Genomic DNA, 72,089 nt, shown 5'->3' with positions numbered 1-72,089 from the left:
CAGTATCACAGAGGAAGATAGACTCCCAGGAGATTAGTCACACCCAGGACAACTGGAGCTCTGACATACTCAAGGACATCAGGAACTTGGCCACATTGAGACTCCAGTATTTCAGAGGCAGCCTGACTCCCAGGAGCTCTGACATACTCAGAATCCCAGCATCACAGGATCCCAGAATCACAGTATCCCAGAGACACTTGGACCCTGAGATGTTCTGACACAACCAGGATCTCAAGAAGGACATGATCAAGTCAGAGACAGCTAGGGCACATAGCACTAGACACAACCTTATGGCAAGAGGCAAGCACAAGAACATAAACAGAAACCAAGGCTACATGACATCATCAGAATCCAGTTCTCCCACTGCATCTAATCCTGGATACCCCATCACACCTGAAAAGCAAGATTCAAATTTGAAATTATATCTCTTGATGATGATGATAGAGGACTTTAAAAAGGACATAAATAACCCCTTTAAAGAAATACAACCTTTCCAGTCCAGTGAGAGGGCCAGGTGACTGCCGTCAAGACTCAGGACCCAACTGCAAACGACTGAGCTCACAGAACAGACTCACAAGAGCTCTCACACCTGAGCCCATGAAGACAGAACTGAGTCACTGCCATCAGAACTCACTGACTCCCAACAAAGAGTCAAAAACCCAGATGTAATCTCCCTTCTGAGCCAACAGCCCACAGGAGAGACAAACACCAGTTAGAAACAAAAAGATCACCTATAATCACAGATAGCAATATGGCAAAAGGAAAACGAAAGAAGCTAAGCAATGGAAACCAAGACAACCTGACAACATCAGAACCCAACTCTCCCACCACAGCAAGTAGTGGATTGCCAAACACTCCAGAGAATCAAGAATTAGACTTCAAATCATACTTCATGATGATGATGGAGATCTTCGTGAAGCACGTGGATAACTCCCTTAAACAATTACTGGGGAACACACATAAACAAATAGAAGCCCTTAAAGAGGAAACACAAAAATCACTCAAAGAACTACAGGAACACACAATCAAACAAATGAAGGAATTGAAAATGGAAATATAAACAATAAAGAAAACATAAAGAGACAAAAAGACAAAAACACAAAAAGAAAACCTAAGAAAGAAATCAGTAGTCATAGAAGGAAGCATCACCAACAGACTACAAGAGATGGAAGAGAAAATCTCAGGGGCCAAAGACATCACAGAAAACATTGACACAACATAGAAAACACAGACAAAACAGTCAGAGAAAGTGCAAAAAACCAAAAAGCTCCTAACCCAAGATGTCCAGGAGATTCAGGACACAATGAGAAGACCAAACCTAAAGATAATAGGTGTAGAAGAGGGCGAAGAATATCAACTAAAAGGCACAGTAAATATCTTCAACAAAATCATAGAAGAAAACTTCCCTACCCTTAAGAACAAGATGACCACGAACATAAAAGAGGCCTACAGAACTCCAAATATATTGGACCAGAAAAGAAACTCCTCCAGACACAGAATAGTCAAAAACCAAATATTAAAAACAAAGAAAGAATCCTAAAGGCTGTAAAGGAAAATGGACAAGTAACATATATATAAGGTAGACCAATCAGAATTACACCAGACTTCTCAACAGAGACTATGAAAGCTAGAAGATCCTGGACAGACCACATACAGACTCTAAGAAAACACAAATGCCAGCCCAAGTTACTATATCCAGCAAAACTCTCAATTATCATAGTTGAAGAAACCAAGATATTCCAGGACGAAAGCAAATTTACACAATATCTGTCCACAAGTCCAGTTCTACAAAGAATAAATAATAGATGGAAAAATCTAACACAAGGAAGGAAGCTACACCAAAGAAAAGCAATGAATGAATGAATAAATAAATAAATAAATAAATAAATAAATAAATAAATAAATAAAATAATTGTAGAAACTAAGTTTTTAGGGGTTCTGAGACTTTTCTAAAACACCCATTTTTGAGGACAGACTTTACTGGCTGACAGCCACAAGAATCATAGAAAAGCTCAAATATACATTATCATCATCAGTCTAAACCCCTCAAAGTTTTTGCAAAGGTGTAAATAAGATTTTAAAAATGTAAAAACAAAGTTTTAGTGGACAGGTCAGAATAACCAGGCTATGCTGACCAAGCTGACAAAACAAAATAAACTGCTTTCAGAACAACTCCCCTGTCCCCTTTCTGTACTGAATTCTGAGAAGAACCATATATTGTCAACAATCTTCAAGCCAAAAATTTCTCCCCCCTTTCCTTCCCCTTCCTCTCCTCTTTCTGAAAATTATACTGCTGCTTTGCTGACCAATCATAATACAGTAGTTCACTCCCTCACAAAAAGGTATAAAAGATGTATGCTATCTGAGTTTGGGGTTGACTGTCCCTGTGAGGCTGAGCAACCCCATGTGCATCAAATCAATAAACCTCTTGCCATTGCAGCGATCTGTCTTGACGTTGTGTTCTGTGGGGTTGTGCACCTAGGCTGAGACCTTAGAGGTCTTACATAAACATGCAAGGAAACCAAAAGAAGAAAAGTACACAACTACAAGTCTGCCTCTAACAACAAAAATAACAGGAAGCAACAACCACTATTTCTTAATGTCTCTTAACATCAATGGACTAAATTCCCCAGTAAAAAGACATAGACTATCAGACTGGATAAATAAACGTAAACAGAATCCAGCATTCTGCTGCATACAGAAAACTCATCTCAGAAACAAAGACAGGCACTACCTCAGAGTAAAAGTCTGGGGGAAAAAAACTTCCAAGCAAATGGTCCCAGGAAACAAGCTGGAGTAGCTATTCTAAAAAAAAATAAAGTAGACTTTCAAACAAAAGTTATCAAAAAAGATAAGGAGGGACAATTTTTACTCATCACAGGAAAAATCTATCAAGATGAATTCTCAATCTTGAACATCTATGCTCCAAATACAAGGGCACCCACATTCACAAAAGAAATACTACTAAAGTCCAAAGCATATATTACACCACACACAATGATAGTGGGAGACTTCAACACCCTACTCTTATCAATGGACAGATCATGGAGACAGAAAATGAACAGAGACAAAGCGAAACTAGCAGAGATTATGAACCAATTGGAATTAACAGACATCTATGGGACATTTCATCCTAAAACAAAAGAATATACTTTATTCTCAGCATCTCATGGCACCTTCTCCAAAATTGACCATATAGTCTGTCACAAAACAGGCCTCAACAGATACAAGAAGATCAAAATACTCCCATGCATCCTATCAGATCACCATGGACTAAAGCTGGTATTTAATAACAACAAAAACAACAAAAATTCCACATACACATGGAAGCTGAACAATGCTCTGCTCAATGATAACATGGTCAAGGAAGAAATAAAGAAAGAAATTAAGAATTTTTTAGAATTTAACGAAAATGAAAGCACAACATACCCAAACCTATGTATGTAATAAAAGCAGTGCTAAGAAGAAAACAAATATCTCTGAGTGCCTCCAAAAAGAAACTGGAGAGAGCATACACTATCAACTTGACAGCGCAGCTGAAAGCTCTAGAACAAAAGGAAGCAGATACACCCAAGAGGAGTAGCCAGCAAGAAATAAACTCAGAGGAGAAATTAACCAAATAGAGATAAAAAGAACCATACAAAGTATCAACAAAACCAAGAGCTGTTTCTTTGAGAAAATCAAAAATTTTGATAAACCCTTAGCTGGACTAACTACAGGGCACAGAGAGAATATCCAAATTAACAAAATCAGGAATGAAAGGAGAGACATAACAACAGAAACTGAGGAAATTCAAGAAATCATCAAATCCCACTACAAAAGCCTATATTCAACAAAGCTGGAAAATCTGGAGGAAATGGACAAATTTCTATACAGATACCAGATACCAAAGTTCAATCAGGATCAAATAAACCATCTAAACAATCCCATACCACCTAAAGAAATAGAAGCAGTCATCAAAAGTCTCCAGACAAAAAAAATTCTCAGGGCCAGATGGGTTTAGTGGAGAATTCTATCAGACTTTTATAGAAGACCTAATACCTGTACTCTCCAAACTATTCCACAAGATAGAAACAGAAGGAGCACTACCCAGTTCATTCTTCGAAATCACAATTATGTTCATACCTAAAGCACACAAAGACACTACAAAGAAATAGAACTTCAGACCAATTTTTTCTCATGAACATCGATGCAAAAATACTTAATAAAATTCTTGCAAACCGAATCCAAGAACACATCAAAATCATCCAACATGATCAAGTAGGCTTTACCCAGGGATGCAGGGATGGTTCAATATACAGAAATCCATCAACCTAGTCTACTATTGAAAACCTGATCATCTCACTTGATGCTGAGAAAGCATTAGACAAAATTCAACACCCCTTCATGATAAAAGTCTTGGAATGATCAGGAATTCAAGGCTGATAGTTAACCACAGTAAAAGCAATATACAGCAAACCAGTAGCCAACATTAAACTAAATGGAGAAAAACGTGAAGCAATCCAGTTACCATCAGGGACTAGACTAGGCTGCCCACTTTCCCCCTACCTATTAAATATAGTACTGGAAGTCCTGGCCAAAGCAATTAGACAACCATAAGAAGTCAAAGGGATTCATATTGGAAAGGAAGAAGTCAAAAATATCACTATTTGCTGATGATATGATAGTATATTTAAGTGACCCCAAAAATTCCACCAGGGAACTTTTACAGCTGATAAGCAACTTCAGCAAAGTTGCCGGATATAAAATTAACTTAAGTACACGTTTTGCAAGTTCCACTTGAGGAGAAATATTTTTATGTGATATTTTCTGAGGCCCTGTGCTGTGTGGTAATCTCAGGTAAGCTCAGACCTCCAACCATGGATGTAGTGACGTATGATGATGTGCATGTGAACTTCACTCAGGAAGACTGGGCATTGATGGATCCTTCTCAGAAGAGTTTCTACAAAGCTGTGATGCTGGAGACCTATAGAAATCTTACTGCTATAGGCTACTTTGGAGAAGACCATACTATTGATTACTCTGAAGAAAGAAATTGAAGAAGATCTCTGAAGATGGAAAGATCTCCCATACTCATGGATTGGAAGGATCAACATTATAAAAATGGCCATCTTGCCAAAAATCGATTTATAGATTCAATGCAATCCCCATAAAAATTCCAACTCAATTCTTCATAGAGTTGAAAAAAGCAATTTGTGAATTCATCTGATATTACAAAAAGACATAGAATATTAAAATCTATTCTCAACTATAAAACACTTCCAGGGGAATCACAATCCCTAATCTCATGCTATAATACAATGCAGTTGTGATTAAAAACCACATGATATTGGTACAAAGATAGGCAGGTAGATCAATGGAACAGAATCAAAGACCAAGAAATGAACCCACACACCTGTAGTCACTTGATCTTTGACAAAGGATTGAAAACCATATAGTGGAAAAAAGACAGCATTTTCAACAAATGGTGCTTGTTCAACTGAAGGTCAACATGTAGAAGAATGCAAATTAATCCAATCTTACTACCTTGTACAAGGTTAAGTCCAAGTGGAACTAGGACCTCCACATAAAACCAGGCACACTGAAACTAATAGAAGAGAAAGTGGGGAAGAACCTCAAACACATGGGCACAGGGAGAAATTTTCTGAATAGAACACCAATGTCTTAGGCTTTAAAATCAAGAATTGACAAATGGGACCTCATGAAATTGCAAAGCTTTTGTAAGGCAAAGGACATTGTCAATAGGACAAAATAGCAACCAACAGATTGGTAAAGGATATTTACCAATCCCACATCTCATAGAGGGTTAATATCCAATATAGACAAAGAACTCAAGAAGCTAGACGCTAGGGAATCAAATAACCCTATTTAAAAAATGGAGGACAGAACAAAGAATTCTCAACTGAAAAATATTGAATGGCTGAAAAGCACCTAAAGAAATGTTCAACATCCTTAGTCATCAGGGAAATGAAAATCAAAACAACCATGACATTTCACTTCACACCTGTTAGAATGGCTAATATCAAAAACTCAGGTGACAGCAGAAGCTGGCGAGGATGTTGAAAAGGAGGAACACTCCTCTGTTGTTGGTGGGATTGTAAGCTGGTACAACCACTCTGGAAATCAGTCTGACAGTTCCTTAGATAATTGGACATAGTACTACCTAACCCATATGGTATATCTAACCCAGTGGTATACCTGACCCAGCTATACCACTCCTGGGCACATACCCAAAGAGTTCTAACATAACAGAGACACATGCTCCACTATGTTCATAGCAGCCTTATTTTTTTGTAATTTGATAGACTTATTTAAAATTAAAGACAAATACACACTTTATTTCTTTCAGCTTCTACATATACCTTGAAATATGTTCCTTTACATGAATTCATGATATTTCTCTCAGCAAGATGAGAAGGCTATTTATTTATACTTCTATGATCTATGGAGAATATAAATGCTTAAAACAGTTTTTATTAATCTTTCTAAACTGTTCGCTGAGACAATTCTATTATGTTTAAGACGGATGGGAGAGTAAGTTTAAGACAGTTTTGTAGACAGATCTCAGATTAAATTCCAGTTCTCCCAAGCTGTGAGCAAACCATGCAACTTTGAGCCTTCTATGGAGTGAAGGCTAATAATGACCTTTTAAGATTGTTGCAAGAATTTAGTAAGATGTGTAGTCCCAAGTACAAAACAATTGATCAAAAGTGATATATTTTGGTACATTTCAACTTATCTAAGAGTGAAAACAGTCATCACCTGAAAAATTAAGAGTTGGGAAGGAATTGAAAGCCAGATTCAAAATGCTACTATTGGGCTGGAGAGATGGCTCAGCAGCTATGAGCACTAACTGCTTTTCCAGAGGTCCTGAGTTCAATTATCAGCAACTACATGGTGGCTCACAACCATCTGTAAAAGCATCCAATGTCCTCTTCTGGTGTGTCTGAAGAGCTACAGTGTACTCATATACATAAAGTAAATAAAGAAGAGCCTCACTTAAAAAATGCTACTATTTTAGAGTAAATAAAAAAATAGTCAACAACTAAATATGCTAGAAAAGAGAAAGCTTTCAGGGACAACGCATTTTAATACATCCGGGTCAGTGCCATCATTGTAGGTTCTGAGAAAATGTTCTCATTGAACTGGAAACTGAGGAACTCACTGCAGACCGAACAATTGTAAAGAACATCTCCCTAGTTTGTAACGTCATAGTTGACATCAAAGCTTGATCCTTAAGTCAAGCCAATGGTTTTAATCGCTGATTAATACACTATATAAGGATGATTCGATCCTGTCTCTGAAATAGTTTACGTTTGTCTCAGATGAACCTTGCATGGATGGTAAGGATGACAGAGGGCTTGGGCTTCACACCAAGTATAAAAATACATGACTGAAAACTATCATGGGCCTCTTGGGTACATGGCAGAATGTAGTCTCGCGGCACTTCTCAATAGAATATCTGGCTCAGGATTTGTCAGCAAACACAAAGAGTGGCTAGAGAGATGTCTCAGTGGTTATCAGCAAATTCAGAAGATCCAGGTTTGATGTTCACCATCCAAACTGTTTGTGACTCCAGTTTCGGGAGATCTGGTAATCTCTCCTGGTCGCTGTGAGCCCTGCACACACATGGTTCACAGACAAAAGTACTTATACATATAAAAGATAAAAATAAATGTAAAAGGGTTAACCAAAAAAATTAATTCTTTAAGTTAAATGAATGTACTGATGAACTGGGTAATGATCCTTTTGTGATAATTTCTCTATTAGTGCAAAAAAAAAAAAAAAAAAAAAAAAAAAAAAAAAAAAAAAGAAAGAAAGAAAGAAAGAAAGAAACCAAGATGCAGATAAAAACAAGAGACATAGTAGTAACTGGTCTAAACTCACAGGGATCACAATGTAACAAAAGAAGTCTGTACCTAAACATGAGAATTTCTTTTCTCAAATTTTCTATGCTGTTTTAACTTACTAACTTTTAGTTCAGGAGCAATCTCTGAATCTCAGGAATGGCAAGAGACAAAAAAAGCCAAATAGAAGATTAAAGAACACATGCCCTGTTTTGCCAAGTTTCAAATGCTGAAAAAGAAGCCTTCCTAAACCTAGGTTGAAGATATAAGCACAGAGATGACCATCGTGTGGGTTACTGGAGAGCAACTAATCATGCATATGCACCGGAAGGTGTAACATTAGACACTGGCAAATTCTCCACCAATGGTGCCCAGGTATACAGTGAACATGAAGGAGTGAGTAAAAGGAGAAGAAAAAGAAAACAACCTTTAGGTTAAAGAAAAACATTTAGTATGTGATATTGATGTATTTGTCAATATTTCAGAACATTAGTATATCAAAATTAGCGCCCACAAAGGACATGATGCAGCCTTATTTTAGGGGGGGCAATAGAAGTTGGGAATCCAATTCAGTATTTTTTTTTATTTTTCTTTATGGTAGTTTTAATCATTTTTATAAGGTTTGATAGTGTGCATTAAGATCTTACTAGTTACAATGAGCATAAAGTACATGTAAAACAGGATGTAACATGGAATTAATTAGTCAAGGTTTTCTTGGTGTGTAAGGAGTAAACATAATGCTTTTTTTCTTTTTTTTTTTTTCTTGAACTTCACAGAGTCTGTAAGTTGTTTCTGGGGTGTTCAGAACTTTCTGGGGTTAGTATCCCATTATCAGTGACTGCATATTATGTCTGTTCTTTTGTGACTGGGTTATCTCAATCAAGATGATATTCTCTAGATGCATCCATTTTCTTAAGAATTTCATAAGGTTATTTTTTCTGAAAGAAGTACTCCATTGTGTAAATGTACTACAATTTTTTTATCCATTCATCTAATGAAGGACATCTGGGTTCTTTCCAGCTTCTGGCTATTATAAATAGGGCTGCTATGAACATTGTGGTGCATGTGTCTTTGTTGTATGTTGGAGCGACTCTGTGGTAAATGCCCAGAAGTGGAATAACTGGGTTTTCAGGTAGTACTATGTCCAATTTTCTGAGGAATCGCCAGACTGATTTCCAGAGTGGTTGTACCAGTTTACCACCCCACCAACAGTGGAGAAGTGTTCCTCTTTCTCCACAACCTCACCAGCATCTCCTGTCATCTGAGTTTTTGATCTTGGCCAATCTGACTGGTGTGAGGTGGAATCTCAGGGTTGTTTTGATTTGCATTTTCCTGGTTGCTAATGACGACGAGCAAGTCCTTAGATGCTTCTCAGCCATTCGATATTCCTCAGCTGAGAACGTTTTGTTTAGCTCTGTACCCCATTTTTAATAGGGTTGTTTGATTCTCTGGTGTCTAGCTTCTTGAGTTCTTTGCATATCTTGGATATTAGGCCTCTATCTGATGTGAGGTTGGTAAAGAACTTTTCTCACTCTGTTGGTTGCCGATTTGTTTACTTGACACTGTCCTTACAGAAACTTTGCAATCTCATTAAGTCCCATTGGTGTTTTGTTCAGGAAATTTTCTCTTGTGCCTATGTGTTCTAAGGTTTTTCCTACTTTCTCATCTAGTAGTTTCAGTGTACCTGGTTTAATGTGGAAATCTTTGATCCACTTACACTTGAGCTTTGTACAAGGAGATAAGAAAGGGGCTATTTCAATCCCTCTCCATGCTGAGTGCCAGTTGGACCAACACCATTTGTTGGATAGGCTGTCCTTGTTCCATTAAATGTTTACAGCTCCATTGTCAAAAATCAAGTTACCATATTTGTGAGGGCTCATTTCTGGATCTATTCTATTCCATTGATCCACATGCCTATTTCTGTACCAGTACCATGCAGTTTTTAGCACAATTGCCTTGTAATACAGCTTGAGGTCAGGGATAGTGATTCCCACAGATGTTTTCTTGTTGTTGAGGATGGATTTCATTATTCTAGGTCTTTTGTTATTCCAGATGAAATTGCACATTGCTCTTCCAACTCTATGAAGAACTGGGTTGGAATTTTGATGGGGATTGCATTGAATCTGTAGATTGCTCTTGGTAATATGCCCATTTTTACAATGTTGATCTTTCCAATCCATGAGCATGGAAGATCTTTCAATTTTCTGAGATCTTCCTTGATTTCCTTCTTTAGAGGTTTGAAGTTCTTGTCATACAGGTCCTTCACTTGCTTAGTTAAAGTCACACCAAGGTATTTCATATTGTTTGTGACTATTGTGAAGGGTACCTTTTCCCTAATTTCTTTCTCCACATGTTTGTCCTTTGAGTAGAGGAAGGCTACTGATTTGTTTGAGTTAATTTTATATCCAGCCACTTTGCTGAACTTGTTTTTCAGCTATGGGAGTTCTCTGGTGTAGTTTTTGGGGTCGCTTAAGTACACTATCAAGTTATCTGCAAACAGTGGTGTTTTTACTTCTTCCTTTCCGATTTGTATCCCTTTGATTTCCTTTTACTGTCTAATTGCTCTGGCCAGGACTTCCAGTACTATGTTGAATAGGTAGGGGTAGAGTGGGCAGCCTTGTGGAGTCCTTGATTTTAGTGGGATTGCTTCAAGTTTCCCACCATTAAGTTTGATATTGGCTATTGGTTTGCTGTATATTGCTTTTATTATGTTTAGGTATGGGCGTTGGATTCCTGTTTATTCCAAGACTTTTAATATGAAGGGGTGTTGAATTTTGTCAAATGCTTTCTCAGCATCTAGTGAGATGACCATGTGGTTTTTTTCTTTGAGTTTGTTTATATGGTGGATTACATTGATGGATTTCTGTATATTAAACCATCCCTGCATCACAGGCATGAAGCCTACTTGATCATGGTGAATGATTGTTTTGATGTGTTCTTAGATTCAGTTTGCAAGAATTTTGTTGAGAATTTTTGCATCAATGTTTATAAAGGAGATTGGTCTGAACTTCTTTTTCCTTGTAAGGTCTTTGTGTGGTTTAGGAACGAGGGTTATTGTAGCCTCAAAAAATGAGTTAGGTAGTGTTCCATCTGATTCTATTTTGTGGAATAGTTTGGAGAGTATTGGTATTAGGTTGTCAATAAATGTCTGATAAAATTATGCACTGAACCCATCTGGACCTGGGCTTTTTTTTTGGGGGGGGGGAGTTGGGAGGCTTTTAATGACTGCTTCTATTTCTTTAGGTGTTATGGGATTATTTAGATGGTTTACCTGATCCTGGTTTAACTTTAGTATCTGGTATCTGTCTAGGTATTCATCCATTTCCTCGAGATTTTCCAGCTTTGTTGAGGATAGGCTTTTATAGTAGGATCTGATGATTTCTTGAATTTCCTCAGTTCCAGTTATTATGTCTCCACTTTCATTTCTGATTTTGTTAATTTGGATACTCTCTCTTTGCCCTCTAGTTAGTCTGGCTAAGGGTTTATCCATCTTGTTAATTTTCTCAGAGAACCAGCTCTTGGTTTTGTTGATTCTTTGAATGGTTCTTTTTGCTTCTATTTGGTCTATTTCTGCCCTAATTTTGATTATTTCTTGCCGTCTACTCCTCTTGGGTGTATCTGCTTCCTTTTGTTCTAGAACTTTCAACTGTGCTATCAAGTTGCTAGTGTATGTTCTCTCCAGCTTCTGTTTGGAAGCACTCAGAGCTATGAGTTTTCCTCTCAGTACTGCTTTCATTGAATCCCATAAGTTTGGGTATATTGTGTTTTCATTTACATTGAATTCTATAAAATCCTTAATTTCTTTATTTCTTCTTTGACCCTGCTATCGTTTAATAGAGCATTATTTAGTTTCCATGTGCATATGGGCTTTTTGTTGTCCTTGTTGTTATTAGAGACCAACCTTAGACCATGAAAGGGTGCATGGGAGTATTTACATCTTCTTATATATATTGAGGCTTGTTTTGTGACCAATTATGTGGTCAATTTTCAAGAAGGTGCAGTGAGGTGTTGAGAAGAAGGTGTATTCTTTTGTTTTAGGATGATATGTTCTGTGGATATCTATTAATTCCAGTTGGTTCAAAGTCTCTGCTAGTTTTGCAGTGTCCTTGTTCAGTTTCTGTTTCCCTGATCTGTCCATTGGTGAGAGTGGGGTATTAAAGTCTCCCACTATTATTGTGTGGGGTGAAATGTATTTTTTGAGCTTCAGTAGGGTTTCTTTTATGAATATGAGTGCTTTTGTATTTGGAGCATATATGTTAAGGATTTAGAGTTCGTCTTGACAAATTTTCCCTGTAATGAGTAAAAAGTGTCCTTCCTTATCTTGTTTGATAACTTTTGGTTGAAATCTACTTTATCAGATATTAGAACGACCACTCCAGCTTCCTTCTTGGGGCCATTTGCTTGGACGTTTTTTTCCCCCAATCTTATACTCTAAGATAGTGTCTGTCTCTGTCTCTGAGATGAGTTTTCTGTATGCAGCAAAATGCTGGGTTTTGTTTATGTATCTAGTCTGATAGCCTATGTCTTTTTATTGGGGAATTGAGTCCATTTGTACTAACAGATATTAAGGAATAGTGGTTGCTGTTTCCTGCTATTTTTGCTTTTGGAGATAGAATTGTGCCTGTGTGTCTTTCTTCTTTTGGTTTTCTTGCTTAGGATTTTTCTTGTTTTTACTAGGATGTAGTTCCCCTCGTAGTATTGGGTTTTCCACCTATAATTCGTTGTAGTGCTGGGTTTGTGGTCAGATATTGCATAAATTTAGTTTTGTCTTGTAATATCTTAGTCTCTCCATCTATGGTGATTGAGAGTTTTGCTGAATATATCAGCTTGGGCTGATACTTGTGGTCTCTTAGGGTGTGCATGATGTTCTGTCCAGGATCTTCTAGCTTTCATAGTCTCTGTTGAGAAGTCTGGTGTGATTCTGATTCATCTGCTGTTCTATGTTACATGACCTTTTTCCCTTATTGCTTTTAGTATTCTTTCTTTGCTCTGGGTACTTGGCATTTTGACTATTATGTGTCAGGAGGAATGTATTTTCTGGTCCAACCTATTTGGAGTTCTGTAGGCTTCTTTTACTCTCATGGTTATCTCCTTCTTAAGGGTAGGGAAGTTTTCTTCTTTGATTTTGTTGAAGATATTTACTGTGCCTCTTAGTTGATATTCTTTGCTGTGTTCTATTCCTATTATCCTTAGGTTTGGTCTTCTCATTGTTTCCTGGATCTCCTGGACATTTTGGGTTAGGAGCTTTTTGGTTTTTGCATCTTCTCTGACTGTTTTGTCTATGTTTTCAATGTTCTCTTTGGGCCCTGAGATTCTCTCTTCCATCTCTTTTAGTCTGTTGGAGATGCTTGCATCTGTGACTCCTGATTTCTTTTTTAGGTTTTCTGTCTCTAGTGTTGTCTCTTTTAGTGTTTTCTTTATTGTGTCCATTTCTGATTTAAACTCCTTCTTCCATTCCTTCATCTCTTTGGTTCTGTTTTCCTCTAGTTCTTTGAGTTCTTTGAGTGTTTTTCTTAGTTCCTCTTTAAAAGCTTCTAATTCTTTATGCTTTTCCTCCTGTTCTTGTTTAAGGATCTCTATCATCATCTTGAGATATGATTTCGGATCTGAGTCTTCTTTTTCTGGGGTGTTTGGTATTCTGCTGTTTGCTGTGATGGGAGAGCTGGTACTGGTGTTGCCAGGTTGTCTTGGTTTCCCTGTGGTACATTCTTTCGCTTTCCTCTTGCCATCCTGTTTTCTGTGTTTATACGTGGTCTTGTTGTCAATGATCGGTTCTTGCCTCTCCCTTGTACCTGGCTTGTTTCCCTTGATCTCCACTGTTCCTGGTGACGGATGACACCTGTTCTGTACCCAAGGGCTACCTGCTGGAATCAGACAGCCCAATGCGGGGTTCCTGGTTCCCTGAACCAATAGGGATGGTGTGCACTTTCCATGTGCTCTGCAGAGATTACTCTGTTCCCTGGATACTCAGAACGCTTTCTCACCAGGCCTGTGTCCCTGGATCTCCACTTTTAATGTTGATTTTAAAAGCTGCTTCCTGAGTTTCTCACTGTAGTTTCATCACCATAACAGGTCTGGATGGTGCAGTGGTTAAGACGTGGATTCCATACCCAGTACCTGGTGGCTAAAACGTCTATATCATGGGATCCTTCTCCGGCATCTTCAAGCATCAAGTATGCACACGTGGTACACAGACAGTCAGACATGCAGGCAAAACACTCATCCACATAAAACCCATAGTTTTAAAAATCATTTAGGCTGAAAAGCAACCTATCATTTCTAACAATTTTTAAATAGCCCTAAATACACTTCTGTCATTTGAAGTACACGTTTGTCATTCTCAGCACTAATGATTTAAATTCAAAATATCTGTCGACTCTAAATAATGTTGGAAACGCTGAATTCTCCTGCTTTAAATATTCAACAAACATTTATTTTGTTGTATAAAAAGAATATGATAACCAATGTGGCTGGAGTGTTGGCTCAGTGGTTAGATCTCTTCCAGAGGTCCTGAGTTCAATTCCCAGCAACCACACGGTGGCTCACAACCACCTGTAATGGGATCCGATGCCCTCTTTTGGTTGTCTGAAGACAGCGACAGAGACTCACATACATGAAACAAATAAATCTATGAAGAAGAGGAGGGTGGGAAGGAGACCCAGTTTATGTCTTTCCTAGTTTAAGTCTATGAAAACTGAGTCAGTCAAGAGTTAGTTATCCTGACTTTACCTCCTTCAGATTCACAGATATCTCCAGAAAGCATTCATTTTGCAGCCAAAAACTGACTGATGAAACATCCCACCACTGCTATTTAGTTTCCTACGAGATACTAAAAAACAAACTGTCAGAGCCTTTGAACTTCAGTCTCCTCAGCTCTAACATGAGATGCTGTTGGCTTCATTGGACTGTGGGTATTAAGGTAGGTATTCCATGTAAAACTCTTAGCGATTGCTACAAAACAGCCATTAAATAGCTCCATTTAAAAATGAAAATGAAATCTAAACACGTTTTCTGGAGGAAAACAGAAATTATACATTCCAGCTCCAACACCACCTAGCTAATATGTTTTATGAAGAAACCCAGCTGTAATTTTAAAAAATGTTTTGAACTCTCCCTAAACCTCCCCAACCCTCACGCTTCTAAAACTGGAAACCAAGGGGGAGGTAAAGTCCCATCTGTGCGCTGCACTGTTCAAACATGAAGTTTAAATAAAAACCCCCGGTGTGTAGATAGAAACCCTGGCTTTGGGCAGATAGAGCTGCCTCAGTTACAGTGTAATCCTACTCACTTACACTTGCGGGGCTTTCACTAAAGCCAGGAGGAAGAAAAACAATAGTCTGTTTAATTCAATTATGCTAAAGCCTGGATTTAATCCAACTGTCTACTAAGGAGAAAGATTATGAATATGGAATAAGACGCTCTGCGCAGAAGCTGCGCTGCCTGCTCTCCAGCCCCTTCACATTGGAGCACGTTTATATGGCTCCCGTCTTCCTCCTCTCAGCTTGCTATCCCTGGCTTCTAGGAGGAGCCCCGGCATCCTGTCAGGTGGCCAGTTCCCTCCTGTTGCCCCTGGCGATTATGTACTTCCTGGGTAAGATGGCAGGCTCCTGATCCTCACCTTGCCTCCTACCTGTTCTCTCTCTTCTGACAGTTGTCCTTTCCAAGAAGCCGAAGCTTTGTGGGGCCTCAGGCTGGGCAGCACCAACCAATGCGGGTTTTGGCTGCCCCTGTAATAAAAGAAAATATGTGCACACATACCAGAGCTGCCAGCGCGAGAGTCAGCCCTATGGTTCAGTTCCTCACACGTCAGTGTCATACGACCCCACTGCTGCTTACTAGCGAGAAAGGGGGACTCAATAGGGGTAAGACAGGTGTGACCACAGTCACTTGCCACAGCTGGACAGTAACGCACGGACTTGGGTTTTGATTTGATCTTTATTTTTGAGACAGGGTCTTATTGTGTAGGTCAAGCTGGCTTCCTTTGGCTCACCCTTTAGTCCAGGCTAACCTTGAGCTCAAAGCAATCCTCCTATCTCAGTCTCCCAAGCACCGAGGCTGCAGACACGAAGCCCAGTGTCCCAGGCTCAGGAGGTTTTCATTTCAGTGAGGCCCAGCCAGACCTGGCGGCACAGACCTGTAGTGCAAGTTACTGGGGAGGTTAAAGCAGGAAGATGAAAAGTTCAAGGTCTTTCTTGAAGGTCAAACTTCATCTTGGTCAACTTAATGAGACTCTGTATAAAATTAAAAAGTTTTTAAAAAGAAAAAAAAAACAAAATAAATGTGTGTGCTGTGTTACAGTGCTAGCCTGGCATACTCGGGGGACTTATTTCAATTCCAAATAATGCAAAGAAATTAGGTAAATAGTAAATAAGTAAACAAAAAAATAAAACAAAGCCCTAGTTCCGCTCAGTTTTATTTTTCTGGTATTGGGCTTATAATGTGTCATATATCAGGAAATTTATTATCTTTCACTTTTAAGTACACAGCTCAGTATCCTTGTCATAGTCAGAGTGAGAATAGCCCCAGTAGACTCACGTGTCTCCAGTTGGTAGAACAATTTGGGAAGGATAAGGAGGAGTGGCCTTGTTGGAGCAGGTGTGTCTCTGAGGACAGGCTTATAGGTCTCAGAACCCCAAGCCATCCCCAGTGTGCCCTCTCTCTGCATCTTGCTTCCGAATCAAGCTGTGAGCTGCAGGTGTTCCTGCTGTCATGCCTTTATGAAGCAGTTGGTCAGGATGTTTTGTCACAGCAGTGAAAAGTCGCCATGGCAACCGTATTTTCATGTTATTACAATCAATCTGAAGTTCTGTTCATATTAAACCAGAACTCTCTGTCCTTAAGATACTCAGCTCTTCGTCTCCACTCATTACGTCTGGTGCAGAGTTTTGTGCATTTGACTGGTTTATTAGTCACATGACTGTAATCATACTGTTTGTCTTTTTGTGCCTGGATCATTTAATTTAGCATAACATTTCCTAACTTCATTCATGTTGTAGCATGTGACAGGATGTCCTTCCTCTGTCCAGCTGAACCATGTTTTATCATGTGCACACTGTACACCATATCTTGTTCACTCATCAGCTAACAGACTTCGGATTTTATCCATCTCTTGGATGTTATGCATGGTGCTGCTGAGAATATAAATGTGTACCTATTGATGATCATTTCTATAGATGGTCAAAGATTTATTTCTGGGCTTTCTATTCTATTGTAATGGTGGGTGTTTGTGATGGAGCATTTGTGGATATATGCCTGTATGTGTATGTTTGTGTTCATGTGAGAATGCGCGTGTGTGTGCGTGCATGCATGTGTATGTGTGTGTGTGTGCGCATGCGTGCGTGCATGTGAAGGATAGAGATTGATATTGTATATCTTCTTCAATCGCTTTACCATATTGGATCTCTCACTGAACCTGAAATTTGCCAACTAGGCTAAGACTAGATGACTACAAGCCTCTGGGATCTTTCTATCTCTGTGTCTCCAACACTGAGATTTTAGGCAGACATTCACTGCTAAACACAGCTTAATGTGGGTTCGGGGGATTGAGCTTAGTTCATTCTTGAATTGGAATTACTTTACTAATGAACCCATCTCTCAGCCCCTATATGTCTGTCTTTATGCAAATAGCAATCTATTTTGGAAACTGTTGTTTCTTTTTTAAAAAAATAAGGAAATGTGAACTCTTCAAAATTATTTTGGCTATTTTGGGTTCCTCAGAGTCTTATATGAATTTTATTATAAAATAAAAGTTTTAATTTCTACCAAAACATAACTGTATGTTTTGAATCTGTAGGGTACGCTGGGTAATAGGACCACCTTAACAGTTTTGCCCTGCCATTTGCAAACATGGATGCCTCTCTGTTCATTAGGATCATTTTTAAGTTTGTTATCAATGCTCTATTGATTTTGCTGTACACGTATTTTAATGTCCTTGGAGTAACACTCCAAAGTACACAGTATGTAGGCATAAAAATGAAATTGTAGACTCAATCCATCTGATTTTAGAGGCCATCAAAAGGCATTTTTCTTAATTCTTAAATTCCTTCTTAGGTTGCATACTGGTAGGATATTTGTATTTAATTTTGGTTGTCAACTCTTATAACTTTGCTAAAGTTATTTATTCGTCAACTCTTATAACTTTGCTAAAGTTATTTATTAGTTCCAAAAGATTGTTTTGTGTGTGAAATTTTAGGTTTTTAAATATACAAGTCATCGGAAAACAGACAATTTCCTCTTTTCTTACCAATAAATAAATATAAAATACCATACAAAATACCAAAAACCAAAAAATAAAATACCAAAGTATTTTACTTCTTTTTGGCATCCGGATTTTTCTGCTCAAGACTGAAGTATTACATTCGGCTGGAGTAGTACATGACACCTGTCCTTGCCTTGGTCCTAATCTTAGGGAAGATAGGCATTGTTTTTTATGTTTTCTGGTTGATTCTACTTTGTAGCCAGGCTGGAGAGCCACTTGATTGGAATGTTATTTCTTCAGCAACGAAAATCTGACAGGAGAGCTGCCCTAAAAGACACCTTGGCCCCTGATTGAAAGCTATGTTAAGAAGACAGGTTCAATGTGGGGCTTTTACTCAATCTGGTCATCTTGCCAGACTATTCATCCTCAAGCCTATGAAGGAAGTTCTGGTGGCAGAAAGTATGCATCCATCAGTCCACAGAGGCCTATAGCCTGAACTTCCTGAGTTCGCTCTGATAGGTATCTGGGATACACTGCTATGCAGAAAGTCAGAAATGAGTTCCCAGAAGAAAAGGTAGAGTGTTAGAAGCGGTAGTGGGCTTTCCCCCAGTATTTGACTATCCAACTTCCAAAGCCAGTTGTAATTCTTGTCAGGAGAGCTCACCTTCTGTTCTAACTACTCCAGTAAGACTTCCTTTCACCCCGTCACTGAGTGGAACAAGACTGATGGACAACTCATCAGAGTCTGCATTCTTGTTGGCCACAGTAAAAGGCAAAAGGTTGGGGAAAAAAGCAAAGGGTTCAGGACAGCTTCAAGAGTCAATGAAAAACGACCTTTCTTCAGATTTCTGGAACAAAGGCAGGCTTTTCTTTCTCCCTGTAATCTGAGGGGACATGTAGACTGAAGCTATTACTACCATCAAGACAAGAAACTTGAGGTGGGTGTTAGTATAGTGACGGGCTGAGCCAGAGCTGGCATGATACTGAATGTGGATGACTTCCTTTGAGTCCTGAAGCCAGTGTTACTTCTTGATTGTCAGTGCCATGAACCCCTACCCTAAAACCCCAATTCCATTCATGCCTAAGCCAGGTTGGGTGAACATTTCTGTCACTTAGACAAGAGATGGGTCTTAGAACACAAGATGGGTCAAAGAGTGGGAGGGCAAGCCTAAGGGGCTGAGGCCAGCTGGTTTCAGCAAGTTGTGCATGGTTTCAGCAAGCAGAGCAAAGCCTGTTGGCACAGATTGTTGTGGCCCTTGCGCAGACTCAGCTCCTAGTTGGAGTCAGTGCAGTGACCATGAATGACTTGCTACAGTCCCCAAACCTGGTCCTCCGACCGATGCTCAGATTACATTGCGCTAATCCTCAGACTTTCAGCGTCAATCCTCTTTCTCTGATCAGAGGGTTCTCAGAAAAGCTTTAATCAGTTCATTCATTAAAAAGTACATGGCTCCCAAGGGGGCACAAAAGCATACAATAATAAAACATTTCTAGTGCTGGGATCGTGCAGACACTGAGTGCTTATGTGGACTTCTCAAATGGTTTTTGCTCATAGAATTTTTAAAGCTTTATCAATTTGCAAAAAAAATTGATTTTTCTGTGCCTACATAATACCATCAAACCGTACTTCTATAATCAATACTGAGTACAGCTACCCAAACTCAACTTCACATCCTTTTTTTCCCTTACAACTTTATTTTAAAAAGATACATGTAAAGATTTTTTAAAAGCATTTTGACATAAAACTATATGAATATATTTTTGTCGGTACTTGATTTTTTTAGAGGTTTGATGGCATGCATTGAAATCTTACTAGATACCATAGGCATAAAGCACATGTAGAACAGAATGTAACATGGAAGCAGTCAAAGTTTTCTTGGTGTGTATAGATTAAACATAATGATTTTTGAATACCAAAAATTGCCACAAGGCTATACTCTTAGCTCTTGAATTATTAATGATTTAAAGTCTAGGTGTACTACACTCTGAGAGGGGGCTATACACTTATTTTATTTTCTAAGAAGGACTGAGGCTTTCACTTTTTTGCCTTTTTTTTGTTTTTTTTTTGGGTTTTTTTTTTTTGTTTTTTTTTTTGAGCTTCATATGGCCTGTGAGTTGTTTCTGGGGTATCCAGACCTTTCTGGGGCTAGTATCCAATTATCAGCGACTGCATATTATGTCTGTTCTTTTGTAACTGGGTTACCTTACTCAGGATGATACTCTCTAGATATATCCATTTTCCTAGGAATTTCTTAAAGTCATTGTTTCTAATAGCTGAGTAATTACTCCATTGTGTAAATATACCACAATTGTTGTATCCATTTATCTACTAAAGGGAATCTGGGTTCTTTCCAGCTTCTGGCTATTATAAATAAGGCTGCTGTGAATATGGTAAAGCATGTGTCCTTATTGTAAACTGGAGCATCTTTGGGGTATATGCCCAGGAGTGATATAGCTGGGTCCTTAGGTACTACTATGTCCAATTTTCTGAGGAACCACCAGACTGATTTCCAGAGTGGTTGTACCAGCTTACAATCCTACCAACAGTGGAGGAGTGTTCCTCTTTCTCTGCATCCTCACCAACATCTGCCATCATCTGAGTTTTTGACCATAGCCATTCTGACTGGTGTGAGGTGGAAGCTCAGGGTTGTTTTGATTTGCGTTTCCCTAATGACTAGGGATGTCAAGCACTTCCTTAGATGCTTCTCAGCCATTCAATATTCCTCAATTGAGAACTTTTTGTTTAGCTCTGTACCTCATTTTTTCACAGGATTGTTTGATTCTCTGGTGTCTAACTTCTTGAGTTCTTTGTATATATTGGATATTAGACCTCTATCATATGTGGGATTGGTAAAGATCTTTTCCCAATCTATTGGTTGCCATTTTGTATTCTTGACAGTGTCCTTACTTAGCCTTACAGAAACTTTGCAATTTCATTAAGTCCCATTTCTTGATCCTTGGTCTTAAAGCACAAGCCATTGGTGTTCTGTTCAGGAAAATTTCCCCTGTGCCTATGTGTTCTAAGGTTGTTCCTATTTTCTCTTCTAATAGTTTCGGTGTACCTGGTTTAATGTGGAGATCTTTGATCCACTTGCACTTGAGCTTTGTACAAGGAGATAAGAAAGGCTCTATTTTCATTCTTCTGCATGCCGACTGCCAGTTGAGCCAACACCATTTGTTGAAGAGGCTGTCCTTTTTCAATTGAATGTTTTCAGCTCCTTTGTCAAAGATCAAGTGACTATATGTGTGAGAGTTCATTTCTGGATCTTCTATTCTGTTCCATTGATCCATGTGCCTATCTCTGTACCAGTACCATGTGGTTTTTAACACAATTGCCTTGTAATATAGCTTGAGGTCAGGGATGGTGATTCTTGCAGATGTTTTCTTGTTGTTGAGGATGGATTTCGATATTCTGGGTTTTTTGATATTCCAGATGAATTTGCAAATTGTTCTTTCCAACTCTATGAAGAATTGAGTTGGAATTTTGATGGGGATTGCATGGAATCTGTAGATTACTTTTGGTAAGATGGCCATTTTTACAATGTTGATCCTTCCAATCCATGAGCATGAGAGATCTTTCCATCTTCTGAGATCTTCTTCAATTTCCTTCTTCAGGGGTTTGAAGTTCTTTTCATACAGGTCCTTCACTTGCTTAGTTAGAGTCACACCCAGGTATTTTATATCTTTTGTGACTATTGTGAAGAGTATCTTTTTCCTAATTTCTTTCTCAGCATGTTTGTCTTTTGAGTAGAGAAAGGTTACTGCTTTGTTTGAGTTAATTTTATATCCAGCCACTTTGCTGTTTATCAGCTGTAAAAGTTCTCTGGTGGAATTTTTGGGGTCACTTAAGTATACTATCATTTTTTCTGCAAATAGTGACATTTTTACTTTTTCCTTTCTGATTTTTATTCTTTTGATTTCCTTTTGCTCTCTAATTACTCTGGTCAGGATTTCCAGTACTATGTTTAATAGTTAGGGGGAGGGTGGTTAGTGTTGTCTAGTCCCTGATTTTAGTGGGATTTCAGCTTCCCATCTTATTCCACTCCTATGTAGAAAAGCCAATCTAGAAATAGGAAGGAAAAACCATTATGCCGGTATTAAGCAAACATTGATATAGGTTTCATATCACAGGTATTTTTCTGAGTACTTTACCCACACTCTTTAATCAAATCATCATTGGTACTCTACAAAGTAGCTATATTATGAAGCCTTTTATGTTAAAGCTGAGGAACTTGAAGCTCAGAGAAGTTAAACAATTCGATCAAGGTAGCAAGCACAGTGACCAAGCTAAAGAAAACAGAAGCTCTCAAATCCATCAGAAGTTCTTTAGTACATCTGGCCTTTCGGAGTCTTTCTACATCCCCAAGAGTAATGACCAGGTACCTATTGAAATCATTATTTTAGTATCATAGTGTTTGGAAGTCAATTAATGAGCCCAGTGTGCCATGAAAACAAGATGAAGGGGGTTAAGGGGACAGCTCAGTTGGGAAATAACTTGCCATTTAAGCATTAGCAGATTCCCATGTAGAAAGCCAGGTGTGACTGCATACATCTGAAATCCCAGCCCTGGGAGGTAGAGACAGGAGCTTTAGTGAGAGACTCTGTCTCAGAAGTGAAAGAATAATGCCACTGAGAATGACATTTGATGGTAAGCTCAGACTTCCTCAAGCAAATGCTCACATGTACACACACACACACACACACACACACACACACACACACACCCTTATACAGTGCGTACACGGGAATACGTATACATGTGCACATAAATGTAATCATAGTAGAGCCAGCTGTCAGCTCAGAAATAAAACTAGACTTTAAGTCTTTTTAACAGTCTGCAGTCTTTCCCTCCCTCCTTTTCTCTTTCCTTTTTTATCTTCATATTTTTTACTGGACATTTTATATATTTACATTTCAAATGTAAATATATAAAACATCCTTTCCTGGTTTCCCCTTCACAAAGCCCCTATCCTATCTCCCCTCCCCCTGCTTCTATAAGGGCGCTCCCTCCCTCCCACCCACGCTCACCTCACTGCTCTGGCAGTGTTGTTTTTCCTATGGGGTTCCAACCCCCGTCAGCTCCTTCAGTCCTTTCTGTAACTCTTCTCCTGGGGTCCCTGTGCTCAGTCCAATGGTTGATTGACAGCATCTGACTCTGTATTTGTCATGCTCTGGAAGAGCCTCTCAGGAGACCACTACATCAGGCTCCTGTCAGCATGTACTTCTTAGCATCAGCAATATTGTCTGGGTTTGGTGACTGTATATGGGATGGATGCCCAGGTGGGGCAGTCCCTGGATGGCCTTTCCTTCAGTCTCTGCTCCACACTTTGTCCCTGTATTTACTTTAGACAGGAGCAACTCTGGGTTAAAAATGTGGAGATGAGTGGGTGGCCCCATCCCCAACTGGGGGCCTTGCCTAACCTCCAAATATGGTTGCTACAGGTTCTCCTTCCCCTTTGTTGGGCATTTCAGCTCATCTCATCCACCACTGGATCCTGGGAACTTTCTACTTTTTATGGGAAATACTGAAAATGTCAAAAATTTAAAGGTAAACATGTGAGGACACACAAGTTCTTTGCTTTCAAAGAAACAGTGGTGTTGGGAGGAAATACCAAGAGCAATGTTCTAATCCAATCAGCCACTTAAGCTAGTTCTTTTGGGTGTAGGAGGAAGACTTCACTGAAAAGAAACTGTCAAAGGCAGTCGGTGTAGGACATGAATCTTCAGGGAGATGCTATGGCAAGGATGATGAGCACACAAGGCAGGGGACACCATAGAAGTGACCTGAGAACTGAAGAGCCTGGAGGTGGCAGGGGGCCTGTGTGACACTGGGGGGTGGCACTGAGGGGGTGGCAGAGGAGACCAGAGGAGCACGGACATGAAGGGTTGATGTTTAGAAAGGAGCCTAAGAAGGCAGCATTTGTGAATGAGGAGGAAAAGGCAGATCTGCCTCTCTGCTGCCTGAGCTGGGAGAAGAGCAGGTGAGCAGTAAACCTCCTGCTAGACAGATGTGGCAGCTCACACCTGTAATGTTCGGCAGTTGCGGTTGGACACTTACTGACTAGACTGACTTGGAATATGTGTGAGAAACTGTCTCAGGCCAAAACAGTAAAGCAACTGACAAACAACCAAACAAACTGGGGATGGAGCTTGTCCAGTGGGTAGAATTCTAGTGTAGCACATGCAAAACCCTGTATCAATTGCTAGCACTGCATTCCAGATTTGGTGGTGCTTGCCTGTTATCCCAGCACTCAGGAGGTGAAGGGAGGTGATCGGTAGTTTAAGGACATTCTTGGATCAAGACCAGTTGAGATGCTGGAGACCATGTCTCCAAACACAGCAGCAGCAGCAATAGTGATCATAACAGCCACATCAGATGAAACTAAAATGCCACTCCACCCCTACCCAGCACTCACAGTCACTGCCGAAGCTCTGACAGATCTCTCCAGACACTTTCGCCATACTCACACTAAATTCAGTTGCTTTTTCAAGTCCTAAGGCTCTTCCCCTGTGAAGATACCACAGAGTGCTTGCTCTTTAGAGAGTGGATGTTTGCAGTTCACCACGTGCTTGGTGTTGTTTCCCAAGACCAACACATTGCTACACAATGCTCAAGGGTAAGGTACAAGTAATTAAATTGATAAATCTTTTCACTGGCAACTCTCCAAGAATATAGGTACATTCATACCCCAGAGTTAAAAATAAAATACATTCTCTTTGGTATTCAATGCCCTGGAAACGCCAAACAGCCTGTGTTTTTATGTGTATCAACTTGTAGTTGGGGAATTAGTTACAGAAAATGTACTCTCTTGTGGCCTGAATAATATTACTTCTATAAATTAAAAATAAGGGAATGTTACAGAGACATAAAGAAACAATTTAAATTGCATGTGAATTCCTGGTTGAATGGGACCCTCCCTACCATGAACCTGTATGTACACATATACCCATATCACACACTCCCACATACACAAACACCATTTCAATCTCAAAAGAAAAGGACCTGCTCTTATATGGAATTATAATAAATAACAATGCTCACAATAATTTATTAATATTACTACAGAGAATTTATTAGTTGGGAGCTTCTACCATTAATTAAAATACAATAAAATAGTTCCTGAAAACTAAATATTTCTCAAGCATAATCACAGAAAAACCATATATCAAATGACATAGAACATCATGACAGAGCTGGGCGGACTTTGGGGGAAAATGTAAAAAGTTTAAGACATACATTTAATAATTTTTAAATGGAGTAGAAAATAAATTACTTAATATGTAGCAAGTGCTAATTGTTGGGCCTGTGGTTGTCTTAAAACATCTTTAATATTACAACATTTCTGAGAGGCATTTTCATAGTTCAGAAAGCAATTAGACCTTGAATAGAAACTACTATATAAAGAATAACTAACATTATTAAACATTCCTTATATGACGGCACTATTTCAAATTTTTCATCTTTACAATCCTATGATGTGTCTTTATGCGGATCATTCCTATGAGTTGCCAGTCTGATGGGCTCTGGAAGCAACTAAGACATAAGCCCCTTGGCACATTTTGAGGGAGTTTTCTTGATTAGGTGAATTCAAGTGGGACAAACCACCTTAATGTGCGTGGCAGCGCCTAAGAGGGTCTGAGGGCAAAGCTTTTGCTCCTTGCCTGTTTTGCTTTTCCATCCCATTGTTCCTCTGCCCTGCAGCTATTTGTCTTAGTCAAGGTTTCTATTCCTGCACAAACATCATGACCAAGAAAAAAGGTGGGGAGGAAAGGGTTTATTCAGTTTACACTTCCTTATTGCTGTTCATTACCAAAGGAAGTTAGGACTGGAACCTAAGCAGGTTAGGAAGCCGGAGCTGATGCAGAGGCCATGGAGGGATGTTTCTCACTGTCTTGCTTCCCCTGGCTTGCTCAGCTTGCTATTTTATAGAACCCAGGTCTATCAGCCACAATGGGCTGGGCCCTCCCCCCTTCATCACTAGTTGAGAAAATGCCTTACAGCTGGATCTCATGGAGGCATTTCCTCAACTGAAGCTCTTTTCTCTGTGATAACTCCAGCTTGTGTCAAGTTGACACAAAAACAGCCAGTACAATTGACCCCTTGTCAACTTGACATACAAACACAACACTATTAAGCCTCGACACTTACCTATTCATCCCCAAGATCTAAATAACCTTAAGAGTCCCACGGTCTTTACAAATTCTTACATATTAAAGTTTCAATCTCTTTAAAATATCCGGTCTCTTTTAAAAATCAAAGTCTTTTTACAATTCAAAGTCTCTTAACTGTGGGCTCCACTTCTTCCTTCAAGAGGGGAAAATGTCAGGGCACAGTCACAATCAAAAGCAAAATCAGACTCTAACCACCCAATGTCTGGAATCCACTCAAACTTCTGGGCTCCTCCAAGGGCTTGGATCACCTCTCCAGCTCTGCCCTTTGTAGCACAAACCTTGTCTTCTAGACTCCAGCTGCCTGTTCCCCACTGCCGCTGCTGTTCTTGGTGATCATCTCATGGCACTGGCACCTCCAAAACACTACTGTCAGTCCTGGGGCACTAATTGCCACTGAGAATGGACCTTCACCAAAGGCCTTCCATGGCCTCTCACAGTGCCAAGCCTCAGCTGCTCTCCATGACCCCTTCCTGCCTTCAAAACCAGTACCACCTGGGTGACTTTTACACATTACCAAGTCCAGCCACAGCACGAGGTACATTGGCTAGCTCTGGAACACAGCCTCTATGTGCTCTCAGAAAACACTTTCCAGGAGATTTCACTTCAACGATGCTGGTCTCTTCTTCATCAGCACTAATTTCTTAGCTCCAGCTGACCAGCATCAATTGTTTCAGTAATGCAAAGGTTTTACTTTAGTAGTTCTGGTATCTTGTTAATCACAGCTGATTCTTAAGCTCCAGCTAACCAAAACCACAGAATCTTCACAATCAAAACAGGAACAACCCTGATAAAAGTCTTTAATCATTCCTCTGAAATATCACAAGCCAGCTCTCCATCTTCTGCACTGTTCTCAACATTATCTTCCAAGCTTCAACAGAACATCCCACAGAGATCTCAATATGCCAATGGCTCTTCTAGCTCAAAGTTTTGTCACAGGAATATCCCATTATGCTCGTACCAATTTGTCTTACTCAGGGTTTCTATTCCTGCACAAAACATCATGACTAAGAAGCAAGCTGTGGAGAAAAGGGTTTATTCAGCTTATACTTCCATATCTCTGTTCATCACCAAAGGAAGTCAGGACTGGAACTCAAGCAGGTCAGGAAGCAGGAGCTGATGCAGAGGCCATGGAGGGATGTCGCTTACTGGCTTGGTCCCCTGGCTTGCTCAGCCTGCTTTCTCATAGAACCCAGGTCTACCAGCCCAGAGATGGCACCACCGTCAATGGGCTGGGCCCTCCCACCTTGATCACTAGTTGAGAAAATGCCTTATAGCTGGATCAAATGGAGTCATGTCCTCAGCTGAGGCTCCTTTCTCGGAGATAACTCCAGCTTGTGTCGAGTTGACATGAAACCAGCCAGACCAGCCAGTGCACGGCTGTGACCAGTGTTACTGTGATCCTTCACTGCCATCAGAACCCAGCTTCTTGGACCTTCCAGGTAGATTGAAGACCAGCATCTCTTTAAAAGTCATTGTGAGGGTGGAAGAGCTAAAGCACCCAGTTCTGTGGATTGAGAAGCTCCGTATTCTTAGCCTCTTCCTTGTAAAGACATAACTGAACTACCAAAGCCATGCTACTTAAGCCAACTGAATAACCTGAAGTCCCTTTTCACAGGTATTAACTTAGTCAGTTCTGTTCCTCCAGAAAACTCTATCCAACCTGTCTTCCCATTTTAAACATATGACCATTCTCATTTTCAGTGTTAAGGTTTATATATATTCAAGGGCTGCTTGACCAGACTGTTACTTTGGTGTGGGGAAGACATAGATTAAGAACAAAAAGATTATTTAAATGACTAAAACCAGATATTTTGTTTTGAAACCAGGAAGTCTCACTATGTTGTTCAGGATGATCTAGAACTTTTGGACTCAGGAAACCCTCCTGCTTCAGTCTCCTTAGTAGCTACCACACCTGTATTGAAAAGGTGTATTTTCATGTCAATTTTACAGAAATAAAACTTATAACATAAGAAAAGATTTGATTGGAGGCCAAAAAACTGGATTACTTAGATGAAATGGACCGGTCCTTGAGAACACAAATCTTGTGAAGACTGAATTTCAAAGATATTGATAACTTGAACAGATCTATAATAGAAATGGGATCGACTAAGTAATAAAAAAAAAAAAAAAAACAATCCGTGAAAGAAAATCAATACAGCAAATTTGACAAAATATTTAAAGAAGAAATTAGACAAGTCCTTCTTAAATCTTTCAAGAATAACCAAAAACTTACTTCCTAACTTATTCTATGAAACCATTACCCCATGTCAAACTCACAAAACACCACAAGAAAAGAAAACTACCAGAGCATGCTGTTACATGTCTATAATTCCAGTGGTTGGGAGACAGATGCAGGAGGACCTGTGGTCAGACTGAGTCATATGGTGAGACCCTGCTTCAAAGAACTGAGGGTGGGAATTAATCTTAGTAGAGAGGTGTCTGCTTAGCTTGTGCAAGTTCCTGGATTCAATCCCAAGCCTCAAGAAGGAATGGGAGAAGGAGGAAAGTGGGGAAGAAGACAGAAAGCAGAAGGAATGCAAGCAGGCAGGCTGATTGATATGCCTTATAAATATTCATATAAGAACAGTTTTGTTTTCCTGAAACAAAGCCTCACTATGTATATCATGGACGAAGCTGGCATCAGACTCACAGAGAGCCTCCTGTCTCTGCCTCCCAAGTGCCACTATTAAAGTCATGTGCCACTATGCCCAGCTAGTATAAGAATTGTTAACAAAATTTTAGCAAAACAAATTCAGCAGCAGCATGTTAAAAACACTCTGCATAATGGCCTACTGGTGTCTATTGCTGGAATGCAAGCTAATTCAATCCATGCAAATTGGTTACTAGAATATGCTACATTGATTTAAAAAAAGCAAAATCTTGTATACTCTTCTGAGTTGAGGTAAAAATTTATAAAGTTTAGTATTGTTTTATGACTCTGAAATTCAGCCCAGCAGTTCAGTACTTAAAGACCCAAAGTTTCCTGCTGGGATCAGTAGAAGGAGAGATAATGAGGAGGGGAGGTTTGCCTAGTGCAAGAATCTAGCCCTAAGTATTAGATGTAGTATATTGATTTTGTTTTTAGAGTTCTGAGCATGGTTCTCTTTCAACAACAGATTAAAGGCAAGCCAAAATTCCAGCCTAAAATTTCCAAAGTTCCCAGCCACTCCCTTGGCTTGGACAGCCCTTTTAACTTGCAAGCACTACCAGCCACACAGCCAGCCAGACCAGTAGCTGAGAGCAGACATCTAGCCAGAACAATGACGTTTGGGCTGTTGGTCTGTAAGAAACCAGGCTTGAGAACGGCTTGAGATGTTCGCTACGTCTTCCGACTGCTACTCACCTGGAAGTGACTTTGGAACGAGACATCCGGGACCCTGGGTAACGTGGCTTCAATCTCTCCTTAAGTTTTTTCAAATGAGAATGTACACAGGAAGATTTTTTTTTTCAATGCTGAGGAGCAAACCGAGGGTATTAAATAAGTTAAACAGGTACTTAAGCCATAAGCCAACCTGGAGAAAAAGATTCATAAAAATTTAAATGTGAATCTCCTGGCAATGGGCATGCCATATAGAAACGTCATCTTGCTGTACTCGGCCACAGGGTTTAAATGTTTAGTTTTGACATTTTACTGCCCTACTGATTAGCTCATGTTTTAATCATCTAAAATGATAGTAATGTTTTTCTAAGGCACAAAAATACATACTATGACCACTTATCATGGGTGGGCAAAATATTGTTCCTGCTTCTTAAACTAAGAAAAAAGAGAGAGCAAGAGTTTAAATATGGTAGAAGGAAGAAGCTTGAAAGATGAACTCGTGTATGTTCTCCCATCTTTGCATGTGCTTTTTTTAATTTGCATTTACCCTGGGATCCTGACAGGAAAGGCAACGCTGCTACAGGTTTGCACCATACTCCAGGGTAAAGGACAAAGGAGCCTAGAGGTCAGGAGAGAAATTGAAGCCCCAAGTCATGGTATCTAAATAGAGAATGATCTGTCCTTGTCATAACTTGCTATCAGGACCAATATGTAGCTGCTCTTGTATCATAAGAGAGCTGCCTAGCTGTGCTCTAGGATGTATAGTTAAATCCTCCCTAAGCTTTGTAGCTGTTCACGAAATCAGTGCTGAGGACTTCAGCAGGCAAGGAGTCTTGTTCTTCAGGATTAGACTGCAGGGTAGGATTGTGAACACCTAGGGGGTGGTAACTACAGAGAAGACTAGCACAGATTCCTGAGAAGGAGAAGCTGAACAAGGAAGGTCAGCAAGTTTGGAGTCTCCCACGACACTAGGAGCAGAGATGGACACAGAGGCTGCTGCTGAGGAATGCTGATGCCAGTACACGTGGCACCAGGCCACTGAAGCCCAGCCCTCCCAGGCTGAGCATTTACAGCCAGGTTCACCTGCATCACGATCAAGACACGTTCAAACATAGATGTTAAGTTTTCTGATTTTGTGGTTTTGTAGGGATTTGTGTGTGTGAATTTCTTGGGTTTTATTTGTTTGTTTGGTTGGTTGGTTGTTTTTTCTGTTCATTTCTAAAAGGTGGGGGTGGAATTGGGTGGAAGGAAATATCTGGGAGGAGTGGAGGAAAAAGTGTAATCAGAATGTATTAATGAAAACATTTTTTTAATTAAAAGAAAAAAGTAAAGCAAGCAAACCACCAAATTTCTAGACCATATACACTTTGAAAACAGAGAGCTACCTTGGGCCATCAAGGAGGAGAATGGTGGCAGCTATTAGGAAGATAAGCAGGTGGCTGGGGCATGTCTAGGACAATACAAAGCTTTGTCTTGGGGAAGACTGTGTCCTGTCTCTCTGCAAACTGCTTTCTGATACTTTGACTCTTGTCTCTGAATGACATTTCCAGCTTTTCAAGAGATATGATATGTTTGGTCCAGACAGCTATTCCTAATCAAGGCAGGCTAATTATGCAGATTCCATAATTCCTGTGTAGCTGCCACAGAGTTCCTGTTGGTGGGCATTGAAGGCATTCTTCAAGAGTCAAGGGCTATGCGGACACGTCAAAAGTGGGTCTTACTCTGTAGCAGCACTTGCAAAGTCATTTTCGACTGCTGGGTCCTGACAGCCTTGTTGTTAACTATCTTCATATGACAGCCAGGCATATGAATATTTCTGTGATTACATTTTAAAATTTAATTGCATCTTGCTGCCGTAGTCTGTCTTATGGACTATTAAGATGATCTCAACTCCTCCTTTGGTCTTCTATTAATTTTAGCTGTTTCTACAGATAGTACTCTATTAAGGGCTTTTGTTTTCTACACAGTTACATTTTATATGAAATATTGCCTTTGTTTTTATCTAAGTCACTGACAAAACACATAGTTGTGAATTACTCTAAAGATCTCTCTTGGCAGTTGTGTCCCACAAGTCAACGTTCCTTGTTTCTGGAGATTTGACAAGATGTAAACCCATGTAGTTGCATGATTCCTCACCAAGAGAATATTTTAGGAATGCATGTGATAGGACTGAAGATCAAACTAGCATATTTTGGAATATCTTCTCAGTGACGAAGAGGAAAATCCAGTAATTTCTCTGGTGAACCTGAGAAGAAAGGAGCTGACAGAACTTATGAATAGAGCTGACCCACCTCAGGCTCCACAAGCATTAGAGTGTTACTAGTGTTGCTACTTCCGTAGAAAGTTATTTAGAAAATTATCAGTATCTAACAGTTAGCAATGACAGAATCAAACTCTGAGAGACTTTGGCATATCTACTACAGGTTTTATCATAGAGGAAGTACTAAGGTTTGAATAATAATGGTCTCCATAGGCTCGTGTATCATGAGTCATTAGGGAGTGGCAATATCTGAGAAGAATTAGCAGGTGTGGCCTTGTTGTAAGGAGTGTGTCACTGGGGATGGGTTTTGAAGTTTTAAAAACCCAAGCCAGCCCAGTGGCTTTCCCCATAGATCCAAATATAGAACTCTCAGCTACTTCACCAACACCACGTCTGCCTTCAAGTCACCATGATGAGAATGGGCCAAACCTCTGAACCTGCAAGTCAGCTCCAATTAAGTGCATTCTCTCATAAGAGTTGCTTTGGTCATGGTGTCTTTTTATAGCAAAACCCCAACTAAGGCAGAAGATTATTACCAATTTCCCTGTACAAGAAAGCTAGTTAACTATGATTGAAAGAAGCATCTCGAACTACAGTGGTTCTTTAGATTAGGTACCTGTTTCTACCTTGATGTAATATCTCACTCAAACACTTTCCCAGACCTGCTGGGTTAAGGACTTTATTTGTTTGCAGAGCTGGAGATGTAATTTAGGGCCTTGATCTCCCTAAACAAGTGTATTCATGCTGAGAGGTACATTTCCAATCTTGGGTTCTGGTTTTAAATGCTGAGATGGTTTGCATATGCTTGGCCCAGGGAATGGCCCTATTAAGAGGTATGGCCTTGTTGGAGTAGGCATGTCACTGTGGGTGACCCTCACCCTAGCTGCCTGGAAGTCAGTCTATAGCAGCCTTCAGATGAAGATGTGGAACTCTCAGTTCTGCCTGTACCCTGCCTGCTTGGATGACACTGGACTGAACCTCTGAACCTGTAATCCAGCCCCAATCAATTGTTGTCCTTGTGAGAGTTGCCTTGGTCACAGTGTCTGTGCACAGCAGTAAAACCCTAACTAAGACAAATGCCAACATAGCCTTGGTATAACATACCAACAAGAAATCAAGACGAGTACAATGTTGCCATGAGATCCTTCCCCAACCCTGCTGCTTGTTTTGTGGCAGGCATGTTAGGTACATTGGCAGGCATGTTTTGTCTCTTCTTCTTTCTCTAAATGTCCCACACCAGCAGCCCTGACAAGCCCTACTTTGAGTGTTCCCACCCAGCCTGTGGATTCATCAGTATTCCAGAAGACCTTTGCTCTCTTCTCTTCCCTTCCCTCCATCCTTTCAGTCCTCTCGTTCAGGCAATTAGCTCTACAAATATTAGCTGCAATCAAGGTCTAGCACATGTGGTAATTTTCCCTCTAATAAATCAATCAGTTCTTTCTATGAAGTGTTTTTCCTTCTTACAGTCATTAGAGAATTATAATGGGACTTGAAGATCACCCACAACTTGAATTAGTCAAGGAGTGTCAATCAAACTTGCCAGAGTTTGCTTTAGAGATAAGAAAAATAAGACAGATTTACAAAAGCCTCTTGTCTTAGAATGGCAAGCTTCTCAGACCCTTGTTGAATTTCTCTTAGAGAAGTCCTGGACCAGTGTGAGCCCGATGGTAGAAAATAAAAACCAATACTACCAATGAAAACTCAGATAATGCAGAGCTTTGCATTAGCCAACAAACTGATAATTGGAAGGACCCTCATGCAGAGTATCTAGGTGGTGTGACATGTATACTTTCATAGATAACTGCTTAGGACAGAAAAGAAACAATGGAGAGAAGCAAGAGGACACATTTTAGTCCTGGGAACTAAACATCTGTAGAGCACTTCTCAGAGCAGAAACAGGGAATGGTGAGCATGAGCCTGGGAAAGAGACCCTCTAGTGCCATGCTTTCGTGTAACTCTTTGTTGCTATTTCATGCAAGTGTTCAGAGAGAACACAGTTTTCTGCTTAGAGATTATGTGAGCACCACCAGTGTGGGCCAGGCCACCATGTTCATAAATCTACAAAATAAATGGCGAAGAAAAGTATCAATCTAGTGAGGAACCCGAAATTTGTCCTGCTTCAACCCACGCTACCCTGTGTTTTATAGTCTGCATGGGATTGAGGGATGGAAAGCAAACATGGAGAGACTTTAGTCCTCCTTTCCTGGCTCTTTTCTCTCCTCTCTGTGCAGCTGAATTAGCAAAAGAAGAGGCTGGGATGCTTGTACTAGAAGCCAAAATGGCCTACTATTGTGTTCTTTCCTCTCTAGTTGATGTAAAATGATATCATTATCCAGCACCTGAAAGGGGTCATGGGGGAGAGGCTGAGGCCTGGTTCCATTTTCTTAATGTCACCAAATGTTAAAATGAAAAGAAGTGCAGGTTTCAGTAGGATCCTTAGTGAAAACTTGCTGACAGTAATGACTCAAAGTCTCAGAGAGACTGCAAAGGAAACGGTGTCATCACTGTCATTCAAGCCATTTAAGATGAGATTTCAAAAGAAGGCTGTCAGCATAATGACTGCCAGGCTCCATTATATCATCCTCAGAGGCGGATCACACACTACTGTGCAGTTTGTGGGTGGCTGACATTAACAAATGAAAGGAACCGGCACAGGGAAGAGGTGAGGTGGGCGTGAGTCCCCAAGGGGAGCTGCCTTCCATGGCCAGGACTACTGATCTGCAGATAGTACCCGTGCGCGCAGACACATCTCCATCCTACTCATGGGGACAGAGGAGCCCATGTACATGGTGCTGAAGGAATGTGGGAAGGCTGGAACTATAGATCTCTGTGCCTGTTTATTAATTTATCAGGAGACTATTTTTCCCTAGCAACCAGGTTAAGGACAGTCTTCTGCCTGTCCAGCACTGAGAGCCTGAGGAAAAGTCAGGGGAGTTCAGTAGTGAGTGAAGGAAGGCAGCAGCATTCAACCTTGGCTGCACACTGTGATCCTCAGGTGAGTCAGTGCCAAGGCCACCCTGAAATCAAACCCGTCTGATCCTTAGATGAGGTGCAGATACCTCTGCAAAATGGCTCCAATGAGCAAACTGAGCAGCCCTTGAGTAGAACAAAGGGTGTGACTTTAGGTAAGTAATCTCAAGTTGTTCAGTAAAGACAAAAATATTTGCTGCCATTGTTTTATTAAAAAGAGAAAATTTTAATATGCAGGAAGGATATCAGTTTGGGATGAGGAAGTAACTCACTGTGCTGTGTTTGTTTTCTATGTTTCTACACACAGGAATCTCTTCGTTGTAGACAGAGGCAATCCTAACGGGATAAACACTCCAAGTGCTTTCTCTATCTTTGGTCAGAGTCTAGCATGGTGGCTAGTGACTAGTTCTCTGGTCACTGAAAATTATATCACTCATTATCCAGCACCTGACAGGGGTCACGGAGGAGAGGGCTAGGCCTGTCTCCATTTCCTTGGACACCTTTGGCAGGTCTTTGGCTAATGAAACTGCTGCCCTATGCTAACCATTCTTTTCCAGCATTCTTTCTGAGGAGGGGTTAATATAACTGATTATGATGCAATTTCTTACCCCAGGCTTTAAAGATGTTCTGGTTTTTGGATTTTGTTTATTTTGTATTTTTCCCAGTTATCAAATGTGTTGATTGAATAAGATGGATTATATCTAGATACCTGCAAACTAATGTTTTGAGGATAAACGAAGCACATATCCCCAGGTAAGTGCTAACCAGGATCACCAGGTTCCCCCTGCTTTGCTATGATGACAGACACCCTGAATCCTGTAAGAATTCATTGGTGGCCCCAACTATCTGAGGAGCTCTTTGTTAAGTGTCAAATTACATATAACAAAAGGCCTTAACACATATTTTGAAACCTCATTGTCCTTGCCTGTGTGGATTTTATATGCTAGTCTTTCTGTAGCTGTGCTGGATGTCGCCCTATCTGGTCAAAAGTGTTGGTACGCCTTAACCAGTCTACATTTAGTTGTCCTCAAGGCTAGACAACTTGTCAAGGGCCAGCAAGTTCCAAAAGCACACATCTGTGCTAGAAACCTCAGGACCGGGAGCCCGAAGTTCCCTTCAAATTTTGCACAGTAAAGTTAATCAGCTATGAGTTTCCTTAAAGCTATAATCTTACAGATGGGTCAGGAGAATAGATTAGCACACCCATGTGGTCTGGGTCACGCAGGCAGCTTTGTTTGCTGATCTCTGCATTCCCGAGTGACCTGAGTTATACAAATGGGAAGGGACAGCTCTGCCCTGGTACTTAGCCCAGCCGAAGCACGTCCCTCTCTGCAGGTCTGCCAGTAAGTTCAATGTGGTGTTTGATCGCTCCGGCCTAGGTGTCTCTGTCTGTATGGTGGAACGCGATCATCCTCCTCGTCATCGTCGTAGTCAGCAGTGGTGGCAGCCGTTACAGCACGTTTGCTATATTACTTGTAAGAGTTAATAACAGATGAAAGGCTGAACAAAGAACGAGAATCAAGCTTGTACAGAAAGTCAGAGCCCAGCATGAGATGAAGATACTCAGGGGGAGAGAGAGAGAAAGAGAGAGAGAGAGAGAGAGAGAGAGAGAGAGAGAGAGAGAGAGAGAGAGGCAGATAGAACACAGAGAGATAGACAGGCAGACAGACAGAAGATGGAACACAGAAGGGAGACAGACAGACAGACCAGACCAGACAGAGACACAGAAAAAGGGACAGAGAAAGAGAAGCAGAACACACAGGCAGACAGACAGAACAGACAGAGACAGACAGAAAGGGGCGTTTTAGATTTGTTTTTCTCATTGAGGATCCTCACTGGACACCCAGAGTTAACAGGCAGACACTGAATTCCATGCTTGAGTTTTCAGGACTTAATTTCTAAACCAAATACAACTTGTTACATAATATTGTTCTGGTCTTTGTCTCTGGTCTCTCAAATGGCTGTTTTCCCAGGAGAGCTGCCCTTTAGTGGTGGGTGTGACTGGCCACGTTGTCTGAGTGCATCAGTCAGTACTCTGCTTACCTTTACAGGTTCAGCTGCTTCTTGCTCCACAACCGTGCTCCCATGACCGTGCTCCCATGACCGTGCTCCTTTGTTTTCCTATACTGATAAAGCCAAATGCTTTCAAATGAAAGTGTTTATAAACATACATATTTGCAACTGTGTCTCTGTGTTTCTTTGCCTCGAAAATAATTTGAATCAAATTCTAAGTAGATTCGATAGAAAATGTGGGCGTGAGAGAATTGGGGTGCAGAGGACAGGCCTGTGTAGCTCTGGGATCTTCATTTCTACTCTGATGCAATGCGGCTCCGTGGCTCATCTAACTAAAATGAAGCACTTTAGAAATCAAGTAATTATTATCACCTGTGCCAACGTCTCATTCTCCCACTGCTGAGAGAAAACAAAACCCAAATAAAATCTCATCAATACGTGAATGTCTCACATGCTACAAACTTAGCATAGGAGCCAGACTTGTTTCTGAAGGCTTCAGCTCACCCAATCAGACAACAGGCTAGGGAGGGATGGCTTCTCTCAAGTTACACAGAGGACTCCATCTGTTACCCTAGACCTTTCTCAGTAAGTGACGGAGCGGACATAGTGAAGGCAGCTTGAGGGAGCTCCATTTTACAAACTCTTAATTCAAAGATTTCTGTTTAAGGAAATTCGCAGAAGAGGGCCAAAGCCCAGCTTGGGTGAGGAAGGATGTTTCATGGGCCGGCCTTCTGCCTGGTGGAGCCACTGTAAGGAAGGAGACTTTTTCAGCTGCTGTGTTAAATGCAGCCGGCGTGGCAGTCTCTTCTTGATGCTCACAAAGGTCTTTGTTTTAAGCTTTGTCGTCACCGAAGCCTTTTCTCACCATGCCAAGCCAGCAGAAGAAGATCATCTTTTGCATGGCTGGCGTACTGAGCTTTCTCTGTGCTCTTGGTGTGGTGACTGCAGTGGGGACCCCACTGTGGGTTAAAGCCACTATCCTCTGCAAAACAGGGGCTCTGCTTGTCAACGCGTCAGGGAAGGAGCTGGACAAGTTCATGGGCGAGATGCAGTATGGTCTTTTCCATGGAGAAGGCGTAAGGCAATGTGGGTTAGGAGCAAGGCCTTTCCGGTTCTCATGTAAGTAACACTTCCATCTGAATTACTTAACGCTTTCTGAGCATCCTTCCAGCTGTGGAAAAGACGGAAAGAGGGTCTTGACCTGTGTATTGCAGGACTATTCAAACTGTGGTCAACCACCTGAGAGACACGTAGGACTCTAAGCGACTTCTCCCTTGTTTTTTTATTTTATTCTTATTAATTTTTTATTCTTGCTTCTTTTGCTATGCTCATATATAATTAATTACTATGATGTTAAGCTTTTTGGAAGCATAACCCCTTAAGGGGACTGACAAGGTGACTATCATTAAGATAAGGGATGCCAAAGTAGTGAGTCTGATCCTCAGCACCTGCATGCTGGGAACAGAAAACCAAGGTCCCCAAGTTGACCTCTGACCTCCATATACACTATGGCACTGACATACATGTTTGAGTGCATTTGTGTGCATCGTATACACTCTCTCCCTCCCTCTCTCTCAGCCTCCCTCCCACCCCCGTGTGTGTGTGTGTGTGTGTGTGTGTGTGTGTGTGTGTGTGTGTGTGTGTTTAACCCTCAAGATTCTTAAGTATTACTAGTGATATAAGACATTGTTGCGTCTTTGTTAAAGAAAAACAGCACTTGAGAAAACAGGAAATCTGTGAGAGATGATCTTTGTGCCTTTTGTCCTTTAAAAAGGGACCAGTTTACTTGCTTTTCCATTTGCCGTGACTGTGTTTCTTACCCTGCTAGAAACCTGGCTGTTGATTTAATGACTTCTGTTTTCATATTTAACCAATTTGGAATTATTTGCCTACAAAAATTTTAAGGTGATCTGAGGTAACGGAGAAATACACACCAGAAGTGCACAAAACCTGACTGACCTTCAAACATGGCAGGCAATAGGAGGTAATTTCTGTTATGATTTTTGCAAAATGGTGTGATCTGGAGTATTTATAACATGCTTATCTTGAGATGAGAAGTCAAAAAATACTACCATGAGAATAAGCAGCTCATTAAATGAAAATTAATAAACAGTCATTTGTTATATCTCTCACTCCACACGCCCAGAACTTATTATTATTTCAAGGGGCTGGTTTGGAGCAATCTTATGAAGACACAGTCAGTAAATTACTGCATAAATCACTCTTCAGGAAAAAGGGGCTCCCAACTGAGGCATTAAAATGAATTATCATTTTGCCCGAGCTTCTTTTCTCCTCTAGTATAGGTAGAAGGTGAAATGAATTGAATTTATTATTAACATATGCAGTGTCTAATTAAATTTCAGCCCTGGCCCATTTATATTTCTTCGACGTTCTTTATATCTTCTAAGTAGTCATTTGGCACTAACCTCCAGCTCATATAGGCTGCAAAGTGATATGAATTGTCATGAGGGTTTAGAAAATCCCCAAGAATTAGCCTTCAGTTTTCAAGAAATTATTATCAGCTAGGTTGGTTGAAGTGGATGCACCTCCGTTCTCTCTATGGCTTCAGCTCATTGTGACACATGGGCTGCGAGAGTTCCTCGGCTTTGTGGGAGGTGGGGGTAGGAGGGAGAACGGAGCAGAATACTGTGTGGTTTGCAACTGCGTTAAAAAAATAAAACAGAAAAACATCTGAGATGATTTTACTGTGAGTCACCAGCAGCTAAAACCTGAGTAAAGCTTATCACAAAGAAATTCGGGCAAAGGCAGGAATGACAGAGTATTCCAGAGACCTTGTGTTTATCTCAGTAAAGAGGAGGTAAACATGACTTCTGCCACAGGATGTATTTCAGAACAGTAACACTGTGTGTTCTTAGCTCGCACTGCACAGTCGCTAGCTACTTCACGTGCTTTCTCTTGCTCGCCTTCACAAGCACAGCCCCATGTGTTCCTATAGTTCAGTGCAAGATTTCTGTGGCTGCCTCTCTTATGCTGACCGTACATGGGAAGTTCTTCTACTCAGGCACCCATCGGTTTGTGTTTATGAGGTTTAGCGGAGCTGTGCAAGGTTTTGGAAATACCATGCCCTGCCTCACAAATCATGCTGGTCTTCCTGCTACTCTGCCCAGTTCTCCCCAGCCTGGGGATGAAAAGCCTACATTGTGTGTGTGTGTGTGTGTGTGTGTGTGTGTGTGTGTATGTGTGTGTGTGTGTGAGAGAGAGAGAGAGAGAGAGAGAGAGAGAGAGAGAGAGAGAGAGAGAGTGTGTGTGTGTTCTGTGATGATAGACCTTTCTGAAAATACACATATCAAAACTTCATTTATTTTGTTGAATACCAGAGAAATATACTTATAACGTAATTTTTTCCTGTCTAAGCAAACAAAAAAAAAACATAAACTCTTTCAATACAACATGAAGGAATGCTAGGAAACACACACACACACACACACACACACACACACACACACACACACACACACACACAGATATACAAACCCAATGGGTACAATATATAAACCCAATGGGATTCTCAAAGAGCACACCGCTCATCTAAATGCAGTGTTGAAACTCCCCATCAACATGCTTTTGAAACATTCTGTGCTTCTGAAGTTTACAGTTCCATCACACTGTAGCTTATGGGCTACATGGTCTCATTCAAGATGCCATCCATACCCAGCCAACGGTGTTACATCAAGTTGCTTAAAGGAAGAGAGCCTTTAGATAAGCTCTCTTAATAATGAGGTGGCTGTCCCATTCATATAAAACAGTGTGTGGCTTAAGCCTGTCTTCTCAACTGAAGCTTCCTTTGAGCCATGACAGTGGCCTCCAAAGACTGCAGAGAGGAGTTTCTTCCCTGCCACTCCAACAGCCTGAATAAAAATGTGACCATGATCATCCTCAGAACATTGTTTATGTTGAAAGTTAGTAAGCGAATATTGGAATTCAGAAAAATGCTCCTATATAGGAGCAATGGAAAAGATAATTTAGCAAAGTATCGATTAGGTTTTGGTTAGTTGTCTTGTTACCAATAGTTGCTATAGACCTAGATTCCTTCACCAGTGTTTTGTTTGCCTCGGTTTTTTGGGGGGTGGGGTTTAAATACAAGGGACCTTGCATGTGATGGGCAAGTGATGTACCACTGAGCCATGGTCCAGGCTTAAATCAACATTGGCCCATAGATTTAAGATGTAAGCCCTAGTAGCTGTATTAAACATTTAAAAAAGGTGAAAGTCACCTAGTAATTCTCTTTAACTATGGCATCCCGAATACTATTATGTAAACATATAATCCACATTAAAAATGATTGAAATGTTTTACATCTTTCTTGGTGCAGCCTTTGAATTCTAGTGTGTGTTTATATGGCACAGGAATTAAGACTGGCCACATTCAAGGCTCATTTTAATGCTACTTGAGTGAACAGTATGGATCTCGATGGAGACGCAGTCTGAATAAACTGGCTATTGACAATGCTCATATTTAAATGACCTTTTGCTTGGCTCTACTGGATGAGTTTATGTGTGTGATTTTTATGTGCAATGTTTATGTCACTTTTAAAGCCTATATATATTGTATAACATGAGAATAAAGAATGAACAAGAAGAGTTTGGGAAGCGATGCCTTTGTTCCTGTTAAATGTTCCCTACTGACCATTCTATCTCTTTAATTATAACTCGGGCCTGCTCTGTTAGCATGCAAAGCTTTGCTGGGAAAATTTCTGCCTCATTTATTTTGGCTGATTTTCATCTACCTATGGGTCAGTGGTTCATTTATTAGAGGTCATTAGCATTTCTGCCAAGACAATGTTTCACTCATGATAATGAGTGGATATTTGTCTCTGAAGGCAACAGAGCTGGTTGACATAGTGCTTCATCGTACATCACCTGTAAAATTTTAACAACAGGGTTTAAGTACCAAATGCAGCCGTCAAGACTGGAACTGACACTTTTGAGCCCCCCTTGTTCCCGCCTGCTGTATGGATGTGTGTGTGTGTGTGTGTCTTTCTGTTTTGTTGGTTCAAAATGCTGCAGAACATTATCAAAACACGATATTCAAGAATCACATGCTATCAATTATTCCTACATATACTGATCTATTCATTGCAGTACAGTTCAATGATCTGGTAATAAAAATAGGGAGATTTTTGTTTTTATTGTGGAAAAAATGCAATTTAACCCATCATGTATTCCAGCTTCCAACTTTAGTCATACTTTGAAAGCATTTGGGCCCCATGATTGGACATTCGTAAAAGTCTTGGCAGAGCCAGTGTACCTCATATTTTGGGAAAGTAAGAGATTCTTTACCAAATCAGGGATCTAACCCAGATTGCATAGTGGATGCTAAAATTATTTTCATGGATAAGAAGTTGAATTCTTGAACACATTGTAGTATAGAGTAGTGGAGATGTGGGGTCATTATGAGCATAGATGAGTTTGACACTCTATCTCCTACAAGTGTGTCTCTTGCCCTCACCCATCTGGGCTCCCTTGCTTGACAGCTTAATGTCCTTCTACTAGAACCTGGTCCTGTCTCCTCCCTTCCTCTGCACACATCAGTGTGGAAGCTGGCATGAAAACATGGGTCTGGGAGAGAAATATGCAAAGCTTATCTCTGCTTTCTTTATGGGAGGAAGGAACCCATCACCCCATTTACCCAGAAAGCACAGCTTGATCTAGACACATTCACCTATGAAACAATCCAGTAAATGCAGACCTTTACTCAGTAGTAACTAACGGAACAAGTGTGAGAAGGTTTTCAGATCTCTCAGCAGCACAGCCTTCTACCCTTCCTAAGCCTTGCTATTCATTCCTCTGCCTTCTCCAACATCTACATGATAGGGATTTGAGTCCCCAGATTTCTGCTCTTCACAGAGAGCCTAATCCCCAGAAGACAGGGGTACATGCTACTCATGAATATACTATCACCAAACCAGGACATTAAACAGTGTAGGACAAAGAAAAATTCACAACTGTTTAGTAATTAACTCTTTTGGAATGAAGGATCCTAGACTGAAGGTGAATTTCCATCACTGGTCAAGACTTGGTACTCTGACCACTGTGTCAAATTTCTTCTTCCTCCTCCTCCTCTATAGGATGGGAGTAGAACTGTGTGGTTACTGAACATTTAAATTCAAACATTCTATGACACATACAATGACATGCTGATTTAGATGAGGTCCTTGAGGACCTGAAATTGTCCAACCTTCTTAGTCTCTGTCACCTGATGCCTTCTCTGACTGGGACATTTTGGCCACCATCTTTAGAAGTAGCGAGTTGTGTCATGCTTTATGAAGTTTCCCCAAATGTACACTATGCATCGGGCCGCAGGCTCCTTCCTCTTTTGCAGAGATCTTTCTTTCCTTTCCTGTCACACTTCTTAACTTTTTCTGTGGAAAGTGGGAGGCTAGAAAAGAGTCTCTGGAGGAACAGTCTGCTTCAGAGTGCAGCAGCATGGGCCAGTGGCTTCTGACGGCAGCCCCTCTCATCAGCACCCAAATGCTGAGCCAGAGCAGAGAAGGCACAATGACATCTGGGAAGGGGTGGGCTCTCCTCCTCGTTTCTTTATTTTTCTCTGTAAATTCCCAGTCTTTCCTCCTTGAAAAATGCTCATCAATCCAGTTTCTCATCCTGAAAATCAAGAAATCGTGTCTGCTTAACATTTAAAAGGTATTCTTTACCCAAAAAGAAGTTCTGGATGTTATTCTATACACATTAGGAAATGTCAGGGAAATACTTGTCAAGAGATGAACATCTGTTTTCCCCTGACCTTCATCTTATTTCTGTACCAAAAGGCCAACAGAATCAGCATTGCTTAGCAATCAGAATTCCAGCCATGTGGGCTAGTACAGTAAGTGCAATGTAGCGCCTTCTCTTCCACCAGCTAATCCTGCACTCTGACAACAGGCCACAGAATACAAAAAGGAAAACCTCAAACTACTGCTTTTGTGGAGTGTGTGTGTGTGTGTGTGTGTGTGTGTACACATGCAAAGTGGAGTGAAACAGTATTTTACTATGCAGCTTGGCTATTTTCGAATTCTATGAGTAGATCAGGCTGGCCTCAAACTCATAAAGACCTTCCTGCCTCTGCTTTTAGAGTGCCAGGAATAAATAAAAATAAAGACTCACTATATCTGGATTTTAAAGGTTTTGAAAGTGTTTGTTTGTTTTAAAACAGTATCTTTATACATAGTTCTGGCTATCCTGAAACTTACTATGTAGACCAGGCTGGCTTCAAACCCACAGAGATTTGCCCGCCTCTGCCTTCTGAGTGACGGGATTAAGGTATGAGCCACTATCTCTGGTTTAAAATTTATTTATAACTAGGTCATACAAATGGTACATACTTTAAAATTTCAAGTGATATTTCAATATATGTAACCTCTTTAGATTTCTTTTCTATGTCTGTGATTGCTTGGCCTACATGTATGTCTGTGTACCATGTGCATGTCTGGTGTCTGTGGAGGTCAGCAGAGAGGGGTTGGATCTTCTTGTGATTATGAGAAACGGAACCTGGGTCTTCTGCCAGAGCAACAGGTATTCTTTAACACGGACAGTGTCTCTTCCCCCTTGATGTTTATAATGTTTACATTGAAATTACCATATCAATCTCCCAAAACATTTACCATTTCTCTATGGGGAACTTACCAAGTCTCCTTTGCAGCTTTGCAGAATGTCCACTGTATCGTTTTATCTCTAGGTTCCTCGATGCTCAGTGGATCTCCCTGACCCCACCCAAATGTCTTATACTATTTGATCAAACTCAACCCCCTCTGCCGCCCTTGTCTTCTCAGCATCTTCTGGAATGTGAAGTTGAAGCCGCACAAGAATTTATCTTTAAATTCACTCTTTTTTGTTCGGTTGGTTTTTTAGTTCACATTTCATTCCCTAAATACTGAAACCCTGGTTTTTGACCTTTGGAAGATAAAATAGTCAATCCTGCTTGATGATGTAGATTAGGTCTCATGATTCAGCCTAGTCTCTGAGCTATGAATTCCACTGCTTTTGTGTCCACAGTTTAGATTTAAGACAAAGGTATCTGATGACACTCTTTGGTTAACTATGGTCTTTATGATCATTAATGAGTTTGATGAAATTGTATATGACAGTTAGAAGGGATCAGGAAGAACCACTGTGCTGTGGCCCTGAAGCAGCCATAGTTAAAATAATGCAGCGGGCATTCTGTAGAGCTCCAAACGCGATCTGGCTTGAGGAAACCATGACTGCAGCACAGCCACTGATGGACTGTGGGACTTCTATAAGACGACACGGTCACAACCGAGCACTTGATTCATTTGAAAACTCAGAAGCAACAAGACAGGATTAGAGCATCATTCAGGGCCTCACTGTGTAGCTGTGGCGACCCTGGGACTCACTGCCACCTCCCAGTCTTCGCTTCGTATGTGCTGGAGTTAAAGGCCATCCATTAAACCTGGCTTCAAGTCTCATGTTTTAAAAAATGAAATAAACAAAATCTCATTTTACCCCAAAATTCTGTGTTCTACAAAGCTAGAATCATATTTTAAAACAAAACTCATATGTACTATGCTAGCACATCTTAAAGGTTTTTAATATACAATTTGTTTTTGCTGGAGAAACCTTTGTATGACCATGGGCACGTAGGTAAATAATATAGTTACACAATCCCAACATCTTTTCAGATCGCAAATCATAAAGAAGTTTGGTAAAAAAAAAAAAATGATTCTTTGGTACATATATAAATGTGTCATTTATTAACAACCAAAGAAAATTACATGGATATGATAATTTGTTCTTACTTAAAGAAGTAAGTCTTGGCTGAATATTTAATACATCAGAACACAAAGCATTGCCAACATTTTCAGGGTTGATTGATATTTTGCTTTTCGGACTGTCAGTGCTGAGGTCGCAACTTCTCATACACATGCAGTACAAGGTGAAAGATGTTCAGGGCCGTTTCAGAGAATAATTGGAAAGTCAGTCCCCATCTGAGCCAAAAGTTAGTTAACAAATATTTTGAAACTCAAGTCAGCAACTCAAATAGAAAGTTTTAAAATTAAACATTCTAACACAATATAATACAACGGCAAATTAATTTGATACTTACATGCTAAAGATGATGTAGGAAACGACTAAAAAGCCTTTGTTTTCCATGATTGAACCGTTCTGTGTTCATTAGAGCAGTACACCTTATGTGAACAGTGAGAATATGGCAATTTGTAGTGTGACAATCTGGACTGAGCCCTGATGCTCTAAGCAGTGTGCATCACCATTGTGTGGTGTTAGTGGATGTGAAGTGTGATCACTATTGTGTGATGTGGTGTGGTGTGAGCAGATGTGCAGTGTGCATTACCACTGAATGATGTGGTGTGCTCTGCAGCTTCAGAACCAAGCCTGCAATGAAAACTGTGTCACACAACATGGACTTCCACCCAAAATACCTCAGATTCACTACACATCTGATTTTGAATTAATTTTTACTCATTGTGAAACATTTGATTGTGTCAGACCTTTTAGGCCCTCAACATTCAGTTGTGTGTGGGGGGGACCCCATAATAAAAAGCTGGGCACCAAATGGTTAAAAACTCTTTGCTTCCCATAGATACGCAGCTAAGTGCTCAGACTTGATGTGGTGCATGGGATCCTCTCAATACAGGTATGACAAAAGCAAACTCAGTGTCCAGCAGACTAATGTATTCAGGCCCGGGGCTTTGCTTCAGCCCAGCGTGTTGTAAGTGTGGCCAAACTGTTCTCAGGAGTTATCACCCCAGTGCAATCGTACCCCGTGGATTCCAAGCAGTTAACTGGGTTCTATTATCAAAGACCCATATGTGCCAAAGCAGCTGTGCTCCATAAACCACCAAGAGTGATTAAGACTCACTAGTGGGCTACCTGTAAGTAGGCTGGAGTCAGGGGGATGCACTCCAGCTGAGAAAGATTCAGGTGAGGTGCTGGGAAAATGGCTTTTAAATGGATCTGTCTTATCATCAGGTCCCCTCCTTTTAAAGGCTGGGCCACGAGTCTTATTTTGTGTGACCACATAGCCCTCAGGAGCTTGGCTCACACCTTGGTGCATGGATAATATTAAGAAAGATGAACTGACGGAGCTTATGTCAGAAAAATCTCTTTCACCAGATTTTCATAATGACCACCTGCAGATGTGCTGAGGGGAAGTCAGATCAAGAGCATTTACATTAAAAAAAGAAAGAAAGAAAAGAAAAGAAAGGAAGAAAGAAAGAAAGAGATCTCACCCTCTCTTATTCTCTTTCAAGAAAATGAATAGCTGAACACCAGGAAGCAAAACAGGTCTTTAAAAATAAAAATGTCTTTTATGTAGAGAAAGACAAGTTGAGAAGAAAGGCAGAGCCTCAGAGGCTTTAATCTGAGCAGAAGTTGCTATGCCATGGCTGGCATCCATCAAAGGCTCTCTGCTCCCAGAGTCTCACAGACGGCGTTATCTACATTTCACATCTGGCAGGTGAAGCCAACAGGTCAAGACCAGAGCTATTAGATCAGTGGTCCGTGAACCTGGATGCAGGTTAGGGTCACCTGGGCAGTCTTTAAAACCACTGATGCCAAGGCTTCATCCTAGAACTACAGGATCTGGCTCCAGGGGGCAGATGCTGGAGTCTTGGGTGGGTTTAACAGCTTGCCAGGTAGTTATAAGGTACAGTCAAAATTACAAAGTTACCAGAGTGATAGTGGTCAGAACTGGAAGCAGCAGGTGAGGCTAAGAGGTCAAAACTCTCACAGAAAGGAGGGAAGACACCAGCAAGAAGATGAGAAACAGTATTTAGGATTCCACATTTTGAGATTTTCTGGTTGAGATCAAGCAGGAATTTGATGGCTTTCCATCACTGAACGGTGCACATTCTGAAACAACCTAGTGGATAAATCTCCGGTGTGATACGGAATGCACTTCCCTGTCTGTTCTTTCTTTGAACATCTGCTCATTTGCTACAGGTCCAGCTGGTTGGGCCAAAGAGTCAACTCTGCCCCTGATAAAGTGGCTTCTGTTTGCTCGATCCCACCTGCCTATGTCAGGGAAGCCACCTGATTTGCAGAACTTGGCAGAAGATCTGAGACACATTCTCTACTCACTCACACAGAAACAGAGCCACCAGTTTGAGCCTCGTCTGCCTGTCTTCTGCTCAAAGCCTATGGTCCTTCCAACAGCACATACACAGTCCCCTGCAACAGTATGTTATTAATTCCAAGATCACTTTAGACAGGGCATTATAGAGTTGTACATGCAAAGTGTGCACACAGGAAGTAGAAACAAGAAAGAAAGCAGTCTATCAAGTGATGGGGAATGTGTGTTACAAGCATCAAATAATCAAGGAACAAGAAAGCCAAAATGTCAGCATTTTAAAAATAGTAATAGCCACCCACCTGTGATGAAAAAAAAGAGGAAAAATATCTGAGCTATAAAATAGAAAGTTTTTATTGATTCATTTCACATAATCTTGGGATTACAGTGGGAGACAGAGGCTCCTTGGTCACAGTATAAGACATGTAATCTGATTACCTGTAGACCAAATGGGTCTTGCCCAGTCCCAGTGGTTGGACCACAGACTGGAAAATGCAGACACTCTACACTGCATGAACACATCCCATTCTAGTCAGTTGGGCAACTCTCCTGCTGTTCTCATCAAGTTAAAGAAATATTTAAGCAATTACTCCACACTTCCAAAGAGCTTCTTCTATATGAACGATCTTGTTTGTATTTCTTAGAAGCTCTGTGATATTTCTTTTTTTTTTTTCTTTCTTTCTTTCTTTCTTTCTTTCTTTCTTTCTTTCTTTCTTTCTTTCTTTCTCTCTCTCTCTCTGTCTCTCTCTCACACTCTCTCTTCCTTCCTTCCTTTCTTCCCTTCCCTTTCCCCCTCCTCTACTCCTTTCTCCTCCTCCTCCTCCTCTTCTTCTTCTTTTTCTTGACAGCTAATAGTACATGGGCACAATGTGATGCCTCCATCCCTGTGTGTGGTATAGTAATTAAATCAGAGTAAGCAGCACATCAATCATTTGTGGTGATACAAAATATCTCTTTGATATTTTGAAATATGCAATATGCTTTGTTAACTATGGTCACCCTTTTGTGCGATAGTTCTCCTGTCTAATTGGAATGCTAGACCTGTTGACCAATCTTCCACCAAGCCTAGCATCTGGTAACTCTCTATTTCTGTGAGATTGCTGTTTCACTGTCCCCATTTATAGGCAAGGGAGCTGAGATGTTTAGAGGTCTCGTACATAGTAAAGTCAAAACTACATTAGTCCCAAACTTTTATAACCCTAAAACCTCTGCTCTGCACAATCTGACATTGTCTCTCAGTTAACATCTGGTTATTCATAACTCTCCCAGCAACCACACCATCAGCTTTTGCTTTTGTGATTCATAATATTTCAATCCTTTGTCACTCCTGAGCAATGCTCCTTTATACAAAGATTCAGATTAAATTTACTAAGCACTGTTTTTAAGACTACTAAGGAGTTTCATCAGGACTGGCAGCCTGCCTGCAGATTGCTGGGCACCCGGAGGAACTGCAGAACCACTCTCACTCGTGAGCCCATGGGTGAGTCCCCACTCCCTCTCCACTGACTCTCCAGGGAGAGACCACCCGGAACTCTCAGGGTGCAGGTAGCAGTGCTGCCTGGGAACGGACTGTTTGGGATCAAACCCAGAGCCAGCCCACTGCCATCAGAACTCACAGACTACTCAGACAGCCAAATACCCAGGACCAATCTCTCTCCAGAGCCCATGGTCCCACAGGAGAGACAAGCTCCAGTCAGAGACAACAAGATCACTTAACATCACAGATAACAAGATGGCAAGAGGCAAGCACAAGAACTTAAGAAAAAGAAACGAAGACAACCTGACAACATCAGAACCCAGTTCTCCCACCACAGCAAATAGTGGATATCCCAACTCATCAGAAAGACAAGATTTAGCCTTAAAAAATTATACTTCATGATGATGATGGAGGTTCTCAAGAAGCGCATAAATAATACACTTAAAGAAGTACAGGAAAGCCAGGAGAACACACGCAAACAAGTTGAAGCCCTTAGAGAGGAAACACAAAAAACACAAAAATCACTTAAGGAGCTACAGGAAAGCACAAACAGGTAGAGGAACTGAAAAAAAGAAATAGAAACAATGAAGAAATCACAAAAGGAGACAACCCTTAAGTAAGAAAGCCTAGGAAAGACATCACAGGTCGGAGACCCAAGCATCACCAACAGAATACAAGAGATGGAAGAGAGGATCTCAGGAGCAGAAGATACCATAGGAAACATTGACACAACAGTCAGAGAAAATGCAAAAGTCAAAAAGCTTCTAAACCAAAACATCCAATCCAGGGCACAATGAGAAGACCAAACCTAAGAATAACAGGTGTAGAAGAGGGCGGAGAATATCAACTGAAAGTCCCAGTAAATATCTTCAACAAAATCATAGAAGAAAACTTCCCTAACCTAAAAGAAAGAGATGACCACAAACATACAAGAAGCCCACAGATCCTCAAATAGAGTGGACCAGAAAAAAAAAAAAAAAAAAAAAAAAAAAAAAAAACTCCTCCAGACACATAATAGTCAAAACAAAAAATGTTCAAAAAAAAAAAAAAAAAAAAAAAAAGAAAGAAAGAAAGAAAGAAAGAATTCTAAAAGCAGTAAGGGAAAAGGGACAGATAACGTATAAAGGCAGAGCAATCAGAATTACACCAAACTTCACAATAGAGATGATGAAAGCTAAAAGATCCTGGACAGATGTCATACAGACCCCAAGAGAACAAAAATGCTAGTCTGGATTACTATATCCAGCAAAGCCCTCAATTACCATAGATGAAGAAATCAAGATATTCCAGGACAAAAGGAAATGTATACAATATTTATTCACAAATCCAGCCCTACAAAGGATAATAGATGGAAAAATCCACCACAAAGAGGGAAACTTCACCCTAGGAGAAGCAAGAAATTAATCTTCTTGCAACAGAACCCAAAGACAAAAAGCACACAAACATAATTCTACGTTTAACAACAAAAACAACAGGAAATAAAAATCACTATTCCATAATTTCTCTTAACATCAATGGACTCAATTCCCCAATAAAGAGATGTAGACTATCAGACTGGATACATAAATAGGATTCAGCATTTTGCTGCATAGAGCAAGCTCATCTCAGAGACGAAAGACAGACACTATCTCAGAGTAAAAGACTGGGAAAAAAACTTTCCAAGCAAATGGGTCCAGGAAACACTCTGGAGTAGCCATCCTAATATCAAATAGATTTTCAACCAAAAGTCATCAAAAAGATAAGGAAGGACACTTTTTACTCATCACAGAAATAAACCTATGAATTCTCAATCTTGAACATCTATGCTCCAAATACAAGGGCACCCACATTCAAAAAAGAACTCCTACTAAATAAAATAAGGGAATGGCAAGGTGCTGAGGTGGGAAAGGGAGGCTGGGAGAGGGAGCACCTTCAAGGAGGCAATGGGAGGGAGGGGGGGATGGGGTTGGGGAAAGGGATGACATCTGAGATGTAAATGCAGAGAATATCCAATTAAAAATGATTGTCATCAAAAAAGACTACTGAGTAAGAGACAAGGAAGATAACGTAAGGGTAGGAAAGGAATAATTATAATATATATTATAATTAAGCACTGGGTAAAACATAATAGAACATTCTAGAAGCTAAAATAAATCTGAAGCCACTGAATGGAAAGTCATACATTTGGGGTTATCAAATAAAACATGAATTAATGATAATCAGTAAAGGAACAAACTTAATTCTTAGTAAAGGCAAATGCTTTTCTTTTCTTTTCTTTCTTTCTTTCTTTCTTTTTTTTTTTTTTTTTTTTTTTTTTTTTTTTTTTTTTTTTTTGTAATGTATTGAAAACAGCATGACTTTACAGGTAGGATAGAAAGTTTCAGCTAGAGAGGTATGTGCACCAACTTCTGTCTCTGAACGGCTTCTTGGTGCCTATGTCTCCCTTAGCATTGTGCTGGAGTGGGAGGTGAGAACTATTTAATGGGTAGTCACTCAATTACAGGATCTAGCACAGGTCTTTATAACCAATCACTTTGTTGGCCAAGATGGGCTGAGTCATGTTTTACTAATATGCAAAACCCAAATACTTTAGGTTAGAAATACATATTATTTAAATGTAATAATTTGTATTTTATGTGCATTGCATTTGAAAGTGTCAAATTTTCTGAAACTAGAGTTGCAGACAGTTGTGAGCAGACAGTTGTGAGCCATTAGGTGCTTGCCTGGAACTGAACTCAGGACCTCTGGAAGAGCAGTCAGTGTTCTTAACTACTGAGCCATCTCTCCAGCTCCTCCTCCCCCAAAAAATATATTTCTTGATCATAATACATAGTTCTTAGCTCTAGCTTTACTCTTGGTCACAGTTTCCGTACGAAATGTTGTCAGTCATAAAGGAGACGATCATCACATTAATTAAATTCCATAACCTGGAACTCAAATATGCCCATTCCACTTTAACAATTTTGGCCAAGGCTTGTCAAGCAGCTACACCAAGTTTTGGGAGGGCTAAAAGATGCAGTCTAGCTAGGAGTCTAAACTGATGATAAACCCCAGCCACCAATATCTGAATAACTTTAGTTATTCAGAAGTGTTTTTATTTGTTCAGAGAGATCAATGAAGGAGAGGTTCTCGTATGAGGACAAGGTAGAGAAAGCAGGTTAGTTTGCAGGGGTCAGTCATATTTAATTAGCTATAAGCAGAGACTTTCCAAGTAAAGGAACAGCAGGACAAACAACTTCTTGAGTCCAGTGTACAGAAGATTTGTGAGTGGAGAAGGAAAATAAGGGTAGGGAAAGAGGGAAGGGTTGCCCAGGCCAGCCAGACCTTGCTTGCTAGGTAATGTGAAACCACTACAAAAATTAAAGCACGTGACAGTGCAGACGGTGGATGACGAGACGAATAAAAGGAAGGCAGGAGGCCAGGAGGAGACTTGCAACACCACAAAGCAGCAACAGGAGAGCAGAAAGAAAGGGTTACAGTTCCAAAATAGTCCTATAAAAATGCTGCAGCTGGACATGTGACAGAATAATCTCGAAATTTCTACAAACTTCTGGAAAGCTGTTACAAGTGGAGATTAGAGGGACAGAGGAATAATTGTAGAAGGAAGATGAAGCCAGAGTTGATCCTGTTTGAAGGTTTACCTGTGGAACTTAAACAAAGGAAACCCATGTGTTAAATAACCTTAGAGGCTGTGAGCAGTCAGGGGTAGAAGCAGAGGAATGGGAACCTGCAGGTGGGAGGGAGGCAGCTGGAAGCACAGCTGCAGGTGGAAGGCAGCAGCTGGAAGCACAGCTGTAAGTGGACTTTCTCAGGGAGGAAGGAATGAGATACTAAGAGACATGTCCTGGAAGAGACTGCTGTATATGAGGAAGAGGGTGACTGAGGAGGAAAGGACTGGCTGAAGGAAGCCTAGGGAGGACAGACCATCATAGAAAATGGTTCACAAGCCTAAACACCACAGGAATGTCAAGTAGGATTTGAATATGGTCTATAAAGTATCGCAACCAGAAGGACCCTTTCAAAACAGCCATGGTAGAGAGTGGAGAAGGCAGGTCTTTGCAGGAGTTTAAATGGCAACTGGACAAAAGATTCATGGCATACAGACTAGTTATAAAGGGAAAGACTGAGATTAGGAAATAGCACATTTTCTTAGGCCAGGCTAGGGTGTGTCTATGTGTCTGTATATGTGAGTAGACAGATCTTCATCAAGACCAGGCGTTAATCTCCAAAATACATGCTAACAAATAATGGATAAATAAACTAGGTGTGGTAGACTGAGTTTATGATCCTAAGGCTGGCAAGCCCATTGATCTGTAATAATTTTCCTTCCAGATTGAAACATTCTGTCCTGCAGGGGAGCTCCTTATGCAGGAAGATAAACAACTCAGACTAGCTTCAGTCCCTACTGGTAGGCCGATCCCTGTTAGATTCAGTAATAAAAGCTACAAGGAGCCCAGGAGAAGCAGAAACCAGCTCAGCTGCCTGGAAAATGTTTAGAACAGTTATTTGGAAAGGACACTCTCCAACCTGTTGACCGGCCTCCAGGCTGAGCAGTGTGCTCCAGGTTTTTCAGATTTTGTGGGTCGTCACCCATTCTGGGGTGGCCTTTCATGATGCAACTGTCTTTGAGTTGTTTCTGTTCCTGTAAGCAACCCCTCAGCTGTACTCTTATAAGTGATCCCAGTAAAAGTCATGAGTGTATTGAGCTGGACTTTGGTGTCTTTATACTTTAGTCTGTCCTCTGTCTGGGTGAGCAGACTGTGTGTTGCATTTCCTCATAATTGGAGAGTATTCAGCTAGTGTAGAGATCTACTGCAAAATGCAAAATAGGTGGGCAGTGCCTGAAAAACAATACACAAGGTTGTCCTGTGTCCTTACATGCACACACACTTGTGCACACACACACACACACACACACACACACAGAGAGAGAGAGAGAGAGAGAGAGAGAGAGAGAGAGTCTCTACAAATTTCAAGAAAGAAACATCAGAAAATATTTGTGGTCTTGCATTTGTCAAAGACTTCTTATCTTTGACATCTAAAACCTGATACATAAAAAGAAAGAATTGATAAAGTGGAATTCATAAAAATAAGAACCATTCTTCAAAAGACACAGAGACATGCCCCAGATATGGAGAAAATATTTGATTTTCTTATCTGATAATGAGTTTGCATCCAGCCTGCATGAGGTTGTCTCAGAACTCAATTACAAACTAATAAACATAAATAGCTATAAGAAGACATACCACCAAAACTAATGGAAATAATAAAACACAAGGTCACCAAGTGTGGGTCATCTCACTGGTCATCTGAGAAATGCTAATTAAAACCACGAGACAGCCTATAGCTACTAAGTGGCTGCAGTTTTAAAAATCCCAGTGACGAAACCATAGGACAACTGGGCCCTTGTTGGGGAGAAAGGATGGCAGCTGCATTTCAGAGAGCGCTTTGCTTTTCCTTCTAGCCTTATACCTGCAGAAACTCAGGCATTGGGATAAAGGAATGGGGGAAGCTTGTGGAACGGTAGGACAGCCTGTATTTTGACTGTGGCAACAGTTAAACAAACAATGCATTTGTTAAATCTTGCGGATGTTTGGCAAGATGGCTCAGTGGACAAAGGAGCTTGCAGCACAAACCTTTGAGATCTGAGCTTGATTCCAGGAACCGACATAGAGGTTGAAGGAGAGATCCACCTACTACTACTGCTGCTACTACTGATGATGATGATGATGATGATGATATCCAACTCAGCATACATACAATAATAATAATAATAATAATAATAATAACAATAATAATAACAACCATAATGATGAAACTTAAAAAAAAACCTTACAGAATCAAAATGAGAGATATTTTTCTCATGCTAATTTTATTGTTATCCTAAAAATAAAGGACGTGGAGAGTGACCTGAAATGCAGCTATCACTGTGATTTTAGGAAAATTAATTCTCTGTCCCTCAGTAATTTTACTCTAAACACTTTAAGCAAAATAATATTTTCTTCTTATTTTTGTAAAAAGTGAATATGCCAGGCCAAACAAAGGATAAAGGCACTTGCTACCAAAGCCAAGGACCTGACTTCAATGTCTGTGCCCCACACTGTGGAAGAGGAGAGCCAACTCTGCTGAGGAAGCCATTTTCTGACCTGCACTATTATGACTTGTCCATGTCTGAAGCTGGGAGCACACCATGAACTATTCGGAGGTGTCACTTTAGTGACATTGGGTAGTACATGTCTTAGAAATAGTCTCATGCAGTCTTCTGTTCTCTTAGGGCTAGTACTAACCTCCGGGGTTCAAATATTTACAACTCTGGAGAAGCTGTTACTAACCCAACAAGACACCCTGGGTTCCAGGAATCTTTCAGCTCACACACACACACACACACACACACACACACACACACACACACACTGAATAAATAATACACAGAAAGACTAACTATGTTAGTGTATTCAGTATCCAAATGAAGAACCAGGAGCGCAGGAAATGCGACATGACTGTCGGTGTTTGTTCTTACCACTCATCTCTTTCTCTACGGAAATGTTTCCTCGTCATGATGAGGATGCTTGGAGGTTGGGCTATGATAACTGCTTCACCATCGTCATCATTATTACCAAAGCACAGGTAGCCTGATAAAATGTAAGTCTTATGCGCTCTTCTAGGCATATAGCTAGTCTATAGCAAAGTGTCTGCTTGGCTTCCAGGCTCACTCACTCCTGTGTCTCCTTTCAGCTCTTACCTCATCCTCCGCATGGGAGAGCTTTACCTTCCCAGCCAAGAGCTTCGCTTCCCTTCCTCCAGCTACTGATCCGTATAAAACCCTGCCATTTCTGCAAGCCCTGCAGACTCCTGGTTCTCTTGGATCTTTTTGCCCTCTCCTCTCCTCCCCTTCCCTCTTGACCCCCTCTTTTCCCTTTCTCTCTTGCTCTTCCCACCCCCTCCTCTCAAGGCCCAGTTCAGTCTACAGGTGGTGTTTGATTATGTTTCATCTGCTACTTTGTCTCCTGTTGTACCCGCCCCTCACTTCCACAATAAAAACCTTCTCCTCCGTGAACCTTGGAGCAGTCATATCCCCTCTTCCTTCTGTTTTCACAGAGGATGGAGACCAAAAAGGCCTCTTAAGAATCAGAAAGCTCTTCCAGGCAGTTAATCTTGCTTCTGGCTTTTCCCCCTCAAGGCTAATCAGTGCAACTTCTTTCTGGGTTTGTTTCAATTTTGTTGTTACCTCGAATTTTTAATACATACCATATCCACACAATGAGGCTGTCACCTTATTTCATAGGTAGAGAGGTGAACTGGAGCTCGTTTTTAAATTCAAACCAAGGCAACAGCTGGCCAAGTGTAAGAACAGCAGGCTGAGCTACCTGAAGGCTCTCCTCAACTGGAAACTCTATGTAGTGGAAGGAAGAATGGCTTCTCCCCTAGATGTTTGAGACTCCCATTCCCCAAGGATGCAGGGCCGAATGATCAGGCTGTGAACTGTAGCACTGCATTGCCATGACACAGTCCCTCTGCCCTTCCCCCCACCCACCTCATTTCTAACAGATAAGGTCTCTAAAATCCCCACAATAGCACACATAAAATGAGTGAAATCAATAATAATTGTGAGACATCATCTAATACCAAGCTCATACTCAGTTTTCTCTGGCTGTCTCAAAGTCATTTATAGCTAGGGTTTGTTCAAATGGCAAACCTTAGCCGTGAATTGTGCACGTGTTATTTGGTTGCTATACTCCTGTGTCTTCCCATTTCCTCCCAGCAGCCACAGGAATTGTTACATGTTCATTAAATGTATTAAATGCATTCATACTTTAATAGAATAGATAATGCTTGCAACAAAGGAAAAGTTTCCTCTGAACAGTATAAAAAGAGCACAAAGTGGGGCTTCTTCAGCCTGTTTCTTCTGAAGCAAATGCTATTAATTTGTATGTACTTCCTTCTGGAAATAATCTTAGCTCTGACACGCAGGCCAGACTTGGAAGCTGCTGTGTCATAGTGGGTCAGAGTGAGGACTTGACTTCAGATCCCTGTTCTACAGCATACTAGTTATAAGTCTTTGGCATAGTGCATAGACTCAGGTGTGTGTGTGTACACAAGTGTAAGTGCCTATGCTAATGTATGCTGAGGCCGAAGGAGGGTGTTGAATGTCTTCCTTTCTTCTTTCACTTTCTACCACACTCCACTTAAGACAGGGTCTCTCAGAGGTCATGGTAGAGCAGCCTCTTAATTCTACCACTTGAGAGCCAGAGGCAGGTAGATCTCTGTGATTGTGTGGCCATCCTGGTCTACACACACACACACACACACACACACACACACACACACACACCAGGAAACTCACTATTTTTACTAGGTTAGCTGTTTTGCTAGTGGGCTCCTGAGACCCACCGATTCTGCCTCTCAGTGCTTGCTGTGTGTATCTATGCCCCACTTCTCACATGGGTGCTAGGAATTTGAACTCACGTGTTCACACTTGCAGATCAGATGCTGCGCTGTCTCCTAAGCTTCACACGCTTCTGTTTTTTTTTTTTTTTTTTTTTTACAATATATTTATCTCACCTGTCTAGAGAATTCCGTCAGGAGAGCAGAGTACTTAAATGATCATTATAAACACACCCCTTTGGCTTCCCCCCAAATGGCAGGAGGATCCACGTTTCTCTCTATGTGATTTGTTTCATTCCATCTCATGTCACATTCTGATGGTAATTCCACATCTGTTCCTATAGAATTGCTCCAGAATCTGTAAAATTCCATTGTATGGGATTATACACACTATTGCTAGGCATGCAAGCTCTTTGCAAACTTTTCAGCACCAACTAGATTTATAATGCTTCAGTGGAGTCATGCGCCTAAATATGTCCCAGAGGGGCTCCTGTAAATAAGAAAAGGTGCTCAGCAAAGGGCATGGATAGCCCAGCATCGAGGTTTTCCCAATTTTAACTCCCAGAAACACTTCACAAAGGTTCCCTTTCCCTACACCTTGACTAAATGTTTTGGATTTAGGAGACCTGGTTTACAGAAAGTAGATATTTTTAAAAAGCATTTTCATGTGCACCATCCTTATCATAGGATAAAAACCAACAAAATGACATCATATAGTTACCCCTCAAAGTCAATGAGGAAATCACTCTAACTCTTAAAGGTAAAGTAACACCTGTATAAAGGGAGCTCTTAGTGAACACCTTTGACACTGAGCAGTTGAATTTGTTCGCTCGCTTACCATCTGCCTGTGTGCTCTCATTAGGTCACAAGCTCTGTGGAAGACATCTAGGTCTTTGTCATGTTTTATGACTCTGCCCACCTCTGGCTTTCCAAGCAATGGCCGACACACAGCTGTGCACAATGTATAATTAAGCGCAATGTATAATAATGCACAATGTGTAAATTAAACTCGGGCTCATGTGGGAAACTGAGGTTGGTGGACCTGCACGTTCCTTCCTGTGTGGTCCAGAGGTGAGGGCGCTGACGCAGCACAGATGAGCTTCGCACGTGTAAGGTTCCTTCTCTTCGGCAGACGAGGATAACTTGGCCTGGATACAAAAATCTAGAAATAGATTTGGACTGCTAACTGAGTGGAAAAATATTTCTTGTAGTACCAGAAATAATTTTCCCATAGCTTTGTGCTACATCGAAATATTGAAGTTGATTGAAAATCTCTAATTCTGGACTATTGTTGTGGCCTGGAAACTATTGTTTTTAACATTATATCAATCAAGAGTGCTACAATTTCTGATTTTTGAATCCTCCCAGATGCTTTCAAATTTAAAATGTTATGATAAGTTTAGATAGATTTTAAAGTGACTGCTGAGAACTGAGGTTGGAACACTGACCATCTAAATGTCCACTTTTGAGTTACAAATCCACTGCCGTATAATCACGGGCAGAAGAACGCTGGCACTTCTCAGTACCAGCCATGTCTATGAAATGATCCCACCTCTAAATCTTTGGGCAAACCCCTGGTAAATTGGTGAGAAAAAAAGGTCTTCATCGAAATGCTTTTTAGTGACTGTTTGAAAGCATGTAAGAAAAGAGGGCTTACTTGCATTTTAAGTCACACCTGCAGAGAACTGACCATAAAATTCCTCTAAATCCTGGTTTATTTTCAGTCTTCCCAGATTTGGTCCAAGCCATCCCCGTAAGCATCCACGTCAATATTATTCTCTTCTCCATGATTCTTGTCGTCTTAACCATGGCGGGGACAGCCTTCTTCATGTACAATGCTTTCGGCAAGCCCTTTGAAACTCTGCATGGGCCACTGGGGCTGTATCTGCTCAGCTTCACGTCAGGCAAGTATAAAATTCTACCTCCAACGACAATGTGCTCTCAGTGTGTGAGAAGATGCCCTGACTACAGAAAGCTATGCCATCCATGCAGTACTCACAGAACCTGGCTTCTTTTGACCCAGGCACAGTCCACTCCACCCACCCTACCTGCTTCTGTCCCGGTTGCTCCACGACTGCCCCAGTGTGTTGTTTTCTGCTTTCACATACTGTGCTCCACAGCCTGGTAAAGTCACAACTCAACAATCAATAACTTATCAAACAGCTTTATATGTTAAATTCTCAATCCACAATTCCGCTACACAATAAGCTTACAACCAGTTGACAAAGATATAAACTGCCTACCTAGATAATATAAATTGACCCATAGAAACCCCTAGAAATAATCATAACAACCTTAACCATATAGAGATGTGCTGAGAGAAATACCCATGTCTGCTCCCATGTTGCCTCCTCTTGAATCACCGGCTCAGTCTTCCTCTCTCCTTACCAGAACTCTGTCCCCACCCACTCTCTACTATCCAACCATGTATCACCTTGACATAACCTACATTATAGAGGACTACAACCTTCACAATATAAATTTCAAGATGTAATCAAAAGGATTAGTACTTATATTAAATGTTAGTGAAAACAGCAGCAAAGTTCTTACAAATATTACGAACCTGTTGAATTATAAAGAAAAAAATAGAAGACATTGTTGGAATTGCTGGGATAGTCATGCACTCTTTCGCGCACACACAATGTAGAGGCTATATTTATATATGAAGATGGGTGGTGACACTGTGAGTTGTGGTTATCTCTGAGTATGGAAACTGAATGGTTTTATTTTTGCTTATGATTATCGATCTTTCCAGTCTTCACTAGTGTGCAACTCTTTAGTCATCAAAAAGTTTGATTTTTTTTCATATAAAAGTGGTAAAGGCATCCTTAGGAAAGTAGTCATATACAGGACTGTCAGTACTTCATGTAGCCTAATGCTAGCTGCATTAGCTGAGTAAAGATACCCTGTCTACTCAAAGGCCAACACTGACAGACACATTCGATTTTATAACGGAGGATAATGAAACAGGTTGTAAAATCTAGTCAGTATTGCAAGGTATCTATAATAACACTTCGAAGAAGGGGAAAAATAAGAAAATGAAATATATTAACGTAATTCACGACTATCTTTTCCTAGGATGTCTCTGATTTTACATCATTCCTAAGTTGTAGTCAGTTCAACATTATATCATTGTTCACTGATGATTTCTGAGAAATTACAGTTTACACCAGCCAAAAATCTAATGACAATCCCTGCTGGACAATTTCTTTCTTCTTTGATGTTGCCCTTGGCAACTAGCTCCGAGGTAGCCAACACAGACTCATCTCTGCTGACACTACTCCCTTCTCTCATAAAACCCAGTTCCAGCACCAATTTGTATAGCTGCCTGCCTAGAAAACAGAGCCCTGCAACCAACAGGGGATAATATGTTCAAGAAGGGAATGTGTTTGCTATTCACACACACACACACACACACACACACACACACATGGTATTCCCCACCCACACTTTGCTAAGTAAATGATTCACTCTGCCAAAGGCAATCTCTCTCCAGTAGGGATTCTACTTCCTCCACGTCTTTTATACACCTATAACACAACTTTAAGTATTACAGAAGTGAGAATTTTAGAGGATGGTCCAAGGAGTTCTATGTATAGCAGAACAGCCAGTATGAAGCCTTCAGTATAAAATAAACACTTTCATATGCACTTGTTGACTTGAAAAAGCAAGCCTGGAAAGTGGCGTTAACCTGATCACCTGGATGCCATAGGTGAGATAAAGTTTGTATTGCAGCCCATAGATGCAGGTGACATCTACGAGCAACAGGCAGGAGTATAGCAAGGACTGTCTTTAGACTGGGGTGAAAAAGGTACAGGGTCAAGCTGGGACACACAAGCCAAGACAGCAACTCAGTCGTAGGAGAAGGTCAGGTATGGAGCATTTGAGGACTATGTCACTCATTGGGAAGAGCAGGCCTTTTTCTAGCCACTGAGCAGGGAAAGGTTTAACTGAACAGCTGATAAGACAAAACTTGCTTGGAGATCTAAACCCAGTATCACAAAGAGGAAAGAAAAGCTAGTTTGTAGGGGAGGTACTTCAGCTTGTTAACAGACTCGGTCAGCTGGTTCCCTATCTCTGGGTGGAATTCAGAAGAGAAGCCCCTTTAGAGAGAAATTGAGAGTTTTGATGGACAGCCTAACTAGCAGTATCTGAAGGGCAGGATGAGTTAATCCAAGTTCCAGTTCTTATCTTGGCCTCCAGCCAGGTCTGACACACACACACACACACACACACACACACACACACACACACACACACAGCAGTCTTGTGACTACGCTGTATCTTAATTCATATTAAAGTTGGAAAAGTGGGTATATGATGGATGAATCAAGGAAAGACAGGGGTGGGCAGGATAGATGGAGAAGGGGAGGAGACATGTCCACATGTCTAGAGAAATGCCTTGCAAGGAGCCTGCGTTTGCAGAGCAGCTAATGCTTCTGAAACCCTTATTTTACACACCAAAATTCAGTAATCAAACAGAAACTGTATACATCAATAAATCAAGGAATAGATAGGCTGACAGGCTGTAATCTCTGGGGTCACAGGTCATTCTTGAAGCACAAACCATCTCATTCCCTCTAAATCCACACCAGGAACCCAGGGTTGCCTAGAGTTCAGAAAATGTTTACCTAAATTTATAATATTCATGCAGACCCCACTTCTAAATCCTGATTGTGTTTAAATTTTTAGAGTGTTTTACCACAAACCCTTTATATATGTATAGTTATAGAACAGTGCTTGTATTAGGAGTCGTTAATTTTAGGTGAGTCATATCCATTAGGAGACACCCCGGAATTTCTCCCTTCATGAAATCTTTCCCATTTCTCTCTCCATTTTGCAGAGCTCAGGCATCTTTGCTTATAGATGCTGCTCATACCTCCTGGACCTCCAGCTTGCCTCTGGCCTCCCCAGTTCTCCACACTAAAATCATCACTGGGCCATATTTTAGACGGCTCCTTTCTGGCTAGGTAAGGACACACACCGTGTGTCAGGGGCCATGAGAAAAGGAGAGAGAGACAAAAAACAAACAAACAAACAACCCCCACTCCAGTTGTCTATGTGGAGTTTGTCAGTTCTTTAGAAAAAGGAGACAGAAAGGGAAATACCAGTGTTTTCACTACTGCAGCTGATGCGCACAGTCCGAGGCCCTGAGATTCCAGTATGATTTATATGTCTCAGCCTTCTCTGTATAATATTTCTGGCCACTACTATTGTTGCAAATCAGTCAATTTGCTTTTTCCTCTAGCCGCTTACAGACTAGTTTTAAGAAGCCCCTTTCCCCAGTGTGAGACTTAGGTAATACCTGACTGGACCCCATTGTCCATTTGGGGCAGTGATTGCCCCATGGAGATAGAAGAACCCCTGAAGGGCTTTCTAAAGTTACTGAGACCAGATCGCCATACCTGCTCAGTAAGCTGGAGGCTCTGGAGGTGGGGCTCAGGTACTGATTGTGGATTTTGGTTTAGTTTTTCAAATGAAATGATCTTACTTTGCAGAGTGGGTGGAGAACCAGAGTCACAGGTGAGTTCACTTAGCTTACTCGACAGAAAGAGTATTGTCTTTCCGCCTGTCTTTGTGGAGTGTACCGATGATTCCACAGTGAAGCTAGCACAGGGCCGTACCTTTGTGGAGCCTGAAACTTACTGTGAGAGTCAAGTGCACATAAATAATGAAGTATCTGCACGGTTCCATACTTCTGAGGGTGATGACTAGATTATTCTCACAGTGAGAGCTTTGAGTTCTGAGCAGAGTCTACTCCCAGAAGCTGAGTTGCTGAGAGCCCTCAGAGACCTTTGCAAGCAGCAGAGAAAGCTCACAGAAGCCCCTGGGGAAGGACGGCTCTGTGGAAGGACAGAGAGCTCAGACAGCTTGAGGGACAGACAGCGAGAAGAATGCACATCCATTAATGTAAATGTTTAAGTGGAGCTAGAAGGATCACATGAGATAGTTACTATTGGGGTTTAAAAGCTGTGTTAAATGTTTTAGAGGGGATTTTAATTGCAGTGAGCTTTTCAACATTTAAAGTGTGTGGTAGAATTTCCTCTTTAAGACGTGTCTGGCTGAAATCTATGCCTTGGTGATGGAGGAAGTTAATAAATGGGGGTGGCGTTCTCGGAGGTAGACCAAGTGGGGCTGAGGGTTGCCGTGTACAGACAGGTGCTTATTTCTAGAAATCAAATGGTCCATTTGGGGTGCCCCAGTTCTGAAATGCTCTTCGAGATCCAAGTATAGGTGTTACAGAGGGGTGGACACGAACCTGTTCAGAGAACAGGTCTAGACGAGAGATTTAAATTTACTTCACCCGGGTACAGGGATTACACAGAATGAAAGTGGGTGAAAGCACCTGCTTAGAATGTACTGAAAAAAAAAAAAACTGCTCAAGACAAATCCCAAAGAACACCATGAGTGGCTTCGGGGACTGAGGAGGAAGAGTGTAGCAAAAGAATATTGAGAGAAGGAAACCCAGGAAAGTATGTGTGTAAAGGCTTTGGGAGGAATGTTCCAGGCAGGAGTTACCAGTTAGCTTTGAATAAAGATGTCCTGCTGTAAGAGAAGCTGGAGGTGACACACAGTGGGGAGACAGAAAGGAGGTGACACAGCACCTACGCAGTGGGGAGACAGAGAAGGGGTGACTCACAGTGGGGAGACAGAAAGGAGGTGACATAGCACCTACACAGTGGGGAGACAGAGAAGGGGTGACACACAGTGGGGAGACAGAAAGGTGGTGACATAGCACCTACACAGTGGGGAGACAGAAAGATGTTTCCAAGTTCAGGAGGTGGAGAAAGAGATGGAACCATAAGAGTGGATGCTGAGTACCCCACATGCTCACATAGGTGAACCCCACATGCTCACATAGGTGAACCCCACATGCTCACATAGGTGAACCCCACATGCTTACATAGGTGAACCCCACATGCTCACATAGGTGAACCCCGCATGCTCACATGGGGAACCCCACATGCTCACATAGGTGAACCCCGCATGCTCACATAGGTACACTGATATTTGAGTATATTGAGTTCTTATGTATTTGACTCTCAGTGCTGCCCACATGAGTATGGAGAGGCTTGGCCAGGCCTTCCTTCATGTGGAAGACATGTCAGGGATCACTGGTACAAAATCTCAGAATTCTAGGCATATTGTCTACAGTTGACACCATACATATTAGGCCTTTGTGGGGTGATAAAAACTACTGAAATCTGTACTTACTTCATTGTATTGATTACAATGTGTCTTGAGTTATACCGAGCAAGTCAAACAGATATACTTTATGCCTTCTTTTTGAAGGCCTGCTTCAAATAAGGGCCCAGTTAATCATGTTTACAGTTGTGGCCTGGAACAGTCGAACATGAAACATGAAGACAGAAAAAATAAAGAACAGCACAAAAAATAGGATTTTCCCATTACACAAATTGAGTATTAATACTTCCCTAGCCTCTCCAATTCATGTTAGCTTGTAGGACATATCTCTCTGCAATTGTCAGTGTACACAATGTGTGCCTTTTTAAAAGTTTGGTCTTCACAACGAAGATGTTTGTCAGGAGTCTGAGAAAGACGCAGGGATGTCTACTCGTAAAAAAGCCAATTCTGAAAATATTCTATTAGTTTCTGCACAGACCTCAGAATAGAGCCGAAGCAGGAAACAGAATGTGATGGTAGAGTCACGGGAGCTCGTTTTCACGTGCAGGGTAGCCGTGAAGGACCAGTGTGGTATGACTTTGCTTGCTGATCATCGACGCCCGGAACCATGGGCATGGTGTGTTCACCTTCTTTCCTGTCACAATTTCTGGACTCTCATACTACTTAGAAAGTTTGTCTTTCTTTCTCTATTGTTGAGCATCAAAGACATCCTATGACAGCTTCCAAAGCACGCCCCGCTGTGGGCATTAGGGAAATACACCGCTGTTGCTCAGAACACAGACCATGGCTGTTTGGTCTCATGCCACTCTCTGCCTCCCTCTCTTTGCTTAACATACCTGTGAGGATAATGTTTATATGCACTGTGTGGAGATGTGTCTCTTGTCCTTCCTTACCGGCCCCAGGCACCCCTGGATTGGTTAAAATGAGAACCTAATCAAAACAAGCTGAGGCAGGATTAGAAGGTGGGACATCTGGTAGAAAGACAGGAACTCTGGGCAACAGCGAGGTGAGGGAGTTTCTCCACACCAACTCGGGGAATTGGGACGTATGAAACCGAGGGGAGGTAACCAGCCACGTGGCAGACATAGAGTAGAATGAATGGATTAACTGGGCTGTTCACTAGTGGAGAAACAAGTCTAGATTAAGGCCTAGGCATTTATTAATAAATAACAAACCTCCAAGTCATTTGGGAGCTTAACATACCTGGCTCTCTGTTCACACCAGGTGGCCCTCTTTCTGAAGTCCCCTTTCTTCTACATATTTCCGCTTTCCCTCACATCCTTCAGGATGTATTGGGCACTTATCTTCACAAGGGCCCCTATCCTGCCATATTTACATCCTCACTACCTGTTTCTTCTGTTCTCCTTAGTACATCCATTCAAATGTGGAATATACTCTGTTATCACATCTCTCTCCATTCTGTCTACCAACCACGGAGGGCCCTGTGAAGGAAAGTTGTTCTAAGTCTTGTTTGGTTTAGTCATATATCCTTAGAGCCCAGAAAAGTGCAGTAACTATAGAGTATTTGTGGAATAAATGCATGAAACAAAACCAACTCTGAATATCTACTAGCAACAATGACATTCTTCTTTAAAGCACCGTTGACATTAAGCATAGTGTTTTTAGACCCCATTCAATAAGGTAATAGTGAAAGATCTCAGGCAAACATGGGCTGTTTAACCACCTATTATAGAAGACAGGGAAAGCCTAGCTTAACTAATATAGCTCCCTTTTCTGCATGTCTTCTGTGTAACCGTGTAGCCAAATTACTTGTTATCACAAGCTTAAAATTCTCTCCTTGGTGTCTGCTCCATTTCCTTGTCCACTGACTCCACCTCTATGTGGTGTCTTTGTAGCAGTGTGGAATCAGAAAGTATCTGCCTAGGAATGTCAGGAAGTCATTGCTGAAGGGAAGGGACCTTGCCTTCAGTGAATGAGACGGGAAAAAGTCACATACAGGAGATCAACACCACAGAGAGGTGTTCTCACTCAAAACCAGAGTCATACTCAGGGCTAAGCAGGACAGGAAAAAGCTCTTTCTTACTGTCTATGACCTATGTTCCATGTTGTCTGGCCTGAGGAGACACGCACCTAACACAGCACTCCCAGACAGCTGCCCGATGAGAGTCACGAGTGTGCAGTGTCTAGAACACCACAAATGTTTGTTAGTGTCTGATCATTCATGGTGTGACAGCCCTATCACTCAACTATCTTACCCAGTTAGAAATTAACTCAATAATCAAAGCCATTGAAGAGGGGCATAACGGTAGTACCATCCAGATGGCGGGGAAATCAGACAGAGGAAAAGAAGGAGGATGGAGTCATCGAGTGAGACACTGGGTTGCAAATGTGGGCCGTGTGCCCAGTTGTTTTCCGAGTTCTAGTTTGCGTGAGGCTCCGTGAGCTTCCAAAGTCTGGCTAGTTGTAACTTCTCTGTGACTCCCGCAGATGATCAGTGGCTCCAGCTGAGGGAGGGATTTGATGTAACATGTTCACTGGAATAAAAGACACACAGGCCTGATTCTAACACTTGTAAGGCCTTCAGAGCATACAAATGAAAATCCACATGCATGTATTGATGCAACAAAGTTCAAAGTGAATTAAGCAGTTAAACACAATATGTTGAATTTTCTGTCTCAAGAAATGTCCCTCCAGAAGGACCTAAGAGGGTTTTAAATTTAGAATTTTGATGCTGATGTACTCTGCTCATGAGTAAGAGACAAAGCCCTGCCCCCCAGTTCCTGTTCAGTCCGCTTCTTGCCTCAGTTTGGCTTCATCTCACCCACAAAAGGCTTTGAAGGTATATGGAGGGGAAGGTATTGAGCTGTCTATCGAACAGCTAATCCTGAGAAACTCATAGTGCTCAGGAATATGAACCAGCAGCCACCAAAATGTGCTTGGGAGGACTAACCCTGGCAAGATAACCATGCATCCCTGGATATGGGTTCAGATTTGTAAGGGCAAGAATTTAGGGTGCCAACAGCTGGGCACATTCTTCAGGTGGAATGCTCCGCTGACTTCAAGCACACCACTCTTTGTGGGAGTAAGAACTTTCAAAAGAAAGTTTCAAAAGGGAACAAAGCAAGCCCCTCTAAAGACATGATGTAAGGCTCTCTCTCCTCTGTGATGAAGAATCATTTTAGAAACGGGACAAGCCCTGCCCCACCTCTCATGTCTCTCAGCCCACCTCTCTCTACATCCCAAGCATCCAGGCCACACAGTGACTGCCTTCATGTATATCTTTTGGTCAGTAAGTCATAAATATTGTCCTTGACCCCACATCTCTTTTGTAGGTATGGACAAAGGAAAAATGTCTCCAATTCACACAGAGACGTTTCCTTTTATCAGTCACAAGCAGGTTGCCCAAGGCTTGGTTTCTGTCCTCTGACTTCAAGATAACAAAGTTGGTTGTGGTCAAACCCAGAGTCCAGAGAGCAGCCACAGACCACTCTATCAGTTCATGTACTTTGTCCTCGCTGCTTGTGATCTTGACAGATGAGCTGCTGTTTGCATCTCAAGATGTGCAGGTGACTTCACTATGAAATCCGAAATGCAGGCTCCCTAAGACCCTGTCCCTTTAACAAAGTATTCCTTTAAGCTATTTAATGACTTGGAAAGGAAACTGGGCTTGAACTTTCCTTTCAGTCACAGAGGGAATAGTGTCCTCTCCTGCCTAAAACTCACCATCTCCTCAGACAAAGGAAGCTCTTATGGTAACAGTAATGGCATTTTCTCTACAATTTTCAAATAAAAGATAAAGAGAAAGCAGCATCTGAGCCTTTTTGTTTGGGTCTAACAATAAAGGAATCATACGGTTTGCAAAGGGAGAGCTCTGGTTTGAAACTCAGAATACAAAACTAGTTAGGCTGACAAATCTCACAAAGGAATCTTTTCAGGGTCATGCCAGGGCTGGAAAGACATGAAGTATTAAGAAAGCAATAACATTTGACTGTTTTGTGTTGTTGTATGATGATTATCGACTTTATAAGGCCAGCCCCAAATGCAATTCATTCATTCATTCATTCATTCATTCATTTATTCATTCTCTTTCTCATCTGTCTATCTGCCGGCCTGCCTGACTTTACTTTTTACTTTTATTTTTCATGCAATCCTCCTGCCTCAACATCACAAGTGCTAGGATGACAGGTGCATTTTTGTGACATTCCAAAGCAGAAGCATGTCTTCACTCTTCTTCATGTCTGCTCCCCTCCCCCACAATCAGTTATCAGTTTCTATCTCTACAGCAATCAAAGTCTGCATGTTTGGAGACTGCATGGGAACCTGTGCCCACACTCACTGGATTCTTCTACACACCCCAGCCTTCACTGCAATCGTTTATAATTGTTTCTAATCACCTACTCATCATATTCTCTTTGGGAGCAGAGACCATGTGTGTTTTCTTTCAAGGTTGGATCTCCATTACCAACCCTGTGCCTGGTGTATGATAGGTCTAACTGTAAACAAATGAAAGAGAGAATTAATGAATGGAAACCAAGACCATGTTGCTGCACCCACAATATTTGAAGTAACTGAAATCAAAGAGTAAAAAGAGTCTCACACTAGATTGACAATAATCTTGCTTGAGGAATAACTCTGTAACAGTTAGATGTAGTAAGGCTTCCCAGGTGGGAGGTAGGACAGTGCAACAGGTTACAATTTAAGAACAAGAGGAGCTGGAGAGATGGCTCAGCAGTTGAAAGCACTTACTGTTCTTGCAGAGATTCCACATAGTGGCTCACAGCCGTTTGGAGCTATAGCCCCTGGGGATCTAGGCGCCCTTGTCTGACCCCTCCAGGCACCAAGCATGTAGACATGCAAGTGAGCAAACAATCATACATAAAAAATGAAATAATCTTTAGAAAAGATGCGAGAAACAAAAATGTATTACATAGACATCATAGGACAAACTATTAATTGCTCATTTGTATGTATCAGTGCCAATGTCAAAAGCTAATCACGAAATGTCTACCTGTTACAGATGGTGTCACTGAAGATGCAGATTCCAATCACTTAATTTTGTATATTAAGGGAAGGAAGTTGGGTTTGAACCCAACCAATTTGATCAAAGTCAACTCTCAGCTAGTCAACTACTAATAAGAACCACTTATTGGCAGCCTAAGCAAGCAGCAACTATAAAATCTTTCAGGAGCCCTGGCCATTCATCCTGCTCTAGGTCTGTCCCCACTTGCTACTTGCTTCTGTCCCTGAGGCCATCCACTTGAAGGTGGAAAAGAGAAAGGGGTGGGGGAATTGTTTTGCAATTCTTCATCAGAAGATGACCACCCATCAGTTTCAGAATCTAGTTAGTACAGAGCAGCCCTCTCTTACAGAGGTCTCACGCACCCCATAGCCACCTCCTTAGTGATAAGTGGTAGGGAATCAAAGCAGGGAGGGAAAAAAAGTAAACAGAAAAGTTTCTTCACATACTGAAATTTGGAGGTTAAAAATGAAGGGATAGCCTGGGCTTCATGTGCATAGAATCCAGGTTTTACCTTTCTTATTTTACTATAGTATGTAGCCTCTATTTGTTTTTGAACAAGTATGTATGTGTGCCTGCTTGTGTGCTGAGGTCCAAGGTTGATGATGAGAAACAACTTTGATCTCTCTTTGATCTCTTTGAGCAGGGCCTCTCGATGAAATCTAAGGCTCCCAGATAAGTCTCGTTGGCAAGCCTGCTCTGTGGATGCCATCTTTACTTTCACCACACCCACCCAGCATTTACATGGGTTCTGAGGACCTGAACTCTGGTTTTCACACTTGCACAGTATGTACTTTAACTAAAGCGCTATCTCCCCTGCCCCATGGCTTCCATTCTAATGCTACCTGGACCAAAATGTCCCCAGAATGCATTGTATCCATATTTCAGTTAGGAGGGAGGCAGAAAGTTCCTGCTTCTCCACCTCAGCTACCCTCATCTTACCTGGATCTACTAAAGCAGTCACGTGCCCAGCTGAAGTAGGAATTCAGCTACGGAGAGAACAGATATGCTTTTGGTCAACAACATTGTATCCAAATCTACCTTTGTCCTGGATAGTCCTCTGGGCAGTGTTGGCAAGTTGAAAGTTGGAGGGGTCATAGTACCCTTTTATGAGGAAATCAGGGGCCTTTCAAAAGGGTTTGAATGATTGACATTTGTCTGTCATTGCCTGTGAAGTACAGAGAAGTGTGTTCTCTTGAAGCCACAGTGGTTGCTTAGCAGTTCAGTTTGTCATTGTGCATTGAAGGTGCCCAGAAATTCAGGCTGCAGTGAGATCAGCTTGATTCTAACTGCCCTATTCAGGCCATCAATGTCCCCTCCCCATACAAATCTTCCTCATTCACAGCTATTTCCCTATGCTATCAATCACAGACTGGTTAATCAAGCTCCTGATTGCAGGTCTACAATAGTATCATTTCTGAGAAGAGCGCGGCCGAGGATGGAGGTGACGTGTTGTCTGTGGTTTGCTCACTGATGTCCTCTCTGACCCTTACAATCAGGTAATATTTATCCTAAGCTGTTGCCTGTTCTTTATGTTGCAGGCTCCTGCGGCTGTCTAGTCATGATATTGTTTGCCTCTGAAGTGAAAATCCACCGCCTTTCAGAGAAAATTGCGAATTTTAAAGAAGGGACCTATGCCTACAAAACGCAAAACGAAAACTATACCACCTCATTCTGGGTTGTTTTCATTTGCTTTTTTGTTCATTTTTTGAATGGGCTTCTGATACGACTTGCTGGATTTCAGTTCCCTTTCACTAAATCTAAAGAAACAGAGACCACTAATGTAGCTTCAGATTTAATGTACTGAAAAGCAAATATCTCCACAATTTCTCAATAAGAATATGGACCTGCTTTGGCCACATCTAGCATGGCTGATTTTATCTGTGCATTTAGACTTCATAAGCACCAAGCTCTTCTTTATGTTTCCAGAGCACGTAGTAAGGATTCAGGCTGGAAGATAACAGGAACAGAAAGATGGTTTCAGAACGGTGCTCTCCCTGGTGGGAAACTGCCTGTATAGTTGGCCCAAAGCAGTTGGCTAGATGCACAGGCAGTTACTCCATGTCCTTACTGAACAATAAGGTGCGTGTTCTACCAAGGAGAACTCAACAGGCACGCGGCATACAGTTTAATAAAACAGACATTATTTTTACTTGTCCACAAATTTGTTGCCACAGATCCCAGAAAGCAGAGGTGAAATTGGCATCCTCAGCTGACAGTGGACTGAATCTTTGACAGACTCCAAATTCTTTGTAAGTTTTCTTAGAGCATTATGTTATTGTGT

The 72,089-nt window shown here is 41.1% G+C and overlaps 1 protein-coding gene across 3 annotated transcripts; it reads left to right on the top strand.

The window, feature by feature from the left end:
* Positions 1-37,645: 37,645 nt before the first annotated feature.
* On the top strand, positions 37,646-71,612 carry CLRN1 (clarin 1; the record flags this gene model as incomplete). Of its 3 annotated transcripts, none has more annotated exons than XM_080929505.1 (3): positions 37,646-37,898; positions 59,406-59,585; positions 71,347-71,612. In XM_080929505.1, the coding sequence occupies 3 exons, from the start codon at positions 37,646-37,648 to the stop codon at positions 71,610-71,612; spliced, it is 699 nt and encodes a 232-aa protein (XP_080785631.1). The 3 variants fall into 3 exon arrangements, with proteins under 3 accessions (XP_080785631.1, XP_080785630.1, XP_080785632.1); XM_080929504.1 differs by having other exon boundaries at positions 59,406-59,627; XM_080929506.1 differs by lacking the exon at positions 59,406-59,585.
* Between the last annotated feature and the right edge of the window lie 477 nt (positions 71,613-72,089).

This window comes from Micromys minutus (assembly GCF_963924665.1).
Source record: "Micromys minutus genome assembly, chromosome: 15".
Classification (NCBI taxonomy): domain Eukaryota; kingdom Metazoa; phylum Chordata; class Mammalia; order Rodentia; family Muridae; genus Micromys; species Micromys minutus.
The sequence above is the reverse complement of the archived record's forward strand: the minus strand, read 5'-3'. Positions and strand labels throughout refer to the sequence as shown.